This window comes from Crassostrea angulata, chromosome 2 (genome assembly GCF_025612915.1).
Source record: "Crassostrea angulata isolate pt1a10 chromosome 2, ASM2561291v2, whole genome shotgun sequence".
Taxonomy (NCBI): Eukaryota; Metazoa; Mollusca; class Bivalvia; order Ostreida; family Ostreidae; genus Magallana; species Magallana angulata.
The window spans coordinates 60,343,664-60,415,752 of NC_069112.1; the positions used below are offsets into that span (position 1 = coordinate 60,343,664).

A 72,089-nucleotide genomic window follows, 5' to 3' on the forward strand; every position below is an offset into this window, starting at 1 on the left:
AAGCAAGTTGTATTACAAATTTTTAAGTAATTTCAAAAAATAATACAAAATCTTAATTCTCCTTGATGTAAAATATAAACTTGAATACTGATCACAAATAACTGCAGAAAATGTTTTAAGGTCACAGTTTTTTCTTTTGTATTTTTTACAATCTCATAAGTAAAAAACACCAGCTTTTTTGATTAGCCTATATGGTTCAGCTAAGCAGATGAGGATGAACAAATTATGTCTGGAGTTAATACTTGTCAAAAAATTATAACACTTAGATTCTTCAAAAATAAAATATATATACTGCTGCTTTTCAAAAAAAAGTAAAAGCTAATTTTATATTTTTTTCTCAAGAAAAGCAATTTTTTTTTAGAAATCACTGGTATTCCTGTATGTCTTCACAAATGTTAATAAAAATTATAAACTCTGTTGAAAAATTTGTTAAATTGTTATACTGATAAAATTGATAGTTTTTCATTTTGAGCAGCACAGGTGTTTTTTAAAAAAGTAAAGTACATTTACAACAAAGTATATAGTCAAAACTGACTTTTTTAATGCTGAAATAAATGATAAAATTCTTATCCGAGTATTGATAAGTAGAAAATCGTTTTACAAAAAAAAAAAGAAAAAAAGAAAGCTACACATTTTTTGATTTCATGATGTAAAAAAAATAATGAAATTAGATTATAGTCAACTATTTACCTGAGACAGTTTTCTGAGTATTATAAAATGTTCTTGTAAGTATATATAAAATCAAAAAATAAAACTGGCACAACATAATCTTAACTGTCAAAGTTATGATTTTTTAGATTACTAAAACAAAAAAAAAGTTTTTACAAACTTTTGCCTAGATGTAAAAGTACTTTACTTCTTAAAAAAACATTTTCACATTAATTTTAACTCCCTCGAACACTTTGTTCTGGTTCTCGAGGCAACTGGTTCCTCCACAGTAATGCTGCTGCATTGTGGTGAAGGTGTCGTAGCCTGTGAATCAGGGGTGTGCTGAATCAACGGGATTTGGCTGATGTTAGGGTTGTTGGTAGGAGTTTCAGTGGAGGGTTGAGTGCTCGGAGGAGTGCTTGGAGGAGTGCTTGGAGAGTGCTTTTGTAGGAGTTGCTTAAGCCATTTTTTTAGAAGAATCAATCCTACAGCCAGTGAAGTGGCTATGGCCCATGCTAAAAATCCTAAAATACATTTTAAAAATGAGTAAACCTTTTAAAAATTAAATACCGGTTGATTTCGTTAATATGGCCCATGCTAAAAATCCTAAAATACATTTTAAAAATGAGTAAACCTTTTAAAAATTAAATACCGGTTGATTTCGTTAATATGGCCCATGCTAAAAATCCTAAAATACATTTTAAAAATGAGTAAACCTTTTAAAAATTAAATACCGGTTGATTTCGTTAAATTCCCGATACAAAATATTTTTTTTTGTAATCTTAAATACTAAATTCATCCTCATCATCATCATTTTCAACATCATTTTTAAACATTGAATTTTTAAAACTCAAATCATCCATTGTTGTAGATTTTGGTTTATAAATATTCTTTTTAGTTTTCCTTTGCCGGAAACATGGTCTGCTTTGTTTCCTACACAATATTACCACAAAAATTAATATTACACAACATATAGTCAGAATAATGTTATCTATGGGATTACCCCAGGCTTTGTCTGATAGGGTCTCCCCTTCCTCATCTTTCGTTTGCAGAAGCAATCTTTTTAACTTCTCCAATGTTGATTCTGCAACAAATAAAAGTCAAAATTAATAAATGATACACATAAAGAACAGTTAATACATGGATGAGCTTTCAGTTCAGCTAACTTATAATATAGTCAAGCTAAAGTACCTTGAGATGTGGTGTTAGAGATGGACGTTACAGTTGTCAACATTGGTATGGTGTTAGAGAATGCTGTTGTTGTCTGTAGCATTAATGTGGTGCTAGAGGGCGTTGTTGTGGTGCTAGAGGGCGTTGTTGTGGTGCTAGAGGGCGTTGTTGTGGTGCTAGAGGGCGTTGTTGTGGTGCTAGAGGGCGTTTCTTTGGTGCTAGAGGGCGTTGTTGTGGTGCTAGAGGGCGTTTCTGTGGTGCTAGAGGGCGTTTCTGTGGTGCTAGAGGGTGTTGTTGTGGTGCTAGAGGGTGTTGTTGTCTGCAGCATAGTTGTGGTGGTGTTAGACGTCATTGTTGTCAGCTTTGATACGGTGTCAGAGGATGTTGTTGTTGTCCGCATTAATGCGGTGCTAGAGGAAGTTGTTGTTGTTGTTGTTGTTAACGTTGCTGTGGTTGCTATAACGGAAAAATGGTTAATTTACTAATAATGTTCTCTTCTAATACTTGAACACTCAATCCATTCACATGTGTAACAAGTTGCACTATTTAAAATTTTCCAGCTATTGTCAATCTTAATTATTATGTCAGACCTAGAGTCATACATTTCCCTCTTAATTAATGACTAAAAACACAATAAAAACGCTCTAGTTATAATAAAATAAACAAAAGAGCTGGAATAATTTAAGTGTCCCTACTATTTACTACACATACTTCATAGTAAATTTGGTACAATTGTATTGGCTACTCGAAGTCATGTGACAATAACAACACGAGGTCTTAGTCACGTGATATTCATTCATAAAGATTTCCCGCTATAAGTCTGACCTAAATTTGAACAGCGGTGCTGATAAGAACATCGGTGCTATCCCCTCCCCCCAACTTCAACAGATAAGTGTGCAATCAGATGGGATATTATAATAAATCAAAAACATTGATTTTACTCTCGACATTTATTCCCCCGCAAAAACACAATAAAAACGCTCTAGTTATAATAAAATAAACAAAAGAGCTGGAATAATTTAAGTGTCCCTACTATTTACTACACATACTTCATAGTAAATTTGGTACAATTGTATTGGCTACTCGAAGTCATGTGACAATAACAACACGAGGTCTTAGTCACGTGATATTCATTCATAAAGATTTCCCGCTATAAGTCTGACCTAAATTTGAACAGCGGTGCTGATAAGAACATCGGTGCTATCCCCTCCCCCCAACTTCAACAGATAAGTGTGCAATCAGATGGGATATTATAATAAATCAAAACATTGATTTTACTCTCGACATTTATTCCCCCGCAAAAAATGAGCATCACAAAAACAGATTTTATCTCGTTGCAACAACACACTACTCAACTTGTCTTGAAAAAGACATCATGGGAAAGAAATAAAAACATAAATTAATAAAAGATTTAAACTTACCACATGGTCCTGCAGAGTCCCGGATCGTGACAGTCCGCGGGTCTCCTACGATTTCAACTTTTGCCAGCGCACAGTTGCTGACAAACACCTCGCGAATGTCACTTGCATTCACACGCACTTCTCTGCATGGAATAAAACAAAGTTTCACCCCTCTTTCTGGCAAGGGGGTAGCTAGCAAAGATGCCACCAGGGCAAAAACAGCAAAGTTTAGAGAGACGCACATGGTTTCGCGAATTTCGGCAACTGCAACTTGGGTACATATGATATCCAGGGTTGCATGCGCGTGACATCTGATCGTCGGACATTGGCTAGTAAGACTAAGGTTAAGAGGTCGCCGGGCACATTATTCGAACACGGTGTTGACACATGATTGTTTTTAGACATGACAAATTTTGACCCGTTAAAATATATAGGTTGAAGATGCCCAATTCTTTTGATTAGTATAAACAATCAAAATCGGAGGGAAAGGGTGTCACTTCATGGTCCACAACAAGCATTAATACATTCATTATAATTACGCATTAATAAATAAATCAGTGTACCACAGTTTGATGCACACATAACATCAATTCAATCAAAATATATTCAAGGTAAACACATCTGTTTTTATGTATACTTGACGAAATAAAATACTCAGGGGGGTACCATGATAACAGTGAAAACAGTACCTTGTGTATTATTAGGTAGGGTTAATAGTAAAATAATTATCGTCGGGTACCTGTGTCAAACGTATATAACAAGGGTGGATCTAGAGTGGGTTGGGGGGGGGGGTATCGCCAGATAAAGCTTACACGTATAATATAGAGCTCTTTTCCAGTCTGCATTTTACCATTATGAGGTTAAATAAATAACTATCTCTTATCGCATTTTAATGAAGGCTAGCAAGGGTGTTGAAAACGTGACTTAAAAGTTTTGGCGCAATTTCTGCAAAAAGCGCTTTTTGGACCTGGCGCGAAATATTTTTTGCTAGCGTCTGTGCTTTTTCCCCAAACTTTTGACCTTTTTTAAATAAACATTTTTAAATCGTCAGAAAATCGGAACAAACTTATTTAGATAATTATTAAAGACGCCCAAATAGAACTATATATAAAGGGAGTCAATTAATACATATGATCATCTGTCCACCATACCTTCTAGATCTTAAATTTTGTGACATCTTCACTTTTTACAATGGCTGAGTCGAATCAATCAAAGTAAGTAATTCTACTTAAACTAAAAAAATGTATTTGTTTGGAATTATGTTTAGACTTTTTAAAAAAAAGTTTAAAGGGTTTGTGCATTTTTTATAAAGTTTATACCACTTGGCTGTTAATTAAGTCGTTTCTTTCTTTTCTTTTTTTTCTCTATTAATATACATATCGCAGTAATCAACGGTACCTCCAATGATTGGATTGTTTAAGCTAGATATTACAACTTAATGATTATCACTGTCAATGTAAAAAATATAACGGTAAAACAATTTACGTTTACTCCCAATTATTTTTTATAGAAATTTTGTAAAAGATGAAGATATTAATGAATATTCCCCCATATTTGACGACTTCACAACGGAGTGGATTGGTGATCAAGAATTCTCGGTTGCCTCCTTTAATGAAGGGTAATTAATGACACAAATAAGAGTTGATTTTTCCAGGAATAAAAAGATGGGGACTTACACTTGATATATTAATTAATGTTGTAGAGATTTTAGCATGGGTAAGGAGGGCAGAAAGAGAAAGCTAGAAGTGGACTTTTCCTGTGAAGGACAAAGGTATGATGTTGTATATTGTATAATTGATAATAAACTGATTAAAATATTAATTTTCATAAAGTATACATATATATTTTATTAAAGTAATGATTTCCTAATAAGTGAAACTGTAAATGTTGTTTTTTTTTTACTAACTTAGAATTATTATGATGATAAAAAAATAATTTTAAGTTATAGTGTCTCTATGAAACAACTGTTTATTCATTGTAAATTTTATACATTGACATATTACTTATTTAACCCTGTTGTTTTTTTTTCAGTCAGGCAAAGAAACCGAGATTGAGCGAGGAGAACCTTATCCTCTCCACATTCAGGTATATAGATATATGTGTGTGTGTGAGAGTGGGTTAAGGGTGTGAGAGTGTGTGTATGTGTGTGTGTGTGTGAGGGTGAGGGTGTGTATGTGTGTGTGTCCATAATTACTTTTCTTTTTAAATATACTTCATTTGTGTTATTTTTTCATTAAATTTATTTTTTGTAGAGAGAATTTTCCGGAAAAATTCCAAAAATTCGAGCTGAGGATGATAACCTCCTCTGAATCCTCTTTGAAACCCTCTGATGAAACTCCGAACTCCCAACCCTCTGATGAAACTCCGAACTCCCAACCCTCTGATGAAACTCCGAACTCCCAACCCTCTGATGAAACTCCGAACGTCCAACCAACAGATAACTCGACCATCTCAACCCCCAAACCCACAGATGAGGATTCGATTGATCAGTACTCCCCCCAGTCTCCTGATTTATTTATTCCAGCTCCTACAGCGCAATATGTATTACAACCGGAGCTTTTAGCATTAGCTGAATTGGTCGACTCCATGAGAGTCGACCTTTTACAAACATCCACTTTAGTTAGTTATATACAGGACTATGTGAGCAGGTTGGATTTTAGAAAACAGTAATGTTGTTATAACTATTGTAGAACTTATTCGATAGAACTAAACTCTTTGTTGTTGTATTGTCTGTCACGATATTATGTTAATCGGAGTTATCTTTCTTTGTTTATAGCTACAAGTTTGCATGAATAATAAAAAAAACTTTTCATGGAAAACAAACTGTTGACTTTTAATTATTTCTACCATTTTATTTTCATCAGTTGTTTTTATTTTAAAATTTCCTTAAAAGCAAATTTTCAGACCTCAAATAATAGTAACGCCGTCTTCTTCATGCATGAAATATTTAAAAAAAAATGTTTGATGGGTATGACTTACATTATCGTAGAAACATTGCTGGTCAAATGGTCTGATTGTGCGATGGCTGATGTAAATGCTGGTGTTAGCATCCCCGTTTTTATAGGATGTTCATTGGGTGTAACTTTTACACACCCATTTTATTGATAGGGCACCTCTGATATCTGTCATTTGGGTGTAACATTACACACCCGTTTGGTTGACCTCTATTATGACCCATGGGCATACCCTATGACCTTAGTGACTGTAGTAATATTACGCACTCGTTTGGTTGACCTCTATTATGACCCATGGGCATACCCTATGACCTCAGTGACTGTAGACCTTACATACACCCGTTTGGTTGACCTCTATTATGACCCATGGGCATACCCTATGACCTCAGTGACTGTAGACCCACCCTTTAACTGTGACCCACATTATGACATATGGGTGGAGTCTGGAATACCCTATGACGTCATCATGACTGCAAAGTGACTGTATACTGTACTATATACTACTTATGTAGTGATATACAAAAGGTACATGCCTGTTAGATATGGCACACACAATGCGGACAAAGTCCACAATGTGCGGAATTTGGTTTGATGGGAGAATTTTTCCTAAATAACGCTAATGTTTAATTCGGGCATTGGCCGATTCAACAACCCACCGGATCTGTGAATAGATAAAAAAATATATATTATATATATGATGATAGTTCATGTATAAGCATTGTTATAAAATTACATGGTTCAGAAGATACAAGTTTCCAAATTAATTGTTATAAAACTGGAACCATTTTTTTAAAGACCTTAATTTAATTCTTATTCATATATTTTATACCTTTGTTACAAGTCGACTGGAGTTTGCATTTTCAGTTGGCATCTGTTTCTCTCCCTATTTCATGAAGGATGGTATCTGTGCTTGTATTCCCATCTCCTCAAGGAAGTCCAGAGAGTCCCTGAATCCTCTGTCAATGACAAAAATATCTTCCTCTCTGACCCAATTGCAAATGTCCTCAATGTTGGTTTTCATGACATGATTTAATATGGTGGCATCATTGTTCTTTGCGATGTAAGGACCCATAACAGAGATGAAGTTTCCAGTCGTTGGCACAATTACAGGTGGTTTGACTAAGGGCCTGCCTTTGTGTAAACTAAATGATTGTCTCTGAAACTTAAAGTTACCACTCTTATTGATGTAGATGTATGTTCCGTCTAGGACTAGTATGGCCTGCTGGGTTGCTGCATCACCAAAAAGAGTCTGGGCCAGTGGTCGAATATGTTGTTGGATGACCGTTTCTCTTGAGATATGACCAAATCCAAGATTTTCTTTAACAAATCTGCCATTCATCAAAGCTGTTCTGATTGACTGTATGCTTCTGTGAACACTGGATTTGGAAATATTAATGTAGAGAGAATGCGGTTCGAGTCCCCTTCCCAAAGTTTCATCAAGAAGATGGCCAGGCTTGTACGAACGGATCTTGCAGGGGTTGATCATGTTGAATGCGTCTAGCTATCAATATATCATTATTGCCGATCATTCCTTTAAAAGGAATACTTGTTTAGAGTTGAACTACTTTCATTATAGGAGTGTGAGGGGGATGAAATAAAGCTTCTATTGGATCTTATATTATACTCGCATTTGTATTAACTTACCATCATCTGTTGCTTTTCCGTCATCTTTTACCAGAATATCTAAATTAAGAAAACCTTATAAACAACAAGTGTATATAGACAACCATTCTGAGATCTTACACAAGCAGTACAAGTACACTACTTTTTGAAACAATTGTCATTTTGTGTGCAGAACAGGTCGAGAAAATTATGTAAAGATTTTCTTTTCTTTCCCCCTTGTTGTCAGCTTAAAGCTGAACACCGCTCGTAAATAGGCACCGTCACACAGATACCTGGTATATAAACCCTTCGATTTCGTTACACCCGATTGCACACCTGAACCTTGTGGCCGACATGTAGTATTCCTTTCGTGGTCTTTAGATTTTATGCATTTTTATGGCTTACGGCCATCTAGTTGCCGGATAATCTTTACGGCAAAGAGTTCAGTTATCTGAACATGCGCGACAAAAAATAGTTCTATTCGAATGTTGCAAAGTTAACTGTTTGTTGTTCATAATAAATATCTTTATGCAAGATTATATTTTCCATATGTTATTATCACTTATGTTATTGTAACCAATATGAATTGACCTTATTTAAATAAACTCGAAATCTAACGCGAATGAATATTAAATGCAGTGTTTTTGCATAGAGGGATACTGGCCCCCGCCATGCATCACACAGAGCCGCCATGCTTTCCGCTATGCATACTTACATGTATTATAAGCAAAAAATCTTTTCCCAATTCTTTCAGATCCTAACAGTGATAAGTAAATGTAAAGTTGTCGTTATTTCGTTCAATCTTCATAAAAACGTTTGCACCCGCAGAGAGCGTCGCTAAATTCGATCGACATCGATCTCAGCAAGGGGGAAGTGTTTAACGGTTAAAGGACCGTACTTATGATTGAGATATATTGAAACTGGGATTACAAATCGGTAATAAATGCATAAATTAAGGGGTAATTACTACTTGTTTTAATATAATGTGCCTTCTTCGACACCTCCGCCATTATCGAATGTTGGGGTTTTTCCAAGATCTAAAAATAGCACAATGTTCCCTCGATGGAGTTACCTTGGTTGTGCTATGATTGAACTGTTTATTTGTCGTAAAAATATTGGAAACTTGAGACCAAATGTACTCAAATAAGAAAACAATACACAGTTAAGCTTGATTGCAAGTCATATACGGAAGCGATGTCACATTACTATAACATAGGAACATCGTATAGTATGCCTCTGAAAATGACTGTGTATACATGTCATGTGAAGAGAGACTGGCTGCAAAGTTATAGTGCAGTAATTAATTTTGATTAAATTTGGTGTTAGTTTTCTGTAATTGCATAGTTCTGCCTGTTTCTTATCAATTTTTGACTTACTATGTAAATAAGAAAGAGTATCTATCACACAACTGTATTTGGATAAAGTCAAAACTGGGCAAATCCATTTGCAAGTGTAGAAGGGTGAGAAACAATAATAACCCTGTAGAAGTAAATTCTTGAGAAAATAACCAACCTTCGAACTGGATTTCTGACAAGTCTTGACCAGCAATTGGTCCAGCCATATTATTCTCCTGTATAAGTAGAAGTTTTGCTATTTCTACCCTTTCAATGAGACCGGAAGTGGCTCTATAATGAGTCTCGTGCACTTCGCCTGTGTGTCCTAAATGATTACACAACCATTTCAGCTGATGCTCCTTCAAACCAATAACCTACAAAAACTTTAAAAATTTAAAAAATGGTGCGTCAAAAGAACAGTTGCGAATCATTTGTTTTGTGCTTTCCCGTGTTAATATTTAAAATGAAAAGATCTAAAGTGTTTGCATTACATAAAAAATCCGCCGAGATATATGGACGAAAATGTGTACAATACACATGTGCATCTCATTATAACTGGATCATAAAGCAAAACATTTGGAGAGAAAAAAAGATTAATTTATTGAAAATTAGAGTAAATCAAATTTTAAAACACAACAATTGTGTAACACTTTAGTTATTGATGAAAAACTTTGTTCTTATAGGCAGATGATTTCAAATACTTTTTGTTTGTTAAAAATGATTACAATAAAAAGAAACAAAATTATATTTATCTCACTTAAACATTTTTTTTTATACTTTTAATGTATTATATTTAGCGTGTACGATATTTGGAGGAATATGATTTTTCAACAAGTTAGCGTGGATTTGATTTAGCACAGGTCTGAATGTACCTGTTTATCGACTTATATATTTTATATCTGGCGATGACCTTGATTTAGTAGACGCATTAACACCTATACATCTATTTTAGCCCTGCCCTAGAGTCAAAACCCATACTCCAGTGGACATGAAAATTACAATTTCAGTAGAGGACTTCCTGGTAAACATAATTATAAGTCAGTTTTTCATACAGATGTGGGAGAATAGAGAACAAAATTTTTGAACATTATATGCATTAACACTATATTGCCATATTGCCTCCCTCCCACTTCATGTCCTGAACCCCTGACCCAGGGGCAATGAATTTCACAATTTAAGTAGAGAAGTTAGTTGACATCATAACCATGTGTTCAGTTCGTTTTTTGCCAACATGTGTGGGAGTAGAGAAGAAGATTTTTTTTTGATTTAACACATTTGTTTTGTACTATTTTAATTGAAAAGCTGTTATTTATGACAATATTTGTTAAATTTAGTATGAACACAGCAAAAATGTTGAAAGTGTTGCTACTATAATGTTGCTATGCATACGTAAATACTTATCTTCTGAACGTGCTGAGCAGAAGATAATTTAATTAACTTAATTAACAAGGAATTTCGATTTTGAAGAATTTTTGAAGATGAGGATAGTGATTTTGAATTTGAGGGTTTTGATGTAGATGACATAACAGTGAGTAGGCCAACAGAAAACTTTGAAAACTTTATAGATGCAGACAATTGGGTGGCAGGAGACAGGGAGCCCCATCACTTGACTATACAAAAACTCCTGGATTGAAACAAACAATTCACAACAAAGGATCACCTCAACAATATTTTGAACTATTTTAATGATGATGATTTTGAATTTCTTGCACAACAGACCAATCTGTATGCACAACAGTTCTTGAGATCTGCTCAATTGAAACCATGCAGTAGGTTTTATAAATGGCATGAAACAAATCGCTCAGAAATGAAGCAATTTATTTCACTCCTCATGCTGATGGGACTTGTCCATCAGCTAGACATCAAGGAGTACTGGACAACCGATCCGCTGACTACAACATCATTTTTTCCAAGCGTCATGCCAAGGGACCGGTTTTTGTCATTGATGACTTTCTTGCATCTAAATGACAATTCAGAATTTGTACTACGTGGTAAAGAGGGCTATGATCCTCCCTTTTAACTTGGTCCCTTGTATCAAAACATTTTGGACAGGTAAAAGAATGTTTTGCATGTAAAAAGTCTGATGATACCAAACTTTATCTATTATACCAATCAGAAATGAAATTTGGGATGTTTAAGTCAAACACCTTGTCTATCTGTTTCTATATTTGTCCAGACCAGTTCTTAATTTTGTCCAAAATTTCTGCTACCAGTATTATTTGTATAATAATTAGATAATCATAAACATTTATATATTTCGGTTGCTGAAATACTGAATACAGGGTTATTTTTGCCCCGTGTAATTTTTTGTAACGATTTATTTTAAAATGATTTTTAAATAACTATTACCTTTAGTTCATTTTGCCGTTGATTTTGCTTCGGAGCTGGATGGTTCATCTGTCTGACACTTGCACTGCACGAAAAGTCGCGTTTAATTTAATTTTATAGATTCGTTTACCAAATTATATTTCTTGTTTTAAATATAATTTGTGTATAACGTTATATTATATGCAAAATATAATGTCATATACTTGATTGGATTTTATAATAAAGTATAATTTGATTTAATGCGATATACAACAAGAATAATGTAGTTTAATAGAAAAAATTATACGTTTTGTTTAAGAAAATTGACTTTCATACGTGAATACATTTATACATTAAGTTTAATAATGTTTCTGGTATTCAGTAAATATATATGATAATTAATGTGTCAATAATATCTTATTTTATACAAAATAAAATGTTGTTTACGTACTCATTATTGCAAAAAGACAAAATCGTTTATAAATATCAAAGTATCTGATATTATGCTCTGATTTAATCGTGGGAGGGGTTCGAGACGGAAAACACAAAACATCCTAATGATTATTTTTTCAGACACGTAAAAGTAGATTAGATACATTATACATGTACAAAAAAGAATAATAAGCTTTAGGATTAATAGAAAAAAATTATAACTATGATAATTTTAGAAAGAACAAGTGCACTTAAGCTATAGAGAATGGGCCCTTTTTCAGTGCCGTTTACATGTAGAAAATATCATCAAATTGCTTTTTTCTCATAAGAGTTAAGCACTCATGGATACCTCTGATTTATATGCACGCTTAAATTTACCAAAATTAGAATACAATTAAAAAAACTGAGGATTTATAATTGCCTATAAATAATCTAAATCCGGAAAAATCGAACCGAACCTACTTGAATTGTGTCTATTTAAATCAGAGGGAGGAGACATTTAAATCAACATTGCTCTGTTGGTGGATCGATTGGCGCGTTTGCTGAATTATACTTTATGCATTATTTTACGTCTGAAAAAAAAATCGAATGAAGCTTTGAAGTTGCATAATACCATAGTGACAAACAAATATTCCTGACCATACAAAGATGAAGGAAAGCGATCTAAAACGTGTCAATGTTTTACGGTGAGCACATTTGACAAACGTTTACCAGGATAGAAACCACGTGATTGTTTGAAATAATTAATTCCATGCGTGAGTTCAAACATGGGTCACGCAGGTAATAGATTTCGCTTGCTATAGGAAAAACCTTGAAATTTTCATACGTTTTTCATTTTTTAGGTACCAGCCTAACCGAGTACAATCTTCTTACTTTCACAGGAGTTTACTAAATGTATAATGCGTATATTGTCTTTTCCACAAGTTTGTACTCGGTTAGGCTGACAGTAAACAAAGGCTTTAAAATGAATGCCTGTCCTCGATTTACTATACAAAATCACGAATGTCTGCTGACCTCTACTATGTTTTAAAGCTTCGTGCTTTTCATAAACAATAATTTCAGCGCTAAAACTTGTTAATTCTTATGGAATAGATATCAATAGATAATGTTAAGGAAAAAAATATGCTTAATTTGATTCTTCATTTTTTTCACTTTTCACCGGGGCCCATAAGTGCACTCGTCCTTTGATCTTTATATGTAAATGTGCTTATACTTGAAGTTTAACTAAGTTTGATTTGCATTAAATATATGTGATAATTAATGTGCCATTAATACATCTTTCATTTAGAATAAAATATTGTTTACACACTGATACAAACAGACAAAATATTATAAAGCATCCAATATTATTATATGCTCTAAATTTACATGTACGTTGAAGGGGTTTGGAATGAAAAGAAACCCACTAAATTAATTACTTCAAGGAAATATTTGATTTGTAGTAAAAAAAAAAAAGAAAAAAGCACAAAGCAAATATAAAAAATATTTGACTATTGATTCAGGATGGTAGAGAGAGAGAGATTAACTCTACGCGCATGCGAAACAAATTTCAGCCAATCAAAATTCGAGAGAATTCTGAACCCGCCAAGCTGCGTTGGAGATAACATGCACATGTCGGATTCGAGTGAAGTAGCGAAGTAGATCTATCAGAATTTAGTGCTCTTGAACTGATGAATCATCACATTCGTACATCGACGAAATTTTTAGGAAGACATCCGTTGTCAAGGGAAGAAAAAGTCACCACCATGTCAAGCAGGTAGAGCGCTCTTTAGAAACAAGATGGCGAAACAGTCCCACAACATGACGTCAGTCCTTTGCCTCAACTTCTGTTCTTACATGTAGCAGCACCTTGGAGCTAGCTTCGCCGGCCAGTAGTACCAGTTGTTTAATAGGTATGGTGGTGAATTCGGTATCGATAAACACGCTTCCCATTAACACATGCTCTTGCAATTTTATAGTTACTTCCCCTTGTGAACATGATTATTTCCCTTGTAAGAATTACAGTCAATTTGTAATCAAATAGTTGGATAGTCCGAGTGAAAAACAACTTCAATTACATTATTATGCCCACAGTCATAACTTTTTAATATTGATATTTATTTAAATAAATATTGTCGGGTATGTCATATCAAATTACCATATTATCTACCGGTATAAGTATTTGTACTCACAGATGCTTGGGGACGGGACCACCCCCCCCCCCCCCTTATATTCACGAGTTATTTTTTCACCATTTGACACCTCGACACCGTGTAAAAATAATACGACGATCTATTTTAAAGTCACAAAATGGCATTGCACCCAATTTATTAATACCTTATGAATTATAGAGACCATCATTTCCAGCCGGTCAGTTCTTTTCATTTATGAGCCCGTCCTATGATATCGTGGTAGTTATATCATTTTGTCAAAAAATCTATCAAAACGAAAATATTTCCAGAAACTAATGTTATTGTGAGTTTCCTGTATTAAATACCTCAGTGATGTTTAATGTGTCTGATTACAATGTCTAAAAATATTCCGACGTCAAATGTCAATTTCAGTGCGTGCTAAGTAAAAAGAAATACCGTGATACCATAGAACCCTTGATATGATAGGAAACAAGTAAAAATAATATAAGGATTTCATAGCGAGGTGTCAAATTTTACAAGATGGTGTCTGCTGACATTGCAAATTCTTCGCTTTTTATACCAGTGGTATATATTTTATTTCTACATTACTTTTGCGTTAATTGTGTTTTTTAAATGTAGCATAAATCAACGTAAAGTTAAAAATAAATGATAAAAAAATACCTCAAGAATGGAGGGGGGGGGGGGGGGGCAATGATTAAACACACAAGTTTCAAATTTAATCAATGTTGATTATAATCTGTCCCAAGTAATTGTTTCCATCACTTTTTTATGATTTTTTTATAAAAATACACCTACTTAAACAGAAGTATAGTTGAAAATCGATGAAATGAAAAATATACAAGATATCTCCATTCAATGACACATCATTTTTCACTCAATAAAGTTCACAGGAAGGTTAACAAATTTCTTATGGAAATTTATAATAGGAAATGTATACATCTTTTCACCATTTGGAAATCACTTGGAATACCTTGCACAATTTTTCAACGTTATCCAGGCTATTTCATGGCTGGTGCAATGAAAAATCCCCAGACTTTTTTGAGTTGTATATTGAGATCTGAAGGGGCAAAAGCCAAAGGAGATAATCTGAACACATTTCATATTTATTTGCGGATGAACGTAATTTGAGCACATATGATTATCAAAATATCAAGCAAAAAGTATAGCTAATAACCAAGAATTGCTACCCATTATAGTCACAATCTGTGACCTATTGATTATGAGTCGGCTTGGGTACGAGTCGGTTTGGGTACGACTTGACTTGATTTCCCTAGAATAACTCTTCAATGCCTGTATTTTGATTTATTTTCACTATTTTGATATTGAATAGGACCAGCATCGGGCCTCTTTTCAAGTTGGGAAAGATTGAGTTTCAGCAGGAAAAAATCTTGGAGGGGCAGAAGGAAACCATCGCTAAATACTCTCTGAAGTAATCCATCACAAAAAGAAAGGAAATAAGAAAGTTAAAATATGTGTACCCAACCAAGTCCATGTAAGTATATTTGATGTCAATAAAATATTGGTCTGATTTGCTATATTTAACATATAAACACAAAAAAATATAGGGATGAGACAATCCACCGATTCACCAGTGCATAACAGTATATATTTTGACGATATTTGGATCGATACATTTACCATTAATACAACAATACCTTAGCAAACTTTTTTTTATTTTCCAAAAATATATGAGCTTCATATATCGGCTAATTTTAGTCCGCGCGCCTAATATGAAAGTACAAAGATGGCGGAAAACCTCGTAAAGTTGTCAAATCGAAGCTAAATCTGGAGTGTGGAAAACTTTCGAATTACTTTTCTATGAAAAAGTAGTGAATACAAGACTTAAGTAATTTTTAAATTGTTCAACGTTCATTTTAAATATAATGAAATCACTTAAGACATGTGGTAATACATAGATAGATTCAATAAATTTTAAGCCATTATTCATGTTTTCATTAAGTTGCAATGTATTGTGATATGTATCATATCGCATCTCATGTATCGTGATATGTACCAAATCTGCTAAGTAAAGTATCGTCCCAGCCCTAAAAATATTCATGACTGAATTGAAGCTGCAGATTTTTTTTTTCAGTGATTATTAATCTATTGTAGCTTTTTGTTAAAATGTTATTTTAATTAGGTTTTGCTAGAATCTTGTTGGGGGAGGGCTAAGAATTAGTGGATTATGTGGTACATTCTCTGACAATAAACAGGAATTAAAACAGTAGCCTTCATATGAACACAACATTTTACAAAGCTTTGGCTAAAATAAATAAAATTGAAAGAATTGGGTGATAAAGCCGTTCATTTTTTGTTGTACACCTGATTTCCACTCCTAAAACTCAAAATGTTCTGTATACCTTATTGATTTTTTTTTGGCATGTTTGAATGTAATATTGCTGTTACATAACATACATATATATGATAATTTGTTGCACATACATAAGCATAAATGTTGTCACTGGCTTGTATATTATATAAATAGTGCCTGTTTGGGAGGGTAACAGTTGAAATTGACACCCCGAGAAAACCATTGTCAACCGACGCGAAGCGGAGGTTGACAATGGTTTTCGAGGGGTGTCAATTTCAACTGTTATCCTCCCAAACAGGCACTATTTATTTTGTTATACTGAATGTCTTTTTTAAAATTTTTAAGAAAATTTTACTGCTTTTATATAGGAATAACGTGAATTCTACAGCGAACCGTACGCGCATAATTTTCGCGCATGTAACATTTTTTAATGTTACCCGTTGCCAAGTGCGTTGCTAACGCTGAGGGTAATAGTAAATATTATTAACTGCGTCTTAACCAATCAGATTTCAGTATTTAACATGAAAGTATAACAATAATATATATTCAATCATTTATACACATCTTAAATATTTGTTAATTGTATAACACAGGCTTATACTGTAATGTACATGTGGAGCGTATTGAGAGGATTTATCTGAATATCAGCAACTATATAATTGTATGGCCTTGGTATGATATTTTGTGAATGCATACTTTCAGATTGCTGTGCATGATGGATACTCCCATGGAATTTCCATAGGATTGTAGTGAACAATAAAATCCGATGATGGAAACCAAATGTTGAAGTAAACCTTTTTAAAGAATTAATAACTTAGACCACACCAACAAAATTTTTTGTTTGTCAGATCCCGCGCTCTTGTATTTAAATAAACCTTTACAAATAATATTGTAATTTTTGTTGCAATGTTATATTTTAGATGCAATAAACAGATATTTCCTGTCTATGCAAGATAAAGGAAGGAGAAAGTTGATTCTTTAAAGAAAGGAATGGATTTGTATCAAAGGAAAAAAGGGTATGCCCAATTATATGCACTGTATGTTTTGAGAGTCTAGGCCATATGTTCAAATGTCCCCGTTTACAACTGCCAAAATCATGAACTTGTATTGAGGTTCTAATTTATGCTGTATTATATACAGTGACTTTTCTATTGATTTGTACTTACCTTTGGAATAATAAGGTGTTTTGATGTATAAATTGCATTTGCAGATACTTAAGGCAAGAATTAACAGAAATGTAAATTCTTGTAATTATGCCCCCTTCAGATATGGGAGGGCATACTGCATTACTGTTGTTGATCGGCCGGTCCACCAACAATTTCCTTTAATGCAGATGTTGCTTCTATTGATATGAAATTTGACATAAGATTCATCATAATAATATTTAGGTTAAGTTTGATTTAGAGTCTAATTGAGCAATTTTTGACAGAGTAATGCCCCTTGGATTTGGGAAATCCCAATTATTTGCTTTTTCGTTCATTTCTTTGCAGAGGTCTCCAAGGAAGAAGGGGACAATTGTGTTTCACAAATATCTCTTGTTTTTTGAAATATATAGTCTCATAACTGCAATGATGTGTGCAGACAAATGTTCATGAAGCACAAACGCCTGTTACTCTTCTTTAAAAAAACAATGATTTAATACTTAAATAAATTGTCTGAGGAATTTAAAAGAAAAGCCTTAACATTTAACAATGTTGACATTTTAAAGACAATATGTGTATAAACATGTGTGTATTTATGTGTGTATATATGTTGTAGAAAATGGAAGCTATACTATAGACAGGCTGTCAGGCTGTATTTAAACTAAAGACCTCCTGGGATGAGGAGAAAAAGAAACAAGTAGAACCTGTATTTCTTGTCGGGTACATGATGATGTCATCAGAATATGAAAATGATTGGGAAGATGATACAATATATGAAATCGCATCTCTAAAGTGGCGCTCTGACGAATGTTTAATTGGACACCAAAAGTTCCTTTCTGAAATCCAAATGTTCAAAAAGGCAAAGTATAAGACGTATAAGGACCAACAAAGAATTATCTAGAGACAAACCAGAAAATATATGAAATGAACAGAAATGGGCCATTTGAGATTTTTAAAAAAGTTGCTACTGTCATGTATAATTAGCTCACCTGAGCTGAAAGTTATTATATGGTTTTACTAATATGCAAGCATTTTGACATGTACATTGTTGATTGTATAAAATTGTTAACTCCGTCCCATGGACAATTTTTGTTCCTCGTAAGAGGTTCATATTTTGATGTAGATTTATTATCCATGTATAAAGAGTTGTTAAACACTTCTTGAACGGCAAAGCTCAATATGTGACATGACTGTAAAATCATTGCAAAGTAGCTTGATGTATTGTTGTAGTATGATGAACCTAAAAATATATGTTGATCAATTACAGATTAATTTTGGCAATTATGATTTTCAATTTTTGGCATGTAACCAAGTCATACTTTTTTCATCTCAATTTATTTACAAATATGTTTAAGTTTATTTCAAGTAATTAGTGCATGCATCTTTATAGCGTAATAGAACTGAAGACAATACGAGGTTATTTTTTTTTAAAAGGAGCTCTGTTGGCAGTAAGTTGCAGATCTTGATACCCAAGTAAGAGAAAGGTGGCGTCTCAGACCGATCCTTTTGCTCTTGCTTGTGGGCGAGTGAGGCTTCCCTGTCAAAGGCTTATATAAGTTTAAAATCATAGATCAAATAATAAACTAAACACATATTTGAGTGGTATAAATTGGTTATTTTAATGAATATTTTATCATAATTTGTTTCTTTTGTTTTAAATAAAGAGTTAAAGACTAGATTTTTGGTACCTGGTAATTTATTGAGTAAAGAGTAGTTTTTATGAACATGTAGGCAGTTATACAGGACTTTTTGAATGTACATCTTTCAGAGCTTGTTCCTGAAACTTGGGCGTAGACTAGAAAATTATTTACGGAAAGAAAACAATTTTTTATCTCAAGTTATTTTAATCTACATATTTGTACAAGTTTCACTTATATGATTAATTAGCTCTATAGTGAACAAAAATTTGTTGTTAAAAATATACAGGAGACAATGCAAGACTATTTTGAAAGGGCTTTGCTGGCAGTAAGTTGCAGATCTTGATACCCAAGTAAGAGAAAGGTGGTGTCTCAGATCGATCCTTTTGCTCTTGCTTGTGGGCGACTGAGGCTTCCCTGTCAGTTTCTTACACATGCAAGAAATAAACAAACAGGACTTGATAAGACATTTCCGAGTAAAATAATGGGCAACTGTTTTCTTTTTATGATAAGTAAAATTGAGTTGAATATTTATAGTGTCATATTTTACATTCTGTGCATGCATATGCCAGGTGTTATTTCAGACCTTAATAGGATAGACTAGAAGAATTTTTATTGAAAGTGAATTTTAAGCAGGAGACAATGAAAGAGTATTTTGAAAGGGCTTTGCTGGCAGTAAGTTGCAGATCTTGATACCCAAGTAAGAGAAAGGTGGTGTCTCAGACCGATCCTTTTGCTCTTGCTTGTGGGCGAGTGAGGCTTCCCTGTCAGTTTTCTATTGATGCAAGGAATAAACAAACTATACTTAGTAGATAAGACATTTTTGAGAAAAAAAGTCATGCAACTTTGTTTCCTTTTTATGAAAAGTAAAATCGAGTTGAATTTTTATAGTGTCATAACTGTTTTACATTTTGTACATGCATAAGCCAGATCTTATTCCAGACCTTATTAGGATAGACTAGAAGAATTTTATTGAATTTCCATGATTTAAATTTACCATTTCGCCAAATCTTGATAATCAATCATTGTTTGCATTGAAAGTTTGTGTAAATTAAAATTACTTATATACATTCCAAAATGTTAACTTAAGAGTCTGGTCATCAGAATATGCATTTTTCTTTTCTGTATAATAAATTTTCAATATTATAATGTAAACCCTAAGGAATTCTTTTTTAAATCACGTGAAGTGTTTAAAATTAGAGATTAGAGATGGACATGTACATCATATAATTGAACACAATTTGTTCATTCAATTTAGTATAATTTGGTATTTGTATGCATCATATATAGAGGGTTTTTTTTCAACGTTATTACATATAATATGATTGTTAATATATATCTTCTCTGAAGTGGTTTTCACGGAGAATCTTATCTATTTGCAGTTATGAACTATAGAGTGTGTATGTAGTATGTATATTTCTATGAAAACATGCTATTTTGAAAGTACATCATGTCATGTACATGTACTTGGAAAGAGAATTTGTGTTTACATGTGTATGTATTTTAGTGACCAGTAAATAAGTAACAAAATTTGATGACTTCAACATTGTCAACTTTCAACAATTGCTTTTCTTTATCCACATGCATTATATTGGAAAATTGACTTTGTCTTGTAATTTATGTTGTATATGAAAATACGCAAGTTAAACTAAAATTTGTTATTTGCAGACCATGCAGCAATTTTTATGGGTCTGTTTCAGCTGTGTTTTTTTTTCTACTAGCCCATATAGATTCCATTATTTCCATTTAATGTGTATTAGCCTGCATTTGCTGAAGTCAAATGTGCATTTCACAATTCCAAATTTGGATATTTTACTTGAGTATTTTTTTAAGAACTATATCAGCAATTGTAATGGCATCAATTCCATATGTATCTGATCATGACGTATATTGTAATTTTCTAAATAGTGACATTTATGCTTAAAACTTTGAAATATTTTGCTATGTAAGAATACATGTAAAAAATTTTTTTACATCATTGAGACTTTTAACATGCAATAAAATCCAATCTTAAGTGGACTTGTGTGTGATTTTAATTTTCAAAAATGATAGCAAAAACAATTTCAAAGAAAACAACTGGATGTTTAAAGTAATAGATAGATGTATGCGGTGGTATAATTATTTAATTAAATGAAAATAATAATGACGTAAATTATATACAATTCCAGTTTATATTGGCAGGTTTAATCAAAATATTCTCGTTGCATAAACAAGAGGTATAATGTAAGTTGATAAAAGCGTTTATTTGAACGTATTAGGAAGTTTAAGATATCCGTATATAATTTAATTTTTGACAGTTTAATAATGTAAAATGTAAATTAAATGAGAACAAATAATGAATTAAAATTCAACATTAAATTTTATTAACCAAACAAATTTAATATATCCATTAAACTTAATTTTTTGAGCATGTTTAATGAAAATTATACGTTTTATATACAAGAGATATAATATTAGTTTACGGAACACTTAAATCTGTACGTATGAGTAAGTTTACAATTTTTCCAACATTATTAAATTTGTTCTTTTACGGAACCCAGTAAACTCATATTAAATGCTAATTATTTTTAAACGTTTTCGGGCACACAATATGTAATACTACATACTTAAATTTTAAATAATCGTAACGTTTAAATTGCATTTAAGGTGAAATTATACGCGAGTTTTCGTGCAGTGTTGGATGCAGTTGCAGCTATTGAAAGTAAGAAAAATGTTCCTAAAACAATAAAAACTTCCAATTGTTAAAAAATGCAATATTAAAGCCAATAAAAAAAAACAGTTAATGGTAATGTAACATTTAAAAAAAAATGTTAAGTACATTATATGTAGTGAATTTCAAATTATATTACATTTTAATTTTTTGATAATCCAGAGCCTGAGGATGTAGCGGTGGACGTGGTAAAGGTAGTGGTAGTGGTGCTTTTCGACTTGGAAGCCGTGGATGGAGCTAATGTTAGGGAAAAAATGGGTACATAAATATATATTTTGAATATTTTAATTTTGGAGGAAAATTTTAGTTTCATGAAGTAATAATTTTAATTACCTGTTCTTTTTCTTCTTATAAAAAGTTGTTATCCAACTGCAGGATGCTTCAATATTTTCTATTCCTGTTGAAATTGACATACTATATGAATGTTTGTGTATTTATTTTTTCAATGAATGAAATGCATAAACAGCTATTAAAATGTAATAACGTGTATGTGTAAAATTTAACTATACCCTTCTGTACAGGTACTTCAGATGGACCTGTCTCACCTGAGTCTTGGACATCACCTGAAACGAAGACAGAAAATTAATAAGTATAAATAATATTTTATGTTTCTGAAGGTTGCATGCATCAATATTTCAATTTTCTTTGAACTTTGTAATGGTTTTTTCATTATCAAAATAAACTATAATTATTGTTTATAATTTTACCAGTTTCCATGGCACAGATGGTTTTGTCAGCATCTACTTCATCCTCACTGGAGACAAACATTTCCATCATATCAATGGCTCTCTCAACTGAACTCCTTACTTGTCCCTTTCGCACTGCAAGTTCACCACTAGAAAGTTGCCTGTTTGAAGGGATACTGATTGAGTTTGCCTCAATAGCAGAAAAAAGAGATGAAGATCTTTCACCTTCTGCTTCCGAGTCTGTCTCTGCATCTGTATTGCCTAAAAAAGAAATTGCAAAAATAGAATTGGGGAACATTACTCAGAGTGAAAACTTCATTATTAAACTAAAAGATGTAAGAAAAAGTTTTACCAGGCTTAATTTCCCATTCCCCTAGTTGTACAGTTGAGTCCTGTCCAGACCATGTTTGGAAAATTGGTGTTGGATACGTGTAGACGGGTGGGCCACTCAGAGTATAAATCGTGTTGAGGGACTGAAAGAAGCTCTGGTAGATATTTGATTTTGGTCTCTGCCCTCCACATAATTTCGCAAAGATGGCCCTCAAATCGAGAAATTTTTGTGCCGGACATCCTCCGAAAGTGGTCCTTGGCGTGCTTCAATGCCCTTTCAATTCGATTGGTGTGGATCTCCACTTCCTCCCTCGTTTCCTGATTAATGTATACTTTCTTGAAGGAGTGTTTGTGCAGTACTGTAGAATGGATGTACCCCAGCTCGTTCAGTCCACAGTAGGCACTCCAACCACCGTTGTATATAGTGGACCATGCTTCTACGTGTCTCTCAATGATTGGTACGACGGTGTCCTCCGACATGTCTGGGACGGGGTATACGAGGAGAGGGTTAGTTTCCCGCTCCACCATTTCAAAAATCCAAACCCAAGAATTGTAAGTATTGAGTGACTCAGGTGACCTAAAAACAGGCCCTATAGTAAACATGGTAAATGAAACAGTCTTGTTCAAGTGTTGATGTGAATGTACGGCGGAGGTCGTTTGTACCGTAGTCGATGCAAGAAAACCTGCATTGTAGGTGTAGGTTCATGATGAGATCTTCTCAAGTCGTGATCGAATTATAAATATATTGTTTACTTCAAAAATGTTTACCTTACAACATGACACAGTAAGTATCTTTTTTAAAAATCTGTTAATGCAATTAAAAGATTAGTAGTTAATGCATTTCAATTATCAGGTAATTAAAAATAAATAAAATATCCCTTTTCATAAAACAATCATGCACAGTATACAAGTAAAAAAATATGCTATGATTACTAAATAGTTAAAAATAGAGGCCTTCATGCATGAATCAGCACAATTTATATATAATCCATCCCCTGCAAATATGTACCATGGAAGAGAAAGAATTCTTAATATTGGGATTCACATCTGATCAACTACCGGTACATATCAAAACTGACCTGAAGATAAATATATTACCATTGGCCTGGAGGACATATTTCGTTTCCTACATACAGTACTGATAGCCTATTAAAAACATCTGATCACACAAAGACAAATAGTTCATAAATAATTACACACATTTAAGTTGCATTCAATGATGCCTAAATTCTTACCTCCAACTCTGAAGATTTATTTACTTTGCCCAATCTTCGGCTGGACATCTTTTTACTTTCTAAAAACTTGGACTTCAAAAATTCAAGTTTGGACTGAACCTCTGAAGAAGAACAAATAGAACATTGCCCTTTAATGCATCTTTGATTAACCATAGAATGAATTAGGTTGAGGAGAACATGAGAAGATGTAAAAAAAGATTTGGAAAGTTTACATACTGACGAATAAATAACTGATGGACAACAGGTGAACAGAAAAGCTGACTTGAACCTTCGGTTTAGGTGAGCTTAAAATGTAAACTGAAGGCAAGAATCTAAACTTAGCATCTACATAGTTCTTTTAAAAAAATTTGAATTATGCAAAATGTACTCTTTATGTCTTCAGATTTTCTCTAATAAAAATTTGCATTGTTAATGAACATACAGCACTGGCATCATAATGTGTCTTCTATCTCATAATTCACCAATAACATTTAATTTTCTGTACCTTCCCTCTTCTAACGCAAATATGGATTTCCTAAAAAAAAAGGGGGATATATATGATAGATTATACCTGCTAACAAAATATATAATTTAAATAAATTTCTTCTCTTTCTTCAAGTAAAATATATTTATGTAAAATTTGCTGTCATAAAACAAATACAATTTCTAAATAATTATTCTTCCATGAAAAGACTATCTAAATTTTAAATCATACACCGATATCATCTGTACTTACCATTTGGCGCGAAGCATCCTTTCCCTGACACATCAAAAGCTGTATTTATTTCAAACAAAGTAGCATATATAAATATCTATAGATAAGCCATTCATACACGTACTTTGAAAATTATTTAAGAATGAAGATAATAATTTTTCTATTGATCGACGTATCAAAGAAAACATTGACCGGAAAACTTCATCAATGCGCGTAGCAATTTAATTATGCGGGTTAGAGGATTTTTTGTCACCTTGTTCCATAGAATTTCGATTTCACACATTGAATATTTTCATTATTTACAGTACATAATTGATTGATTTTTATTTAAAGATCAATTTAAAGCGTCTATAAAAAAAATTCATAAATTAATGTTTACACAATGTACCAGATAGGAATTCGTATCGTATTCTCATTTGAAAGAAAAACGTTGGGATAATCGTTTAGTTTAAAACGGGGAGTGGGTAAGCTTGACCGCTTTCATTCAATGTGTCGCTCTTGCTAATATGATTAAAATTATGTGTCAAGACACAATGGATGCTTGATATAGGCTGATTATAAAATTAAGCAAAACTAACTCGACCGAACAAAGGATTAAATGAGCTGTGGAAAAACTTGATAAATGTATTTAACCACGAAAGAAAGAATGAATGTTAACAACTGTCAATGTTCTTATATAGAAAAACGTTTAAAATTCACATTGTTTTACAAAACCTACTTGTCGTTGTTATAAGAATTAATCCTGACATTCCGTAAAAAAGGTACAGAACGAAAAAACCGCACGATCACGCACGAACACGCACGGTAAAAAACGCAAACTATTTTTCCTGATACACGCACGATCCCGCACGTTACACGAACGATCACCCACTTTACACGAACCATTTAACACGATTGGCTTGTCAACAATAACGTTGTTACCACTGTATATGTATTTAGAATTAGTATTTTAGCACATTGTACTTTTGTATCTCATGTACATTTGCATTTTTTCTTTGACAATATATATTAAAACTAATATATAGTTTCAGTAATATTTAATATAAAACGTACATTTTGATGGTCCTGGTTGGGCTGTGTCAAATTCTGTTGTTTCTGCAATATACATAACAATAAATTACAAAGTGGGTAATGTACAAGACTAGTATATTATCTAATATGTACTTTATTTCTCATTAACTTACAGTATAATGCAACATATTATTAACTTGATTGTAATACTACACTATCATAATTACCTTTCGTTTTGACACAGACAGGGGCGCCACATGAACCACAAAACTTGTTTGTGGGGCCTAAAACCGCCCCACATTCAATGCAAAACATGATTCTAAAAAATATATAATGAATTGTATATAAAAAGAGGTCATAATAAAATTACAATCAATGCTTATAATACCAGATCCAGCACAATCACTAGATATCGCTAGGTAACTTTAATTACCTACATAGCTTTATTTGAATGTTGGAGAAAACGTAACCTACAGAAAACATACCTAGGAGAATAAAATACCAACTTCCTAGGGTAGGTTTTCTCCAACAGAGAATGTACCTGGAGGAAACATACCCTGTAAAAATCATAAATACCTGTTTTACTAAATATTCTGTGATGCAATAAAATACATTATACAATAAACATTTCTATCATTTGTTGCCTGTGTTTTTATATATATAATCACGTACATATATTAGACAATAATTATGATATATACAAATTCACAGACTTCGCCTTAGCAATTTAACATAATCGGCAATTTATCCATATGTATAAATGAAATCGCTAGAAGAGATATAGATCAACATAGTAGTTTTGATTGCAATATACTTTGGAGAACTTGATCCCTTTATTTCCATAAATTATACGTCATCTTTATGAATATTTCATTTTCATTGATAAAATGTCCCTAGATTGAACAAACTTTGAGAGTCTCAAAGGTCTTAAACAGTGCGACATTTAAGTCCGGACATGACAAAGTCCGGACTTTTAGCTACCATTTCCATTGGACATAGCTTACTTTTGTTTATATATCTTGGTGGGACATTTTCCTTTGATCCTATCATGTCAGCATGAATGTACACATTGCTCTAGTTTTCTTGTAATTGTCTCTCAAATATCAAAATCCCATGGGATTTTGGTGGGATTTTTCATCCCATCTCAAACCCCACTAAAATCCCATGGGAGAAAAAAATCTTTGTGGGATATAAACTCCCGTGGGATTTTTTCTCCCATCATTGGTGTTTATAGGATAAATAATCCTCTAAAAGGCTTTTATAGGATTTAAAATCCTATGAATCACCATGTTGGGATATTTTATCCCAGAGGATAAAAAGTCCTCTAAATATATCATCTTGATTGATTGTATGTTGGGGTTAACTAAACACTTATGATTCAATTGTCTGATCATATAGTCTAGTAAAAGCAATATTCAAACAACCAATGTATTAATTTATTAGATAATGTCATTATATCCATCTAATGAATTACACGTGCTAAATTATATGTACCATCAATAACATATTCTTCTTGAAATGACTTAATAGATCTTATAACAATAAGATCTAACAAATTCTGAGAAAATAAATACCAAGAATTACCAATTCTATTGAATATTAATAAAAGTATTTCTGTTCATGTAAACCCACAAACTCTTATGATTCAATTGTCTGATCATATAGTCTAGTAAAAGCAATACTAGTATTCAAAAAACCAATGTATTAATTTATTAGATAATGTCATTATATCCATCTAATGAATTACATGTGCTAAATTATATGTACTATCGATAACATATTCTTCTTGAAATGACTTAATAGAGCTTATAACAATAAGATTTAACAAATTCTGAGAAAATAAATACCAAAAATTACCAATTCTATTGAATATTAATGAAAATACTTCTGTTTATGTAAACCCATAAACTCTTACTTTTCACTGCTGCAAGGAGACTCATTTTTGTTTAAAATTTTGATTGATTGATATGATTTGATTTGATACTGTACATCAGGTGAACCGGCATGACCCAAGGAACAAGAAAATATATGATTAATGGGCGGGGATCTCGACTATTTTCAATATATTTGGGCACTTCCTGTTCAAAGGGGGGGGGGGGGGGAGGGGGGTCATGACCACCCTTGGGGCCCATGACCTATATACTATTTGATGCTCCTTGACACAAGGAACAAGAATATATTTAGTTTAGGGGTGGGGATCTCAACCATTTTTGAGATATTTGGGCACTTCCTGTTCAATGGGGGTCAGGAAAACCCCCAGGGCCCATAACCTACATACCATTTGATGCCCCTTAACACAAATGACAAGAATATAAGTAGTCTGGGGTTGGGGATCTCATAGGAATTTAATGAGATATTTGAATTAGGGCACTTCCTGTGTCAGGGGTAGACGGAACCACCCCCATATGGCCATAACCTACTGGTATTTACCATATGATGCCCCATTACACAAGGAACAAGAATATTTATGGTTTAAGGGTGAGGAGTCAAGGTTTTTCAAATATTAAGTAATTTCCCATTAACCTGGGGGTTGGGGAATATATATAGTCCCCAGAGATCATATCTATAATGTACCATGTATTGACCATAATTAACACTCAATATATTTAGCATTTGAAAAATCCATGTCAATATCTTTAACGGTTTTCAAGTTATAACCATTTACAATATAGTGTATAATTTTTCCCTAAGGATTCAATGTTAGACCCCACCCCTATTTGACCCCCCAAAACTATGGTTGCCCAACCCCAATTTAAAAACAACAAGAGAAAAGCTGTCAATGTGACAGCAAACCGGGTTTTCTTTTATGTGAACTGTATCCATAATCCTATCAACACGTATCCAGTGAAATGGAGTACCCTATATGCAACATTTTGCCAAAAAATGACTAAGTTCAAAAGCTAGTATTTTTTTCATAAATTATCGGAAATCAAAATCCTAGCAATATGCACACCTCTGATATATGTACAATTGATCTGCAAAAGAACAACTTCCTATCTTAAAAACTGTAGGAGGAGTTATCCGTACAATGAGGGTACCCTATATGCAATATTTTGCCAAAAAATGACTAAGTCCAAAAGCTGGTATTTTTTTCATAAATTATCAGAAATCAAAATCCTAGCAATATGCACACCTCTGATATATGTACAATTGATCTGCAAAAGAACAACTTCCTATCTTAAAAACTGTAGGAGGAGTTATCCGTACAATGAGGGTACCCTATATGCAATATTTTGCCAAAAAATGACTAAGTCCAAAAGCTGGTATTTTTTTCATAAATTATCAGAAATCAAAATCCTAGCAATATGCACACCTCTGATATATGTACAATTGATCTGCAAAAGAACAACTTCCTATCTTAAAAACTGTAGGAGGAGTTATTCGTACAATGAGGGTACCCTATATGCAATATTTTGCCAAAAAATGACTAAGTCCAAAAGCTGGTATTTTTTTCATAAATTATCAGAAATCAAAATCCTAGCAATATGCACACCTCTGATATATGTACAATTGATCTGCAAAAGAACAACTTCCTATCTTAAAAACTGTAGGAGGAGTTATCCGTACAATGAGGGTACCCTATATGCAATATTTTGCCAAAAAATGACTAAGTCCAAAAGCTGGTATTTTTTTCATAAATTATCAGAAATCAAAATCCTTGCAATATGCACACCTCTGATATATGTACAATTGATCTGCAAAAGAACAACTTCCTATCTTGAAAACTGTAGGAGGAGTTATCCGTACAATGAGGGTACCCTATATGCAAAATTTTGCCAAAAAATGACTAAGTTCAAAACCTGGTATTTTTTCGATAAATTATCGGAAATCAAAATCCTTGCAATATGCACACCTCTGATATATGTACAATTGATCTGCAAAAGAACAACTTCCTATCTTGAAAACTGTAGGAGGAGTTATCCGTACAATGAGGGTACCCTTTTGGCAGCCGCCCGCCCGCCCGCCCGCCCGCCCACCCGCCCGCCATTTTCACCATTTTAATAACCGGATTTTTCCGTTGGAAAACCCGGTTAATAAATTCAAAATTTAAAACAGGGTATGCAGGCCTATCATATCCTTGAGTTGTGTACAACTCTGTTCAACCATCTCTGAGAAACGCGATGGACAAGTTCAAAGGCAAGAAAGAAGAAAAAGAAGAAACCGCTTTCAAAAACAATGTCTCCAAACTTCTTTTGGGAGACTTAATTACAAAAGGTACAATGTAAACAATTATTTTTATATGCATACAGAAGGAGAGTTCATAAATACTCCCTCTTCGGTTACATGTGTAGAATGGCCACCACTTGATTAAAATTTGGCCTACCCAGAAAGTTGGAATTTCCTATCCTGATGACAATTTATAGGCTTAAGTTAATTACTGAGATAAGCGATAAAAACAGTTTTTATCAATTTAATCATTAAATTTATAAATCTGCAGTGAAGTTGCTCTCTGGTTTTATGAAATAACATTAAGAAACCTGACTAATTATAAATACCCATTTTTTTTTTATAAGAATATGTCTCTTTCAAATGTAGTAATTACATGTAAACAAATGTAGTTATCATAGTATCAACCTTAAAAACCCAAGTGTATGTATCCTGTGCAAAAGTGATATTTAAGATGTTTTTACATTAGTTAAAAAATCATCTCTCTTCTTTTATTACGCATATACATGTATGATATGTAAAGGTACACTTGACCTTCAAATAACATCTAGCTACTATATTTATGGTACTTCTATTGAATCGAACAAGAATCAACATTTTTTTACCCTTTTATTGTATATATGCGTCAAAAATGTAGAAATACATGTAAAAATTGAACATTTTTCATGAAATTCTTATCCATCTCCAGCTACCCTGGTGTGTTTGAATTTTATTTAAATTAAAGGTAGGCATATCATACTTGCAGGTCCTACTGTTTTAGCATGCATATGGTTTATCAAAAGGAGACTAGAAACCAGAATAGATAAGATATTCACTAAATATGATTGTTAAATTTCCATTTTCATGAAAAAAAAAACACATGCAGGATGGCATGTCTAGTTGTGAATAAAAATGCTACAAATCATCCATTTACCAAAAAAAGAGCAATTTCTGAGCATCAGTGATGATTATTTCAAATATGTGTAAGAAATGACCCTAGAAAATTGCCACAAATTTCATAATATTAGGTAAAATATTTCAAACTATAAATGCTTTTTATGACAATCAAAATAGGGGGAGTGTAATACATGTAAGAGTATTTCTAAGTGATTTGATGCTTTTATCATGGTAATATTATGTAGATGTATGTAGTACTGAATAAGGTTTCTTATTCAAGGAGGTTGAACAACAATTGATGTCTAAAAGATTAAGTTAATATGTTTTACTAAAGGAGAGCCCCATGAATCTGTGTTAAATAGAGGAGTGGGGAAATGGTAGGTTCACTTAAATGGCTATATTTTTCTTAGACCTCAATGGAATTGGCAATATGATGCATATTTTTTCTCAGAATTGCATAAGCTTTCTAATTTCATCTTTTCATAGAATTATGTCTCCCCTTTCAAAGGGGAGACATATTGTTTTTGTCGACTTTCTTATTCTTCTTCTTATTCTTCTTATTCTTCTTATTCTTCTTATTCTTCTTCATCCAAATTTGTCCAAGCCGTAACTTAAATACCCTTTGACATTAAGACTTCAAACTTAGAGCATAGGTAGATGGTATTGAGAAGGAGTGCACGCCACCAAAATTTTTGACCTTGACCTATTTTCTTTTTCAAGGTCAAGCGTTTTATAAAAAATAGAGTTTGGACTATAACACAAGATTCCTTAAACATACAAACTTTTAACTTGTATCATAGATAGATGGTATATAGTCCAGTTGAACCTTACCAAAATGTTTGACCTTGACCTTAAAATTTTATTTCAAGGTCAAATCAGAAAAAACTTCATTGTTCACCTCCTAAATATTCTTTGACAGAAGGACTTCAAACTTTACACAAAGAACAATTATAATACACTGAGGTGTACTATTGATAAATATTTGACCTTGACCTTGTTTTACTCAAGGTCAACTTGAGAAAAAATAATTAAATTTTGTCTGGGTGATAACTTAGATACCTTTTGACATTAAGACTTCAAACTTGGAACATAGGTAGATGGTATTAAGAAGAAGTGCACGCCATCAAAATTTTTGACCTTGACTTATTATCTATTTCAAGGTCAAGCGTTTTATAAAATATATAGTCCGGACCATAACACAAGACTCCTTAATCATACAATCTTTTAACTTGTATCATACATAGATGGTATATAGTCCAGTTCAACCTTACCAAAATTTTTGACCTTGACCTAAAAATTATATTTCAAGGTCAAATTAGAAAAAACTTCATTGTTCACCTCCTAAATATTCTTTGACAGAAGGACTTCAAACTTTACACAAAGAACAATTATAATACACTGAGGTGTACTATTGATTAATATTTGACCTTGACCTTGTTTTACTCAAGGTCAAATTAAAAATAATTAAATTTTGTCTGGGTGGTAACTTGGATAGCTTTTGACATTAAGGCTTCAAACTTGGAACATAGGTAGATGGTATTGAGAAGGAGTGCACGCCTCCATAATTTTTGACCTTGACCAATCTTGTGTCTCAAGTTAATTCATTTTCTAAACTGTATCATATATGGATGATATCTAACATATAGCTGACTTCATTCTTTTTCACTTATTAAATTTGCCCCATATTACAATCCTTTGGGAGAAGGGGAGACATGTGTTTTTTTGTATAAAAAAACAATACCCACTAGTTTTAGTGTAAGTTAAAGCGAGCAAGTCACACAGTTTTGGATAATAATGAGAGTAACTCCCTCCTAAATGATTATTTTTTTTTAAATGAAATATGTTTAAAGATATTAATTGTTCCTCTTGAGTTGAGAATTGTAACTCATTTTTAAAGAAGTGTTCATCCCACGGGTACCTAAGGAAGTTTTTGTCCCATGCTTTTCCTTTATGAAAAAGTAATTGTCCCATGCCTGTTAAATAAACTGGGTCCCATAATAGTGATAAATTTAAGGTTCTCAAAAATTATAGCTCGATCATACAGCCTCAAAACATTAGATTTGCTCATCTGATCGACTTATATTGCAATCATTATTATATGACTGACATTTATTAGTCAAGATTGTTTTAAAATATCTACTGAATGGCGGATCAGAAGCTGGAACCCATTAATTTCTTAAATAACATTTATTTATTATGCAGTTGTATTATGTTGGTCTCAGTGGTACTTTTATGGATATTGTGAGGTTATACTATAAACACTTAAATGTTTATTCAATAGTTATGTTTCATATTAAATTTTTCCTAATACTCTAATTTAAGCATATTTTATTGAGTAATCAAATGGATTAGGCAACAGGCAAAGCCTATATAAACCCTCTCCAAAATAAAAAGTCAAGAAGTGGTGTTATAAAATAATCATAGAATATAGTATAATATAGTATGTAGTATAATTTACCAGTTTACAGAGTGATATGTTATTGATATATTTGTATACAAAACAAAGGATAATTGGATAATAAATATTAAGCTTGACTTTTGTCATATGATGATAAATTAACTTGTTGTTTAGCATATACATGAACACATTCATTCCTACATTTATAAACCCATCACCTCATTCATTCATACCGACAGACAGACATAGAATATTAGTCCTAATACTCTGCTCAATGAGCTTAAATAAAGCTCTGAATACATACATGTATTTTTAACCAGTGAACCCTAATGTTCAACAACTCTCTCTCTCTCCCCTAATGAATGATTTCGGTTTGTTTCAAAGTTAATTAATATGAACATGATTATATATACCGGGTTTGTTTTCTTTCTCTCGATTCTCTGAAAATTTTTGGCCATAGGTTTTAAAGGATTAATTCTGATTTTTAACTTGCAGTTACCTACATGTAGTACATGTACTTAATTATTTCTGATCGACTTCTTCTATTCATTGACAAGATGTTTTAGTAACTAAAAGCCTTGTATTTATGTTACTCATTATTTACTGAAGTTGTTGTCTTTCTGGGCAGTCATATGGTATATCATGTACATGAATATTGTTGTTTGACAATACACTTATTAAAATGTACATGTAGTAGTGTAACAAGGACTATTCATAAAACCACAATGTCTATTCTAGATGATGTAGATATACTGGCAGCCTATGGAAATATGCCCCCATGTACTTCATGTATATATTAACTCATATCAGTAAACAGCATTTAGAACATGAACTAAGATGGCAAATGGATATCCACATTAAATACTCCTAAATTAAGAACATAAAAACTATCAAAGGAAAATTCTTGCCTAGAAAATTATACATCTCAATGAACATTCCTAAACATATTGTTAGCTAGATCAACAATAGCACAGTTTCGATGTGGGGTACTACCCCTGAAAATAGAGACTGCACCATTTCAGGGTGAACTTGTCTAGACTGAGTGCACATGAAAACTCTGTAGATGAAATACATGTAGAGGACACATTCCAATTTCTTCTGAAATGAACTTAGATTACAGTCTCAGAAGAAAACTTTTATTTTAAAAAGAAAAAGAAAAATTTTATACACATGTATAATTAATATTATTCGAAGAATATAAGTTGATATATGAGTTTACTTTGTAATAGGAGTAGTAAAATAATTTGACTATAACAATAGAAACGGTTCCTGACAAAAGTCTTCACTCCTAAGTTGATATACGAGTTTACTTTGTAATAGGAGTAGTAAAATAATTTGACTATAACAATAGAAACGGTTCCTAACAAAAGTCTTCACTCCCCCCCCCCCCCCCCCCCATGAGAGAATACAACAGTGCACAGTCTATAATAGACATGATGCCAGACTATATAATGTTTTTTAAAATGTTGCCAATTGTACTAATGACAAAATTAAAATATGGTTCTGTTCATATTACTTATAAATATTTCCTTAAAATGAAAACAATACAAGTATAGTAACAAAACTGTATTTAAACGTTATCAATTTAGATCAATGCATATAGTTTTAGGAATGCAATGATTTGTATTACATTGACTATATATGATAATATACTTTTTCAACATTTTATTACTTGCACATTCATTTCATTTATAATATCTTTTTAATAACTTTTAAATATTGTGTTGATGTCAATTACAAATAAGCTTTACATGTAGCATCAAAAGTCTTTGTTGTGTTCATTATGAATTCCTTATAGATAAGTCAACTGACCAAGGAGACACATTCTGTGTATACCTAATAACTATCCTATTGTCCTAAAGCATCTACCAATTTACATGGCAGTATCTACAGGTGTCAGTCTGTGTATATTAATTAGCACCCTATTGTTCTACAAAGAATGGAGATATACACGTGTAAGACACGTGCGAGCAGATACCAGATTGAACAGAAACACGTGACACAGGTGAACTCGCTTGGGGCTAAAATTGGGTGAAGAAAATAAATAAGAACAAACATGTACTTACTGCTCATGATAACAAAATTATTCCCCTCGTTTTTCTTCACTCCACTTCCGAGTTTTGGAAACTGTGAACCAGTTTATCAAGTTGCATGATAAAATGGAAATTTGGCACATACAAGGAGTGAATTGTGAATCTTTAGATTAATTTTGGAGTGTTTTTCATCCATTTTTAAGGTTCTTATTTTTTTTTTACTGGAAGTTCAGAAGCGAGAAAGTTTTCACCGAACACTGTCTTATCATTAAGGTCTTCCGTCTCCACGAAACAAACACAGTTTTTATTACGTGAATGTTAACATTATTAACCAATTTTGTTAACTTTAATCGTTACTAGCAATATTAATGAATTAATTAATTAATCAGATAGCTTTTGGCATAAGATATTTACGTGGATCAATGCGACATATATCATTTTAAGTAAATGGTAGTTGTTTTGCCATTGAGACACCAACGTGCCTGGTTTTGCTAATCCCGTTACAATGCTATCCCGAAACGAAGATTATTATATTCACATTTTGCCAATCAATACAAGTGTGCGTAAGTTTTAAAACACTGTTAATTATCGGGCTTCTTAACCTGTATTAAACGGGATCCCACAAACTTGGGCTGATCATTCAATTAAATTATTTCGTGTAAATCCAAGTTAAATGCAATACATGCGTGATTTTGAGCATCATTTTCAAGACATGAACAAGTGCTACGGCTATAATGAAAAAATATCTTTGGTTTCTAATTAGAACGTATAAATGATCATGAATTTCAAAGCTAATGCTAAGCTGAGTATCAAAAGTAAATCTAAACCGGCAGTGACAAAACGCGTATCATTGACAGGACGGACCCCCTTGAAAATTTAAATATATTTAAAGAAATATCGAAAATATGCCTCTGACCCCCTGGCAAACTAAATTGTCACTCCGAACCAACCCCCCCCCCTCCCCAAGGAAAAAAAGCTGGATCGGTGCATTCCGTGTCCATAGCACCGGTGATACATATATATACATAAATGACCCTGGTAGTACATGTACTATAAAACATCGAAATGTAATTATTCAAGTTTTGAATAAAGAATCATAACAAGGGGTGAAATACTCTATATTTTTAAGAATATATTATTCCGAAGAAAAAATTAGCTTCGAATTTCAGTTTATTTCCTTTTTAATAAGATAGCCTCACCTTATTTTTGAAATAAGAGCCTTTTCAACTACAGCGAGAGTGGCGCAGTGGCTGCGCGGAGGGCGGTGTAAGTAGCACTATTGTACTAGCGTGGGATCAAATCACGTTCGCGGCGCTGATTTTTCCCCAAAATTTCTTCATAATTAATTATTTATAATTTAGAGCAAAATTAATCACTAGCTAATCAAGTTGAGAGAAAACAAAAATCTAGACAAAATCCACTGACTTGTGATTGACTTGTGATGTGTACACAATGACCTTCTCGATATACATGTACATACAAAACGACATGAATACAAAAAATACAAACAGATATACAAAGCAAATATATAGGAATTGGTGAATAATATATTTACTAATTCAGCATCACAAATAAAGATCTATGAAATGGAGTATTTACGGCATGAATGCTATCAGTTTGATATTATTGAAAATTATTTGTTCTACTTACATAATATAATTATAGTTAAGGCGACATATTTAACATTATTTGATTAATTTGCTTATTCAACATGCGGAAAAGAGGTTACGAGATCAACAGGAAGGGAATTACCTTAAAAAGCTTTACAAAATAAATACCATTTTGCAGTAAAAAATTACAAAAAATTGATAGAGCTCTGATGTTTTGACGTATCTAGTTATTTTAAGTATTGTAGATTTAGAAATTTGTATCCGTAATTATTTTGGCACAATCAAGTTTCTTTTTAGGGATTTTGGATATTCTCGTCGCCTTTTTTACCGATGATTACGATATCTTAAATGCTTGCATGGACAGATTGATGTTCATTATTCAGTTGCTGATTAGATAATCTCCCTTCACACACGAATGACCCGAGACGATGTCACCGGTAAACTAACGAAGCTACTGCTCCAGACACGTGTGTGTCTGGGGTATGTATACACATGGTACACGAGTCTGGAGAACAAAGAGGAGGTTTCACACCTCTAGACTGGTAAATTGATTTGTGTATAATTAGCTACTCAATTATTATCAGCTAAAACATAAATTAAATTAGACTGTGTAAAATAAGCATTCATTAGCTAATACACGGGTATAGTCCGTCAATCAGTGGTTAAAGAATCATGCATGAGACTATCAAAAACAAACTAATGTTCAAAATATGCCTTAATTGTTACTTATCTTATCATTTAAAAAATGACAAAACTCACAATTCAGCAATTTAAACCTTGTTTAAAAAATGCAATCAAGTAATAATGAAGTAATAATTTCGGAAGTAATTACGTCCCTGGTCTTAATTTCTTGTCCAATAAAGAACACCTTTCTTCCGAGCGCTATAGTCAGCAATTTAACTCCAAATAGCTTAAATTAAATTGTTATACTAACACCGAATCATTATTAAAACTGAAAGAAACTTTAACATATCTTGACAAAGGATGTAAATAAGTGTAAAATAAAATTCCATTATCGTATTTTCAAAGAAGTTACGAGACAAACTTCATCATGCGGCCATCTTGGACTTAAATTTCGCCTTGATCCATTAATAATTCCTCAATTGTTTGTTAAAATGTGCATGCTATTTTGATTGTTGATAGTCCGAAATCAATATTAAAATGAATAATCGGGCAATATTGATGTAATATCGGGCAGGTAGCATCGTTTTTGATTGCCCCCCCCCCCCCCCTAAATTCAAAAAGGATGCTACCTGCCTGAAATTACATCTCAGACTCATCCAAAAAATCTTGACAAGCAAGCAAAAAAATAAAAAATAAAGGGGAAATTGAAATCTTAAATATCCTTATTCGTGGGGGGGGGGGGGGGGGGGGGGGGGGGGGCGGGAGCTGGCGTGGTATATATCTGTAACTTCGATTTCACTCTTAATTTCCTTAATTAATACTTACATACTCCCCCAAAAAGTGGGGGGGGGGGAGGCTCCATGATAATTCATTTTTTTATATGTAAACATGGTAAATGCAAGCTCCCCCCCCCCCCCCCCCCCCCCCCCGATGCTACGTGCCTGAATTTTATGTCTCATACGAGGAATAGACCCCCCCCCCCCCCCACGTTACCTTTTACAAAAAAATATTTCATAAAATATTTCTTATAACAACAGTGCCTTGATTGATTGTCAATTTGCTACATAGGATACACATGTGATGCAAAATGTGTCACACATTTGACTAAATTCATGAAGCAAACGTTAACAAGTTTCCAAATTCGGCATTTTTGTTCAATAAAATATGGGTTTAAACTCAAACAGTTCGTCCCGCGCCAAATCGGCTTGATTAAAAATCGTTCTGAAGGTGTGAAATCGGGTTTCCCCCAAATATCTCGAAAAGTACTCATGCGACCGCAGTTAAATTTTCAGGATGTTTTCACATATAGATCTCCATCATATCAAAAATTGACCGCACTTTACATGTAGGTAGTCTAGATACCGTTTGTCCCTGGTGTACTTTAAAGCAGTACTTAAGCAAGCAAATAATGAGGAGAGAGAGAGAGAGAGAGAGAGAGAGAGATTTCAAAAAATAAAATGAACCATTTGGTAAATGGTTAATGGTTAATTCATATATAATTTCTTTTATAGGGAAATAATATTGTAACCCGTTAATTGAATTTGAAACAAAAATTTCACTTTTGTTTTATCCTAGAACCGTACATCTCGGATTTAATTACAGGTAACAAGTCTTAAACAGTCGGGGATATAATTACATGTATACATAAAACGAACCACCGAGGGATAAGAATTTTAATCAAGGTGACAGTCTGGCAATTAACGGGTTGATGTATGCAACATTGCCACCTTTGATCTTCTGTACTATGTATGTGCATGTATTTTTAAAATACACTTATTTGATATACTGTTACTTACACGTATGCAGGTAATGTACACAAGTACAGAAACTCGCTCAAGCTGAGCTCGGTGCAACCGACCAATAGAAATAGCGTTTGTGAAATTTATTAAACTTAGCGACAATTTGAAGTCTTGTTACCTTCTTACATGTATCAAAACAACAACAATCACATTGAAAAAAAAACCCAAACAGTCTCACTATAATGACTTAATCAAACTAAAAACTTGATACAGTTATTTAAGCATGATTTTGAACTCAATATAAAACATTTTTTTTCAAAGGTTATATTTTACTCTCTTTTATTAAAAAAAATCCGTACAATGGGTAACAATGCGGCGTAGACAATCGCCGTTATTGACGATGTGGTTCTTGTTCTGTGCACCTGACTTAATGAAACATGATAAGAGATTGTCCTAGTATTCCAAATTCTTTTAAAAGGGGGGGGGGGGGGGGGAGGGGGGGTGTATTTAACAATCGGGTTCGCAATTCAACATAATTATTACACTCCAAGATGGAAACTGGGAACATTGAGAAATGAGTACATGAGAAATATGAGAAGTTTATGAGCATTAGATATGAAAAAAACGTCATCATTGGGTAAACATTTCGTTGTTTACAATCTGCATAAGGTATTTTTTTAGCGTTGCATTAGTACTGCACAGCAACATTTACAATGGTCATTCTTATCTGCTGAGGTAAAGAACTGCACCTGTTAGACGCTCACTATCTATACATCATTGTGCGAAATCTTCATCTCTTTTCGGATGGATTTTTAATACACTGATTTTAGGTGGGAAGCGCCTATGGTAATTACCAGAAAGAGCTATATAATATGTAATGAAATTATTAGTTCTGTCTTCCCACAAATGTTTATTTAAAAATAAAATTTGGTGTTATGACTAGTCATAACACCAAATTTTATTTTTAAATAAACATTTGTGGGAAGACAGTTCCTAAGAAATAGATAACAAGAAAGTCTAATTAGATGGATTAAAAATGAAGAACCAAATAACTATTTATTTAGGATTAGAATCTGCATTTTATAGCAAACATGCACCTACAGTATTTTGAAAAATCAACACAATACAATCTCACATGTCTTTAAAAGATTAATATCAGATGAAAATATGAAATGTCTGTACAGTTGTTGATCCAATCAATTGCCATGAGACAGAGTTTAATGTTATGTGCAAATTAAGGTGAAATAACAAAAGAAAATAATTTATTATGAGAAATCATGAGAAAGATATCTGTGATATATGGGAAAATTTATCCTATGTGAAAAATCATGGGATATATCCTATTTTCTTTATTATGTGGGATTTTTTGTCCTATATGGGAGAATTAATCCCATCTTTTATGAATGATGGGATTTTTTCTCCCACATGGGACAATTTATCCCACAATACTTTTTCTCCCATGGGATTTTGGTGGGGTTTGAGATGGGATGAAAAATCCCACCAAAATCCCATGGGATTTTGATATTTGAGAGACAATTACAAGAAAACTAGAGCAATGTGTACATTCATGCTGACATGATAGGATCAAAGTAAAATGTCCCACCAAGATATATAAACAAAAGTAAGCTATGTCCAACGGAAATGGTAGCTAAAAGCCCGGACTTTGTCATGTCCGGACTTAAATGTCGCACTGTTCTTATTACATTGAAACTACTTATACTTAAAGGGGCAATTCTTCGTCATGTAAACAAGGCTCGTGCCCTGTTTCTGTTTACATTGGTTCAATAAACCAGTAAGAAATTTTTTCAAAGCTGGTTTGTCTACCTTATTATACATTTTAAGCATAAATAAACAGTTCCTTATGATTAAAACATTTATTTAAGGTGTAAAACACTCAAAATATAAACAAACGCTTTGTTTACATAGCGAAGAATTGTAAGCTCTGTAACTAGCTTATAACTCATTAAATGACACTCAAATCTTAGCTGCCTAATAAATATGCCTTGCTGATGCATTGTTAACATTAATATCGAAAAAAATAATTTTTGACCAAAATCGTAACCATGCCCCTTTAAAGCAGAATACATATAACAAACATGGTTAACTTATCAACTATTAAATAAATTATTTATGAATATAAAGTTGAATTCAAATCATGTCCAGGTCTTTAAAAATAGGGTATTCAATCGATACACATATAAGAAAAACCATACGGGATCTACATTATTATAGAGATAGTATTTATAAAACTTATATATTTTTTGATTTACAGTCTCAGTGTCCAATTTACCGTCAAATTTATTTTAAAAGCTTACCCACAGACTAAAACTTAAAACAATGTTTTGGGAGAACAAACAATCAGTTTTTTTTAAGGTGGCCTTACCAATTTTATTTCGTTTATGAGTAAAATAAACAATAAAAAATCGTTCATTAAACAAATTTAATCTGAATCTGAGCTTGATTTTTCTATCATAATCATGTCATCAAAAACATCACAAATAATTCCATGAACATATTTTGCCATGCTATATGACCAAACATAGCGCAAAATGTCATCAACAGTGAATAATGTGCTTGCATTATTGATGATGTTTTCTATAGCTAATAAAGAAACTCTCTCAAAGTATGTTATGAAAGATGACGAATTTTGGTCTTGTGATTCCTTAAGTATTTTTAGCTTATGTTTCAAAAGTTCTTCGTCCTCAACAGAAACATTTCAGGTCCTTATCTGCTTCTGAGACACTGAAACGTCCATAGTGGAAAATGCTGGAATGTTTGCGAGGACATTCAATATCATTGCATTTGCATTTGGTTTCACAAATATCACAGCAATTATGATCAGTTACAGTTTCTAGGGTTTTTTTTGTCAAATAACATTCTGCAATTATTTCTCTTCGACAATCTGAATCGGTAGTAATAAGCTTCATCATTTCATGATTTTTATGACTTTTATATAAGATAAGTTCTTGAGAAAACTTCCCGTCTCTTCAAGCCCGTCCCATTTGTTGAATAAATGTGTCCATGTCCCGCGGAGGGCTAAAATGTACAATGTTCTGTAAATCTTTAAAATTTACACCCATTCCTGCAGAACTTGTGCTTACTAAGACGCGAATGCTTCAATTTTCTGCTTCCATGTCTTTTCGGATGAATTTCTTCACATCGTCAGGAATTTTACTGTGATACAAATTAACTAATAAAGTTGTCGATCCAAATTCTTGAACCAGGGCACAGTAAACAATGGAACATTCTTTAATTGTGTTGCAGAAAACTAGATGCTTTGGGAAGTCTTTACCTTTATTTTTCAGACCTTTAAATATAAAGTCTAAACTGTCCTCCACTCCTGAATTGTTTTTGACTTTTTTTTTACAGAAATGTTAATGTTATTTCTGTCTGGACTGTCCACTATCACACAAGGAGTCATTTTAAAACGGAGACTTTTCATAATGTTGCGTCGGTTAGTGGGACTGGCAGTTGCGGTTAATGCAAGAACTGGAGTTGCGGGGCACAAAGAGCGTAGTTCTCCTACTCTAGAAAAGCACTCCCTAAAAGGCTCCTCTTTATTATGACTCTCTCCCCTTGGTAAGTAAATCAGAAATAATTTCATAAGATGCACAATCAAATAGAATTTAATAATAAAATTTATTTACATCTATAAACCTATATAAAATACGAAACTTTTAATCACACGATCATAAAACAATCTGTACTTGTGTACCTGCACATATAATTATTTGAATCAGATAGTTATCTTTAGAAATTAAGATGGTATGAAAGAAACTGAATATAAGTTTTTAACATAAAATTTCTTACCACTGCAAAATGGTGTGAGCTTCGTCGACGACAATTAAGCCCAGTTTTCTGGCAAATAGAGGGTGCCGAAACATCTCTCTCCACTTTATAGTGTCAATAAGAATTTCCGGACTCCCATATATAAACGTAAATTTCCCAGCAATGACATCGTTTACATGCATTTGGGAACTTTTTATGTATATAGCAGAGATATTTAGCTTGTTCAATCTTTCAACCTGCTCCTCCATTATGCTTCGGAGTGGTGCTAACACTACTGTCACACTTTCGTCTAATATGCGGATGCCTTCATATATTACTGTTTTGCCACTTCCAGTTTTAGTCCCCACAAACACATCACGTTTTTCTGACAAAGCGTTTATGGCTTGTTGTTGGAAATCGGTTAATTTTTCGATTCCAAGTTTGGTCCGAATAATCTCGCCGGAGGTGGCCATTGTTTATCTTTTGCTACCGAAACGGATATAAAAGCTATTTTTCTATTGGCTAATCTCTGCGAACAGAATTATCATTCTTTTCAAGCAAAGTTCAGACGGCGCTACCTGTGACCGGCAATTTACAATGCATATCGGCCAAGGGTTTATGAGAAGCGTAGTGTATCGGAAACTATTGGCTAGCGAAGATGACTAAATCATTAATGCTCGTCTTTTTCCCTATTATGATTATATTACTCAGAACATAATTCTACCGAAAATTATCTGGAATTGCATAGTTTTAATTCATATTGAGCCTTTTGGCCTTTGATAGGGTCATCTCTTCTGTTTCCAGTTCAATCAGATCCTTTCTTTCAAACTGAGAGGAGTCCAGGATTTCTTCCTTAACTTTACACTACTGTAATGAAAAAAACCCTGAGACTATCAAAAAACCCTGAGGAAACCCTGAGTGGCACTGAGAAAACCCTGAGAGACCCTGAGGTTCGCACTGAGGGTTCTGAGGAAACCCTGAGAGACCCTGAGGTTAGCACTGAGGATACTGAGAAAACCCTGAGTGGCCCTGAGGTTAGCACTGAGGGTACTGAGGAAGCCTGAGAGACCCTGAGGTCTGCACTGAGGGTACTGAGGAAACCCTGAGAGACCCTGAGGTCTGCACTGAGGGTACTGAGGAAACCCTGAGAGACCCTGAGGTCTGCACTGAGTGTACTGAGAAAACCCTGAGAGACCCTGAGGTCGGCACTTAATACGAAAAATTAAAAACTCCATAATTATTTAACGATTGGCGTACTCTTAAATATAAATAGAGTAACAATGCATTGGTATAAATTTATTTTACTGCATATGATCAGACTTTCTCATTTAAACAGCATCTTTAATAAATTGTAAAGGGAAAATACAAAAACACAAAGGAAAAGTATGTATTCTGTACTTATTATATGTACATTGTATACTGGTTATACATGTGACAAGCGAGAGGCCACATGTTTTACGTAATCTATTATTCATATTTAAAAAAACCCGTTAACATTTAAAGTACTAGTATTCTTCCGAAATGAAATACAAGTCGCTCGTAAAATGTAATGTTTTTAAAATAAATAATCATGTTCACTTTTATTCATTTAATTAATTATTTTAGTTGCCCTAACAAAACATATTTGATTAATGAACATTCGCAGAATCAATTACCGGTATTTCTAATTTTAAACAAATGAAGATCTATTTTGCTTTATCATATAGCATATTCTCGCACAGTATGAAATAGCAATAACATACTGGGACAATATATTTAAGCACTAGCTAGTATGGGCATTTAACCAAAGGATGATTTATCCCATACATAAAAATTCTTCTTGTGCACATATAGATCGGTAAACTTTTTTAATGCTTAGACAGTAAAGTGGTGGAAGGTTATAAAACTCCATGTTCTCTCTCTCTCTCTCTCTCTCTCTCTCTCTCTCTCTCTCTCTCTCTCTCTCTCCTCTCTCTCTCTCTCTCTCTCTCCGTAGGTAAGGAAAACGAAACAGAACATTACAATTAGAATTTTATTTACAAGCCCTGAGTTAAATATAAAATAAACCGATTTTGATCGCTATACATATTTGCTGTAAATCCCGATTTTGAGCGATCACTTTATAAATGATGTAGTCTATATTCAATAAAATTTACTATGTTTTGATTTCCATGCAGACCCGGATCAAACTCTTTTGGTTTATGGTGTAATTCTCCGCCGTTTGTAGCTGTTTATTTTGATGCTACAAGACAAATACACAGGTGGCCAATATTCACACCTCGCCGCGGTCACTCTGTCGCGTGTATAGTCTGGGCCTTGTCTGTTAGTTCCGAGGTTTTTCTTGATCCCAGACAAACAAAAGAATGTGTTCAAAACTTGTACACAAAGGAGACAGTACATCGTCTATCATACACGGTACGTTTTTATCATGGACTTCGAATCAGAAACAAAACAATCAATGATCAATAAAAGTTGAAGTGCACGATATTAAACACTAGCGATATCACCGCATGCTACATGTAGTAGTATTAAAACATGTACAAAGTATTTGTACATGAGAGAGAGAAGAGAAAAGAGAGAGAGAGAAAGAGAGAGAGTGTGTGTCGGAAGGTAGTATTTGGGCGGCGAATTATTTGGTCGATGACGGAGGAGGAAAGGGGGGGGGGGGGGGTTGTGAGCCGAACTTGACTTGACATGAAGATATTTTACGATGTGTCCAATTTTTCTTAATTCAAAGTTACATTGTATTATTGTCACTTATTTAAATTCATGATACTATAGGAAACAAAAGCGAAATCAATCTACATCAGGTTTGTTTCCGTTTTAGGACATACACAATTAATTAGAGGAGTTTATATGCATGTATATAAGCATAAATTTTGATTCAACTTCTCAGTCTCTGTTGCGCATAATAAAATCCAAAAATAGATATCCGTGAATAACGTGCTGATTAATACAAATTCTCTTGTGGAAAGGTTCAAATAGCTGTAGCATCTCGGTGAATTCTCAGAATCAGATAATTTTTAACTCTTGTCGAAATTCATTTTGATTATAAAATACATGTAGTACAGTAACGGAAAACTATAACTTTGTGAAATTAACCTCGCCAAAAAGACCGTAACTAACAATAGATTGAACTTAAACCAGAAAGGATTGAAATAAAAAAAAAGTATCTCTCTCTTAGAGAAAGAGAGAGAGAGAGAGGGGGGGATAAAGGGATTTTTTATGCATGATTTTAAACATTTGTCACATCACCGCATACTAGTAGTTCTAAACACATATAAAGTATCTGTAAAGAGAGAGAGAGAGAGAGAGAGAGAGAGAGAGAGAGAGAGAGAGAGAGAGAGAGAGAGAGTGTGTGTGTGTTTGTTTCATGTTAAAATATAATAAAGATTTCTTAGTTTGAAAGAGAGAAAGAGTAAGAAATCATTTGCTTATTGAAAGCGCCTTTTATTACATAAAGATGTTCATGTGTTAGATCATGCACGTATTCACTGTTGCTTTTTAATTTCACATTTCATTTGAAGTTATGTTCTTGTCAAAAAACAAAGGACAACAATTTAGCGTTACAATTAAATTCATTAACTTGACCTTTAATTAAATTATACAAGACAGGCAAACCTCAGAATTCCCCTTCCCCTTTCTCGGCATTTCCGGTAACATGAAATATCAAAATCAATCGGGTGGAAAATATTTCTAATTCGAAAAGTTCAATATTTAAAAAAAAACAACTTCTGAATTTCAACTCGCATGGATCTTAAAAAATAAACCAATGCCAAGTTTTATAATTGGTGCTGGATGTGTAGTCGAGAAAAGCTGTTTATCTTTTTCAATAAGAAATAGGGTGCACGTAACATCGTTTTGAAAGGGGGGGGCAAACTAATCCAAAAAATCTTCATAATATAGAGAATTAAACAACTTCTCAAAATCGTTAAAAAAATATGTCTATACATGTCTCTATATATGGGAGGGGTGGCGTACATTTTCAAAATAGATATACTACTTTACATAAAAACTATACAATATAAAGTACATGTAACCCATTCGCTTATTTACTTTTTGAAGCTAGATAATCCTAATTCAACAAACACATTTTAGCTAATAAACATCATTAAATTTGTGCATGTATCTTAATTAGATGTAACTAAATGCATGTAAATGAAATTAAAAACATCTTATTTTAAAAAAGTGAAATAGTTCAAACATCGTCCCGGGTACCTGGTACACTACATTTAACAACCTGTTGTGTTAGAACTTTGATATTGTTTGCTACTTTATAGTTTTTCTTTCACAATGATTAATTACATATTGATATACATAACTGACATTTTTAGTTGAATCAATCCGCGACAATTTCACACCTGTTATATATTTCAAATATTGCCTCGGGCACCTGCTCATTACATGCAGCGAACTCGCGTGTGTATATCTTGTATATTCTGTGTTAGTTCCAGTGTTTTTCTGATCATGGGCAAACAAAAGAATTGACAACTGATATACACAAAGGAAGTTTTAGTAGAAAGTTATATGCAGTATTTAAGAAAAACAGTACCGGGGAAGTTCTATTTTAATCAGATGTCAATTTGAAATAAATTTAATATTTAAATTAGATATTATTTTTTACGCATGCTTATTGTAAAAGAAAAATATCTTTGTTGTAGTTTGAACAAAAAAATAAGCACTTTGTTTGAAAATAAAACGTTACTATAATCAGACAATATAATACGGTTCATACGCGAACATGATTTCTTTTTCTGACTTAAAGCTCAGAGTTGCTAAAAAGAAATTTCGAAAAAATCAAAATAGTCATTATAAAAATTAATTTTATTAGCTTGTATGATTTTATTTTAATCAACTAATTTATATCGTTTTCCTATTAAAAGTGACCTCAGGGTCTCTCAGGGTTCCCTCAGTACCCTCAGTGCCGACCTCAGGGTCTCTCAGGGCTTCCTCAGTACCCTCAGTGCCAACCTCAGGGTCTCTCAGGGCTTCCTCAGTACTCTCAGTGCAAACCTCAGGGTCTCTCAGGGTTTCCTCAGTACCCTCAGGGCAAACCTCAGGGTCTCTCAGGGTTTCCTCAGTACCCTCAGTGCCAACCTCAGGGTCTCTCAGGGTTTTCTCAGTGCCACTCAGGGTTTCCTCAGGGTTTTTTGATACTCTCAGGGCTTTTTCATTACAGTAGTGTTAACTGTAGCACCTATTTCACCAGACTCAATTTTAAGCATATTCAGAGAGATTGACTCAATCGGGACTTGATCTTTATCATTTTGAAGTTGCGGGGGTTAAAGTAGAGTTAAACGCATTAATTTCAGAATCCGATTCTGAAAAAATGGAAGGTGACTGTAAGGGGGCTGTACCAACAAAAGAGACAGATGAACAAGATGATGCGGGGGTCAAGGTGGGTGCAGGCGAAGTGGCAAGCGGTAGTGCTACTGTTGTCAGTCTTAACAGTCTTTTCTTCTAATATTTTTGGTTCAAATTGTTTGTTCCTCCAAGTGTCAAGAGACTGTAGCTGTATTATGGCAAAAATCATTCCCGTAATATTGGGAATGATCGGCGGAATGTCTCTCTTTATTGCACTGTCGACAAAGTACAGATGATTTTCTTTCATACGTTCTACGCTTGATTCCAGCTTCCTCTTCCTCTTGCTTCCTCTTGTGGTATCTGTGGGCAGAATATGATGTTGGCAAGGGTGAATTTGGTTGGGTGGATGTCCCTGATAACATGGAAGCATGTAGAGTTGGTGAAGAGAATGGCTGCAGTGATGGAGTTGGTTGACTTTAAAGCTGTAGGAGTACTGGGAGCAGATGCTGCAGAGTTGGAGAACATGTCGGGGGAAAGAATAATAAAGGATGACATGGAAGCTGAACTGAAGGCTGATCCACAGGTGATCCTACAGTCTCTTGCTTGGAAGGAGTTGATGCAGGTACTGGTGGTTTGGTTTTCACTCTTCTTTTCAGTTTGACTGTACCTGCTGTGTTTGGTGGCAGACTGAATTCGTGGACGTCTCCTATGTTTTTTGTGGGGAGATTTGACGGCTTCTGAAGTGGAGGTGGCAAACTTGTAGCCGCTGTCACAGGGTGCTTTGGTGGAGCTGTTCCTTGTTCAAGAACATGTCTATCTTGTTTTTTCCCACGACGATTAAACCTGAAGAAAATAAAAAGATGTATTAATAAAGATCAGAAGGCGCAAATTCAAATCCATTGATCATCTGAGCAACAATAGTTCAGTAAAAAAAACTATCTAGACATCTTCGAGATGCTGACCATCTCAAAATACACTGCTAAAATAATTGAAAATAGGATAGAAACAAAGGAGTTTGCTTTGACACTTCAAGTTAACGCAGTGCAGATAAGGCTACACGTCGCTCTGATATGCTATTGAAGGGATAATGAGATATGACGTCATAATACATGCCCCGCATCTGTATTTCCATATATGGAAAATACACCGAAAACAGTAGTTTTGGCAAAATATACGGTTGATTAAATACTTCATGGGAAAACCTATAACAACGAATTACACATATGTGTATATAACAATTTACAACAACGAGAATATACGAAGAATTTCTATATATCATCTGTCGTATGGGTGTGAATCTGCGTCCCGAAAGCGCTCGTCAGACGCTGTAATTGATGTAAACACGTGTAGCTGGTGTTCTCGATGGTAACGATCTTTTGATGATTTATCAGGTATGTAGAATAGATAAACAGTGCATTTGTCATAGACCAGATAACAAAGTAACTTTTTTACTGTGTTTTTATACAGTGGATGAATTTCTGATCAACTTATTGTGTTGTTTCGTTCAAAACATGAGAAGAGACTGCATTGTTTACATTTATACTGTACAATGTACATGTAGAAGTTTATTGTTAGTGCATTTCAAATACATTTTATCTAGTCTTAAATTGAGTATTTGATCAAACATTCTGCATCAAAATACTCAGAAAGACTTGCATATTAAAGCAATATGAGCTGCAATTTTCATGATAAAATTTTTTTTAACGAAAATGTTTTTTTCTACTAAAATGACAAAACTATCATTGTTTTTAAATCTCTTTTCGCCAAATTTTTTTGAAAAGGGCCGTTAAGGAGCCTTAATTGGAGCATAATTGAATTATTGTCGTCCTGTACAAAAATTGCTAAATGTTCCTTAGAAGAGATATCTTTCCTCTGACAAAAATTAATGATTTTTTCCATCCTTATGTATCATAAAAGTTTAAGTTACACGCAGACTTAACATACTAGCAGGTTTATACAGCAAAATGAAATTCTAAAAAATACAGCTCATATTGCTTTAATAAACCAGCAAAAATCCATTTTCCAAAATGCTTGACGCAACTCACATGTTATAGATAATATGAAGTCATGGTTGATTTTGGCGCAAAAAAGATTTATTGTATAATTGGCTAATCTGGTGAAACGGTAAAGAGTTAACCTCATGTTCATAATAATTATATGCATAATATGTATACGTTTTCAGCTGAAAGCAGTCCTAGAAAACGATATAAAGAAAAAGGTAGGAACATTTATTAATGTAAACAAGCATGCCCCTGATGTGTTATAGCGATGTTGAGTTGTCTCACCACTGTAATGTCGCATAATATTGAATGTTAAAGTCAAGTTACAAGCGAGATACTATTATGGTCAATCATTTAAAATGCACCAGTAAACCATTTTAAACATAAAAAATAAAAATAAAAAAATTTTTGATCTCAAATCTTGTCCAAGTCCCTTTAAAAATTTCGCTTCTAAAGTTAAGTCCCTTCTCCCAATTTTAACCACAAGAGTTATCTCCCGTTTCCCATAATGCATCGGGGCATCAATAGGTATTCACTGGCGTCCCACGACCTCTTGTCAGTATCCTAACCATAAGGGAACTACCAAACCATATCGGAGTTTTAACTCTCGCATGTCAAAGCGGATGATTTCTGAGTTTGGAATTTTAGTGCCAGTTGGTTCTGGTAAGTTATTCTTATTCATCATGTTTATATTCAGCAAGAAAATTTGAACAGAAGCTATTTAAATTCTAAAATGAAACACAGTAACAGTAAAATATATCGCAAGGGTTAATTAAAAGTTTTCATGACCCTGCATGGTCAAAGACTTTTTTTTTGGGGGGGGGGGGGTTCTACATTGATATATGCACCTGATACAAGTACATATACATGTATAATCATAGTCTGTCCCAAGTTATTGCTTTTATCAAATTTTTATGATTTTTGATTAAAAATACACATCATTGTGAAAGAAATCAGTTGAAATTGATAAAAGAGACAATATCAAAGATATCTTCATTTACACATACTATCATTTTTCACTGTTAATTTCACAGGAATGATAACAAATTCCTAAGGAGATTTATAATGGAAATGTTTACATCTTTTCACAATTAGGAACTCCCTTGGAATACTTCTCACAATTTTTCTACGTATTATAGCTATTTCATGACTGTTTCAATGCAAAATCCCCGTAGAATTTCTATTTTGGGTTAAGTATTGAAACCTGAAATGGTGGAGGGGGCATTTCAAACAGATAATCTAACCTGGACATTTATCATATTTGTGGATGAACGTAGTTTGAGCACAAAGCCTTTAATGTAATGATGATTATCGAAATGTCAGGCTAAAAGAAGTTGAAGCAAAATTTCGGGGCAAAGTATAGCTAAGAATTCCAAATTACATGTTTTTTCATATCTGAATCAATCAGTAGATTTATTTGATCAGCTGATGATTGGTGATTTAAATGCTTTTATACCAGCATGTATTAGAATTTTCATCAAACATACATTATATGATAAAACGCATTTTTTACATGTACAATTAGGAGGCCCATATGGTATATTTGCTGTATCCATCAATTAACCTAAGTTTGTTTGAAGCTATTAAATGAATACTCTAAATGACATAAAAATTAGGCAAGATATGAAATGAAATCTGCATTTTGTTTATTGTGTTTAATAAGGTGAAACACGAGGTATTTAATAGAAATGGCTAAAAACATCCGCAAATTAAGTCGACTACCATAACCTTTGATATACATTACTTCCTAATATGCCCCTTTTATCCAGGCACACACAAATGCAATAGTTTTGGGCAGATTAACCTTATTTCCTAATACATACCGTGCAAATAAAAGGGGGAACAATCATCACACCATTTACTACATTATCCTCATTTCCTCGCATAGCGTCGTACATGTATGCTTACATGTAAAAATAGGGACTTACACTCAGCGCGTGAACTTTATGTACTTAATTCTCTTTCCGAGGTCAATTATTTTTTTTAAAGAGTTTTTACAAAATTTGTTGGCTAACAAGATTTAATAAGTCAACCCGGATTTTTCCGAAGAACTACAGATCAGCAGCTCATGGCGCATGTCTAACAAAATGTATTTTTCATATCTCTTGCAACTTGACAAGTTGAATTCAGATGTTTCGTTGCACAGTACATGTATATCTTTGTAAATGTCACGCAACAATTTAAAATGGAACAGTAGACTTTCAAACATTTTTCAACCTTTACTATACCTATGATCGTTTAAAAGGTATTATGTTACCATGTTGGTTTACCAAATTTTAAACGCCAATTGTAAGCAAGTTTTTCGGAATAGTCTACAAATAACTCATTCTTGCAGAACAATGGAAATGTTTCATGACGAAAACGATGCCTTCTCAAATTCACCCAAAAAAATATATAATTCAGGTTATTTATTATTTTATTTTCAAATACATAAATAGTGTCTTCTCACTTACTCACTCACTCATACATACATTTTCAAGTACCCTGATCCCAGTATGCAAACCCATGATGGACTTATTTGACTGAAACTTAAAATGCAAGGATAAACATTAACAAAATTGGGGAAACAGTATGGGGAAAAAACCCTCCAAATATGTTAATAAAAAATATGGCCTAAAATGATTTTGCATGTTTTGTTTTTAAGGTAACTGAACTTAAAGTGCCGAATTTAACCCCCCCCCCCTTCCTACTAGGGTCAGGGTACTTTAATGACTCTCACAGTTTCTCGCATCTTGGCCTTATTTACATCTCTGAAAAGAAAAATAAGATTATTATAAATTTATTTACAAATTAATAAAGCAGGCGAAATATCACATAGTTTTTTTAAAATGATAAAAGATTATAAATTTAACTTACATTTCACAAATCTCTCCACTTCTTTTCAGACCGGTTATCGTACCGGTCTGAATTGTTTGTTAGGGAAAATCTTCGCAAGATTATCGTTTGACATCGTTAGAGTCCTTTCGTTAATTTCAATGAGTTTGCTACAATAATAAATTCATAAATATCAGTTTGAATGAACATGGATGTAGAAAGTTGGTTTATGTTTATTTGTTTATTTTTTAACACGTTTAGTGAAATTAAATCATTTGAATGAGATATTTTAATAAGCTCTCTTAATATCATTTTAATACTTTACTTTGACAAACGTTAATACTTTACTTTGACAAACGTAAAAAGGTGTCATGGCAAGGGCAATATTGTTAAAAACAAATTAAAACAATAAACATTAACTAGAGCAGAGCCACGAGTAGGTCTTCCGTTGTTGCTGCTTGTTGAAAATATATGTGATATGGTGTCAAACGATTATAATTACTAAACTTTCAGTTCTGTTTTTTTTTAAATAAAAACGTGTTGTGATTGAAAGCCTGTATATAAAACGTGTTTTGAAAACGAAAGGGAGAAAATGTTTTAGGAAAACTATATGTCGAACACAGTTTGTGTAATCGTTTCAAAAATTCTTTAAAAAATGAGATGTTTAATGGCGAGTTCAATTGTCAAAGGGTAGCAAGCATTGTTATAAACAGTATGTACTCATGATTCATGTCAGGAATTGTATTCTTTTTTAAAACCGAACCCGCCTACAAAACACGTAACCTTTTCTTTAAGATAACTTCTTTATTTAAATCTTTCTAAATTTTTGAAGACTATGTGCAAGTTTAGAATTGTTACGTGCTGACAAAATTTAGTAATTAGTCAAAATTGACGGCATCTCTGAACTTTTCAATAGGGAAATGTGTGTCGTCTGATATTATTTAATGACACTAGTAGACTTGGACATTCAAAATAATATATAATCAGCTAAAAAAAAGATCAGCGGGAGAATTTATGCAAAAGCGAGCATTAAAATTATACACCAGATGGTGCTGTTTCATGGAGACACCGCTACGTAACGCAAATTAAATAACCTTATTTACAGATATGAATATTACTTCTCTCGACGATGTAATAATATGCAAAATCATTATTTTTATGTCAGTGGGTTGACTAATGAAATTGAAAAAAAAACTTCAATTGCGCTTGCGTAAATTGGAATTCTGGGAAGGAATTAGACAGTCCGTGTTAGAGAAATTCGAAGAAGTTATGAAACTGGTCAGTTTCTAGATCAAACTGCGCATTAATGTATTAAAAGACTATCATGGGTATCGTCTGTAGCCACGGTCCGAAATCCGTATGTGCAGTCATACATCGGATGTACATCGATACACCTTTACCTTCTCACCTACAGCCATACAAATGAGGGTGCAACCTTCATATACACATGCATAGTAATATAGTTCTGGAAACTATTTATCGTGTATTTTAGTATATTAGGTATTCATTGTTCATTGAAATTAGTATTCCACTGGCTGTAGCTAACCTTGTAAGTAAATTAAGTGGCATTATAACCTAATAATACACAACGTTTTGGGTGTTTTTTTTTTATCAATTTTCATACAATTAGCAATAAATAAAATCCCCAATAACGCACTTAAGTGTAACTTTGAGAAGCGCATATATTTTTGGGAGGCAGATATGTCGCTATATTATAGTCGGCAAGTCAAGTGAACTATCATGGTCTTTCAAAGAAATAAGAAATCTGTCGACACTTGCAGAACTTTTATGATTTCTATGGCGATCGACAGCAGTGCATAATGTAGTCGTATTTCCCAAGAACAAAATTTCCTTTGACTTCCAACTTTCAAGTATAATATATTATGAATTATTCTGTTCATAACTATAGCAGTTTAGCGTGTTTAACAGGTTAATTTATAAGCCGTATACTCAGGTTACGATTTCACATCTTAATGTGAAGATGATTGACTTCGAATAATAGTATAATTGTTTATAAAAGCACCCTTCCAACTGTTAGTCAATTACATAGTTCTGACTTGTGTGCGCTAAAGCGACACAAGATTTTCGGTCGCACGTGGCGATTGAATTAACACAGACTGACCGAATATAAACAAACGGGTGGGAAAGAGAAACACGTAAAGGAGGAAATGTTACAAATAAGAAGTCGCAAAAAATGATTTTTGACAGATTTGGATATCTTTTCGCCAATTAAAAAAAATCCAGCACGAGCACTTGTCAGCGGGGCAGGAGGATGGGTTGGAGGGGGGAGGGGGGGGGGGGGGTGGGACCCAGCAGTGAGTTCGCTTCCAAACTGAAACGAACAACCATGTATAAGAAAAACGTACTACAGAGTGATTAATATGTAACCGATAGAATCTTATCTTAAGCTGTTTGAAACTCATGTGAATATTCTTTAAAATAATCATCAAATGGGCATTCCAGAGCAAGAAAGATTTTTCTATCTGAAAAGATACATTGCCGGTGAAGTATTGCAGGCCATTGATTCTTCTAGAGTGGAAGTGGCTCTGCATATGAAAACGCAAGAAAAGTCCTCCAAGACCGGTATGTTTACCCATTTGTTATACAGAAAGCATTTCGTAAGAGACTAGAAAATTTGCCAAAAATCTCAGAAGGGCAATCGAAAGCTCTCAGAGATTTTGGCGAATTTCTACAAGCTTGTCGAGATGCAACGCCCAGGTTCCAAGCCTCAAGATCCTGGATGACTGTTCTGAAAATCAAAAACTGCTGAGCAAACTTCCAAGCTGGGCAGCACTGCGCGTGAATCGGCAAAGGATTTTGGTTTTTTAAAAATTCGTAAACAGCACATGTATATGAAATGAAATAACAAGTTATAAGAAAATTAAACTAAACATTAAACATTAAACTAAAAAAAAATATGTACAGGTGATTAAATTAACTTATTTTTCTTTTTAAACAGTAGTTTTGTTATTGGGTAAGATTATGAAAATTATATTTAAAAAATTGACATAGAATATATGTTGATGGGGGAAAAAAAGTACAAATCTTTTACAAGTCTGCTTATTAAGGACACAACAATTTTAATAAAAGGAAGTTGAAAAATAAGTTAAGAAAAACATTGACTAAAACTTAATATCAATATGTACAAGTAATTGAACTTTGCATTGCTGAATTAATACTAATGAATGTCAAAGTGTTCAAAGTAATAATAATTAAATGATACGTACAGGTGATTAAACATTGCATTGCTAAATTTCTTAATTTTCCTTTTTTAAACAGAAGTTTTGTTATTGGGTTAGATTTTAAAAAGTAGTTAAACATTTTAGTGACCGGGTTATATATAAGTTATATGGCAACATAACTCTGTTATTTTCTCTGCTTTCAGTAGTATCAATCTGCTTGAGTAGCCTATCGATTGGCAGCGTCTGCATTTATCTCATCTGTCTGCTAATAAACATATAATTAGGACAAGACTTCAGCAAGCACATTTTGCCGATGTAGAGGAGCAGTTCAATGCACGAGAATTGAGAAATGAAAGTTTATTGTCACTTTGTGTGTATTCATTGTAGGCGTAGTTGGCTTTCTCGCATATGTAAACAGCATCTTGACATAATAAGAAGAACACTTTTAGGTGTACATGATGTATTAAGTAGAATTTCTGTATCAGTCGAACTGTTCCTGAGAAAAATAATAGCCATGCTGCAACATGTGCACCTCCATAATCAAAATTGTTTAAATGAATCTGTAAATAAACAAACACAGGAACTTGATGATCAAAGAAGATATCCACTTAGATTAAGGAAAAACACAGATTTTTATGGGGTGGCTATATAATTTCTTATCACTTGATATACCAAAGCCATTTAAATTTTCACTTCAGATTTCAAGGTAACTTATACTTATTAAGTTTTTGAATGACTAAAACTATTTTCATACCTATTTTTGAAAAAACGAAGGAGTGAGGATGTTACTTAAATTTATTATTAACTATTGCCTTAAATAAGATAATGCAACCCTTCACATACTGAGCAAAATATTTTTTCTTTATTTTCAGTTGTCATTGTTGTGTTCATCACTTGCTTGGGTTTCATTTTTATATAATTTGCATATCCATTGTTCTTTCCCACTGCAAGTCCGTACGGAGGAACTGCAATTATTTTTCGATAATCGCAATTGCTCTGTCTGTATATTATGACGTCATAAAGGTGTGACGTCATATTCTCTTCCATGATTTAAACCACTATACGATACATCGTGTGTTTTGTTAGACTTCATAAAATTGATGTATTTAATTAAAACATGTTTTATCATAACATGTATTTCGTTTATATTGTTATTTTGTTTGGGTTTTTTCTTAACCGATGTTTGAAATCATCAAGATCAACGGAGTTAACTGGTATTGGATATTTGCTTAGAGTTATCATTCTTTGCAAGTACGTTCTAATGACATAATGAAGTCCTATGCGAGTCTTTGGGACAAATATATAATATTAGCCTTTACTTCATACATATTTGTAGTAAGATATGGCGTAATATTTCAAGGGTGTATTTTTCCAAATCTTTAAATTATAGATATATACAATAAGTATCTGACTATGTAGATCCTTCTGTAAATCCTTGGTATATATATAAAAATCGATAGAGTTTTCTGAATAGATGAAGTCACAAGTAAGATAGAACTGAGTGACTTAGTCTGTTGTGAGCCTTTGGTATAACTATATAGAGTAAGCCTAGGGTAAGCCTTTCGAGAGGGTGGAGTCTCTTGTATGCCTTTGGTATAAATATATAGAGTTAGCCTTCTGAGTGGATGGAGACTATTGTGAGCCTTTGGTTTAAATATATATAGAGAAATCCTTTCATCTTATTAGCATAATTGGTAAGAATATATAGTAAATTAGGCCGATTTTACTATATAACTATAAAGTGTGTTGTAGAGCATCATATATACCACTACTAGCTTCAGTCACAACATCCACCTGCACATTTTCTGGTTTCAAAAAAAAAGCTTTGCACATTTATAAAATTCTTAGATAGTAATTATTTATTAGTTCTATATTTGACAATAAATAACTAAATATACTTTTATGTCCCAATTCAAATATAACAGAACTTCAATTGCTTTTTAAATATTATATATAGTCTACTAACTGATAGAAATTTTACAAAAATAAATAAATGGCTGACTTCTGCAACGAACAAACACATATATGAATAAGGAAAAATTATACATCATTTAATACTAAAACCTGTAACTACTGTGGAATCATTAGAATTCGTGGTGGCTCAATTTTCGAGGATTTCGTGGGTACCCCTTCCCCACGAATTTACATCCTCAACGAATAAAGACACTGAATTTGTACTTTTTTAAATAAACAAATCTCTATATGTACGCATAAAGTAGAAGTACTAGTAAAGGCATTTTTAATTTTCATGTTCATATTTCAATGCAAAGAACGCAGAGTACTCTTAAAGATAACGTTTGTATTTTACAGCAAAAAATATTAGAACGCAGTGTGAAGAAGAAAAGGTTTATTTATAACATTTAATATTTCAGTTCAATGTTAATTACTACTCAGTAGAATAATAGATCAACTAATTACAGTCCCACTTTTTGGAAGCCGCTCTTTATCAGCTCTGGGCGTTTTGACATGTTATAATGGGTGTTAATTACCCAGTTAGCATGTAGAGGCTTCAGTGTCGATGTTTTTAGATCGATATTGGCACTCCCTGGACCGTCACGGTCAAGCGATTCAAAAACTTGGGTTGAATACCATTCGTGAAATTCTGCTTTTAACTTTTCCTTGTAATCGTAGTTTACGGCCACATCCAACGGCTGGAGCTTGTCAGTGCACGCGCCTGGGACATACAGGGGCTGAATGTTGTGGCTCTTTAATTTTTCAATTAAAGAATTCGTGCGATGAGCAGCAAAAATGTCGAAAATAGCAATGGCCTTCTGGTTGATTCGATCTAACGGAAGTTCCTCTCTAATCTCGTTAACATAGGGCACGATCACTTTATCCACATATCGAAGCATCGAACTTTCGTTGCTCCAGTGAGTTTCGGTGAACGTGATATCCCAATCAGAAGGAAACTCTACACTTTGAGGTAGACAGCGCTCTGTTTTTCCTGCATATATTAGTTGCGGGGGAAGTAAAGTTCCCGATTTCGTTATTCCTAAAAGAAGTGTTATCTGTCGTTTATCATCAATTCCGGCGACTGTAACCTGCTTTGATCCTTTTTCCTCCATTGTCCACTCACCCCCGGGAACGAGCTGGCATCCAGTTTGATCCCAGTTGATTATAAGAGAATCCGGGACAGAATACTCACTCACCACATTATTGACTTTTTTCACAAATTTACATTTGATGTCGTCAAAATCACTTGGTAAAGTTTTAACAGCTTTTGTCCCTTTCCGTTTTACAAAACCCATACGGCGCATAATCGACCTAGCAAGATGCTTAGTAATTTCGATGTGGCCCCCAAACCGGGCTAATTTTTTTCTGTCGAACTTGGTCACAATAGCCTCCGCCCCTGCCATAACGATTCTCAAATTGATAACACCCCCGTTGAGCCGTACTTGGCGGATCCAGTTTTGTACCTCGCTATCCAAGGAACCAAGCATTAAAGTGTTTCCTCGAGGGGATCTGGGAAGAGCAGCGAGATGTGAATCCCCTTTAAAATTAATGCATCATATTTATTGCGTATTTATATTCATTTATTATGGAAAAAAATGCCGCAATGCTTAATGTAATTTAATATTTACGTTATATAAAAGTTATATAAATACTATGACATACCAGATGCTTTTCTTGCTCTTAGATACCGGTCTCGGATGCTTCTTACTGTTGATTCTGACACTTTAATACTAGAATTGGTCATAAAGCGCCTTGTTGCCCTTGCAACACCGTCTTCAACAGCGAGTCTGCCAATTTTAGCCCTTTGTTCTTCGTCCAGGTTGTTATATTCACCCCGCTTTCTTTTCCTAGGTGTCGAGAGAAGACTATCGGTAGTACTTGTAACAATAGTTTCAACTGCATCATTTGCAGCTTGGAATGCTGCCGCTTCCCGAGGTTCTGTACAGTCCCCGGGGTCGGGCAGACCAGGAACTGTTGGTGCTGTTGTTTTGAGTTTACCTGTAGTCAACCACTGTCTCAACGACATCTTCGAGAAAAATGACCAGACCAAGAAAAAAATCACACTTTAAATAGATTATTTTGCCTTCTGGCGAATTTATTGCTGAGTTTTACTCAATACTTAATACCTAGTATCGGTATAAACAGCATGTACCTATACTATCGCAAAGAAAGATAACTCGTGTCAGCAAACAAACTTTCCAGAGTTATCTTTCTTAATAAAAATGAAAACGAAGAGATCCACGAAATTACGTCCCCACGAACGGACAAAAAATACACAATCCACGAAAATTGGCCCCCACGAATTTTAATGATTCCACAGTATCAACCCAGGTGGTACAGAAATGTCCCCAGATGGACCACTGACTTCTCTGACAGTGCGCTCTTCTTGTCGGCTCCAACTTCTATTCCATATATTGATAATGGACATATAGACAATATCAAATATTCACACTCAAATCACAACCTCCCTATTCCATCTTTAGTCCACCCAGACTCTGAGAGGGAAATGTTTGCGTTTTTTATTTCAGTTTTCTGCAAGTATTCAGAATCGTAACTAAGAAGACTACGTTTAGTTTTACCAGGGATTATGAAGTGGGGCGGGACTGTATTACCCTTTGCATTTGCGCGGACGATTACAGTGACAAGTTGTCGCTGAGTGGAACATTTGGCATGAACTGTTTTTGCCCCCTTTCTCTGCAACAACTTTTCCTGGCTTATGAGCTTTGTGAGCCCTGTCTCGTCCATGTTCCAAATGGGCTCTGGCTGTAAATTGTTTTCGTTCTGCAAGAAAAAAAATTACCGACCCTCTCCTTTGTCATAGAAACATGCCTTTTTGAAGCAGTTGCTTCTGGGGACCTCAAAGAAAAGCTAGTGTGTCTTTTTTTTTAGACGTCTCCACCACATTTCAGATGGACTTTTGTTTTTGAACGGCACATTTATGGCTTTCGCCATAGCACTTACGGCACGCATAAAGTTGTATTTACTGTAACCTATACCTAGAGCTGCCCTCTCTTTCGCCGTTTCTATCAACTCTTGTTCATCTTTAGTAGATAATTTGGGTTTTGAGACCCAAACCCCATCCTCTTTGTCAATGTAGAGGAGGGGACAGAGTATTTTTCCGCGGCTTTGCGGAAATAGGAATAACCAGACTTGACTTCAGTTATCGCCTTGCGCATATTTTCAGGGTCCCAAGCTCCATATACTCTCTTTTTTTTCGTCGGACACCTTAGCATCTGTAAAGTTTCAAAATTTTCATTTTTGTTATTTTTTTGGTAGCGTATTTTGTATATTTATTATATTTTAAACTAACAGGGCAATATTTCTGTATTTATTGTTTTAATTGTGTTTTCTCGTATCAGCATTTGTAACGCGTTTTTTTTTAAGTTAAAAAGGGTTTTATTTAATGTACAAGTAATTTTATATCATTCTGTTATTTATTTATTTTTTTTTTGCGACTTGAAGCTCGTTTTATGAATCGTAATTTTATATAAAACAACACATTCATATTTAACGTTTATTAATTTATTTGCATTTTATTTCATTTATGTATCAATTGCACACAAGCATTAATGATGTAGAAATTAAAATCACCATTATTTTTAATTCATATTTGTCTAAAACTTGTCTGAATTGAACTATTATGCCATCTGCAGTGAAAAACCGGATGTTGCACTTCTGGAGAGGACCACATTTTTAGCAGCTCCCTTTGGTTTTACGTAACATTTATCACGAATAAGACTTTCTTCAAATAGCCTAGGAACATGAAGCGCATCTTTTCGGCTCAGATAGGCTCGTTTATCTTTTGGGTTAAAAGGCTCGTTTCTGGCATAGTACACTTCACCAACCCTAAGTAGTGTACCTCCTCACTGGTGCATGCCCACTGCATCGACACCAAAAACAGCAACTTTCTTCATATCTGACTTTTGTCTGAAATGACAATATTTTGCGATAGGTGAGCGCGTTTAATTAATTGTCAGTATTAGTTGTTTTAATTTTAAAACGAAATACTGAATTCAAATATGTTTTGGAATTATGTTCAGAAAGTATATTTTCATAACTATAATAGACACTTTCAAAATATTGGAACATGTACAAATCTCTCTCTTCCTCTCTCTCTAAAATATTTTTTTTATTATTATTTAATATTATTTATACATTTTTAATAGTGAGTTTGAAAAATTTTTCAAAAAAATTGCCCAATTAGTTTCAAATTGTTAACAAATTTTGTATTTTTTTAGTTTGTGTTCTTGAGTCGGACAGACCATCCGACTCAATATCAATATAACTCTAATAACTAAATGACAACTTAAGCAGTATCTGTTGAAAGTTTATTCATACGATAAATAATGCTAGCGTAGATGCTGAACAAAGTTGGCGTCCGACTCACGATCGCGTCCGACTCACGATCAGTTTACCCTAACTGAAAAAGTTATTATTTTTTGTCACTTATAAGGCTTTTTATTACTTCTTAATTTACACATCAATTTTAATATAAAACATTATCATAGTGAAGCTGAAGTAAATATACATTACTGACAGGCTATTCCCAGGGTATAAAAGTGACATCTGTAGGGGGGCCACCACCAGTCATGCCTGCCTCCTTCTTTCTTTGTTATCCTGTAGCCGCTTCCTAGTCTCTTCAACAGTCCGCGAGCAGAGAGAGACAGCATTTACTCTTCAATTGAGATAAAATATAAATAAACACATGTATATATAAGGAAATGACTGTCACTTAAGTATAAGAACCATTATTATATTATAATTACTCCATACCAATTCAATAAAACAAATACAGTGAGACAGTCATTTCATGCATATCTTTTACAAATTTATGTTATGGTATGTGATTTTAATGATATGCTGTGAGATTAGTCATAAAATCAAAAAATTTTATCTGAAAAACTAAAGAATAATGAAAATATACAAGGCTTTAAAGCTAACTTCATGGAAAAAGAAGTAAAAACTATACAACATGCCAACGACAAGACATTAACTCTACAGAATATTGAATCACTTAAGCATGCTTTAGAAACAATAAAAAGTTCTGTATTCATGCAGGATCTAAGGTTAACATAAGTAAATCCTTTAAAAAAATGCTTACAGAAATTGGTGATTGGCCTGATAAAGAGTGAATAAAAGGTATATGTGCTGAATGGGGACTGAGGAATTTCTAGTTACAGAGTTCTGAAGACATGCATCTCTTGGCTACAATGAATTGTATAAGAAAAACTGTCCCCTCCCACCAAGGGCATCAATAGGTATTAAGTTGTATGTCATTTAAGTGATATAGTTATCGGGAGTACACGGTGCATAACAACTTTTAAGAACAGAAAATACCGCCTTCAGCAAGGACTATAATTTCTTAAAATTAGAGAAGTAGACTCATGAACAACGGGAGACTCACACAGTGCACTTCTTATTAGGCCACCGACCGGCTTGTGAATTTTTCTTTGGTCATTGTTCTCAATTATACAAGAAAGGGATAATAACAATGTAGGTTTCAGGTAATATGATATTTTTTAAAAGAGAGGTGCTTTGAGGATAAACCCCCTAAAAGTAATTTGATAAACATTTTTTCCCAAACGTCATTTCAATGTAACAGTTGTAACTTATAATGATGTTAGGAACATTTAACTGAGCACACATATTTTTTGTCCCCCGCCGCAACGCGGAGCGGGGCATAACAATGCCGGGCGTCCGTGTTTCCGTCCGTCACACTGTTTTGTAAGCGCTCTCATGCCTACAAATTTTGACGGCTTTTCATTAAATTTATACCAAATGTTTATACCACTATTACCTTGGTCAAGTTTGAAAATCAGCATTGGTCAATACTTTTCGTTGGAGTTAAGGGACTTTGACCACAATAATGACTCCGTTTTATCCAAAAATTGACCTTGTATGCGCTCTCATGCCTACAAATTTTGACGGATTTTCATTACTGCAACTTTTCATGTCAAGCCGGTTGGTTTTCCGTATCTTATATCGTATGTAATTTTTTTTTAAACTTTAGAATTTCTTGAAAATGCTTCTTATACCAATTTTTTGAGTTGAAGTGGCAAAATCATTACACTGGCGGCCATATTTAATCACTGTGTTAAATCTTAACGAAGGTACTGGGGGTGGATTAAAGTTAACACATGGTTAAACCCTAACACACTTTTGAAAAACGTTTAACCATGTGGTTAACTTTCACACCGAGTTTAACACAAAGTTAACACGGTGTTAGACTTAACCACTTTTCGAAAAACCGGGCCCTGAAGGTCATGTGAAGGTCCTGGAATTTCAGACTTGTTGGATGTCATGTTAGATGCCTTAATGGTTTGTTCACCTGAAGGGCCAGGTATATCAAGATCTGATACAAAACCACATTAAAATGCTGCTTGGACGCGAAGAGCAACATTTCAAAGATTTGTCGATCATTGCTGCTTTTCCCTGAATACTGCTATCATCTTCTGATGAATCCGATTCTTGTGGAAAAGAAATTGGTTTCAAGTGTCTTTGATTACGACTTTTCCTGTTTTCATTTCTCTAGTTTTTTGGACTGATTTTTATTTTTTTGGTTTTGTAAACAAATAATACCTGAAATTTTTCTTGTTTTTTTTTAAAAACAATTCTCCGATAGTTACATTGTCATCTTAAGGTTGAGATCTGAAGTCAGCCACGTCAAATTCTAGCTCCTCTTCTCGGTCCTTTGATGATAATCATTCCAGTCATTGAAAATTTTGAAAACAAACTTTTACTTACTGTATCTGATGTTTGCTTTTCCTCAACCTCAGCTGCTCTGCATGATTCCAAAGCCACATCTGTGATAGCCTTTCCTACTTTTGCTGCATGTTTTCGTATGAATGGTTCTGAGGGTGGAGGAATGTTGCATTGCCCCAGAAAATTCACAAGATGTGTTGGGCCCATGCCTACATGAATCATTCCTGTATAAGTGTACAAAAAATTATTTTAAATTTGAAATCAATTTAAGAGCTGTTTGTGCATTATCATGATTAAAAATGCACATATGTATTACATATATATATTTTTTCTATCTTGTTTATGATTTTCCACATGCATGTTTACATGAATACATGTATGTACAGCATCATGATTCGTCTGATCTGACCGATCATCATTGTACAGTTAATCAATGGCCTTGGCCTTAATCATCATTAGTATTACTACTTGCGTGGTAAGTTGGTTTGTGTTAAAACATAATTATCTAAATACCTAATATACATATTCCATATATCGGTATATATTTTTCGTCAAAAGCTGGGTTTTTTTAAAAACCTATACTCGTACTGTACATGTACAGCTGAATGTGAACATACGTAATGACTGGGTAACGTGTTCTACAGTAGACGTGTTCACTTGTCAATCTGTCTCTGATTTTACTGTTATGTGTCGTTTTTAAATTAAATCAACTCAATTTTATCAATTCAATACTTAGTCTGATAAATACATGTACAGACCATACCGCTTCCAAATAAAAGCAACATAGGCCTAGGTTGTACATATTTATCGTGTTCATAGACTTTAACTTATTTACTGAGTTAACTTATAGTACGGAAAGGGCGAATTTGGACGAAAAACAATTTCATGACAATCCTTTCCGAACCCATCTTCACTAGCCAAGTGTTTTCCGTCCACTCTGCTCCTTGTGAGGAGTGGTGCAGATCAGAAACCCTTGATTTGGAAAGATGCTCCAAACCTTATGCATACACATTTGTAATTCATTATTGGGATTTTCAAAAAAGACGACACAATGCAACTAGGCCTGCAGAATAAATAATGTTTTACGTCACAACCGCAAGCACAATTTTGATTGGTCAATATAAAAGAGGCGTCAAGTGCACTCGTCTCTACACCAAAATGTTACATACATGTACAGGTAAATTGGTATTTCAACGATGAATACGATCGTATATAATTAAATGCAGTAAGGCTCTAACTGACTTGTTTTAGCGCACATAATGCATGATTTTATAAATAATACATATCAATAATATTTTACCCAATGTTTCTGGGGAGGGGCTCAATGATCTGGCACCACATCTTTAAGAATTAAAAAACAATTTCAAATTGACTAAAATATTTCCCAGGGCAGCTTTGGTGTTTATGTCGAAGGCTCCAGTAGGTCCCCTCTTCCCTGTCTCGACGGGTATACGGCGCTGCAGTTGGTGCACTGTACGTGAAGTACGGAGCCTAGGCCATATCTTCTTTCACGCACAGTGTCTTTTAAATGAAGGGGGGTGCATAAATAACAAAACAGCTGTTTTGAAAGATACCCCAGCTTCACAATGCGCCGTCCTTCTCTCCACTCCGTCTTGGTTTCCACGCATATACAACGTTACATCTTCCTCATCAGCAGGTTCAGACGGCAATGTTTAAAAATAATTATGGTCATTAAAAGTTACCGGTATTTGCTTTTGCTTTCGAAAATGTGTACCTCGATTTGAATTTCTTGACTGCACCCCCTAAAACCTCCCGTGGTAGTCTCGTAGACGCAGCATCTCATTTACATGTAGCCTATACTTATCGTCTGCACTTGTTTACAAACAGCGTCGTTAAAAACGCATGAAAATTTGCATCTCGTAAACGTTTGACTTACGCGAGGATTTCCGAAGTGATTGTTTTCGGATACTGTTTTGTACTACCTTATTGTTACTTTGAAAATAGTCAGATTTTAAACGGTAGGAAACACTTGAAACATTTTTTTGTAGTGGTACATGTATGTATTCCTACGCAAGAGTTTACTATGGTATCGTTCAACCAGACGATCGGTGGGTTCCGTAAATCTTGGACAAGCAGAGAATTTCCCTTACTTGTCGGAGATTAACGGACACGGCCAAGCGTCTGGTTGAACGAAGCTAGAGTTCAATATTGCTTAGATCCATACAATTTTCCAGAAATATTTCGATTACATACAGTGCTGCTATCCTGAAAGTTGACAAGGATAGGATAGGATGCACGATACAGGATAGAAATATAAAAATTAAGTTCTATCCTATCCTGCATCCTGTAGCCAATCAGATTCGAGTATAAATTTCAGAGTTATTTTGCGAAACGAAAATTGGCTAAACAATGTATTTTCAACGTCAATTTAAAACGTTTAACAAGTTAAACCATTTAAGAATAATTATTATATCAAGAACGTGGTGCATAACATTAATGCGCGCTAAAATGTCGGCGCTACATCTTTGTCAATGCGTACGCAAGTACGGAGTTACTGCGAAAATTCGTTGCAACATTTGACAACGTCAGAAATATATTTCTGTATTTACTTCATTTAAAGTTTGCAAATTAATAAAAGCTTGAATTTATAAATGACTAATTTGGCATTTTAAAAGATAAACATGTAATATTACAAGAATCAGACATTGATGCACGTTTAATATAATTTCTTCGAAGCCCAGTAACAGTATTTTTGTCCGATATTAACCTGAACATATCGAATTAATAAATGTTAGCTAGCTATAAATGCTTAAGAATTTATACTTTAAAAATACCGCCGAGTGGTTTAAACTATAAACGATATAAACTTCCTAAAGGAATTACTTATTTTCAGATCGTGTTTACATTTATCGCCGAACGAATCGCTCGAATAATGAGAATGACGCTCAGTTGTATGTGATAAGAAAATAATTTGAAAAAAAATATGTGACTAAACAGTTCCTCAATCAGTGCATCGAAGTTATTTATCTGTTTTTTATGCATAAATATAATTAAATCAAAAATCTAATCGCTTACCTGTTTGTTTACGTTATTGTGTCCATTCCGCGTACGATTTAATTTTACCGTAGCAGAGGTAAGTAAGTTATCCCGCTCGATGAATATTCGGTTTTAAGATTTAATTATTCATTTTGAGTACTACATTAATTAATAAAATCATTTTATCTTTAAATTTCGTTTCATTTAACTTGCATTCCTATATTTTGAAAGTATGGGATAGGATAGGATAGGATAGAGCTTATTTGCAGGATAGGATGCAGGATACAGGATATAGGATAGGATAGGATAGTTTTGTCAACTTTCACGATAGCAGCACTGTATACATACGTTGTTGGAATTATAAGTATCTTGAAATATTACATGACATGATTCCTATGGGGTTTTCTCGAAATTCTGTTCGGAAGAGTCCGAGTATTTATATTATTAAATATGTGTGTAAATCAAATAAATATATGAAACCACTTGCCATGCATTTATCGTTGATTCTTAAACAGGTCTAGGCAACCTCCGTTTTTGGAGGATAGCTCAATTTCAAGATGGCTGCTGATTTTTACCATATATGGAAAGTCACTTTGCATTGTGGGTGAAATTATCCTCCATTTTTGGAGGATAGCATGGGTATATTTCAAAGGCTTCGTGCATATCTTTAATGAGAAAATGCAAGCACCAGACCATATGGGAATTAAAGTTAAGGGAATAAACTAATGATTGTATGCGGCAATTTGAAATTCTATGTATAGTATTTTCACAATATGCTTTGAAAGTGTGTACTTCCTGTGTTCAGTTTTACAAATGACATATACTATTTACATGTTTCATTTAATAAAAATCACAAAATAGTGATGTTTATTACTCATTAAAACATTAATGAGTTCATTTACGTTTAGAGACACATAAGAGATATCTTGATCTGCTATATTGTACATGTACAAAGTAAATGTTTGCATATACCTTAGGAACTTTGTAGCTCTTATTCTAATTAATTCACATGTTATTAAGTATCATTTAAATTTAATCCCTTCACACAAAAAGACATTGTTAAATTTTATTAATCAAAATGATACCAGTTATAGATATCAATTATCCAGAATATTGAAAAAAAATGTGAGAGTCTTCACATAAGATATTTTTCTTTAAAATCAGCCCTGCAATTATTTAACTTAAATATTTATTAAATATTATCAATAATTATAATTATTAATAGCTAAATAAGGTGATATTTTTATAGTATAATAATTATATTTTATTCATAGTTAACTCCCTTTGTAAAAACAGAGTTAATTGCCCTTCATCTGAAAAGATCCACCAGGGGGCGCATACATCTATCCTCCAAAAACGGAGGATAAAATCTATCCTCCAAAAACGGAGGTTGCCTAGACCTGTTAAATAATAATTGATAAAATGAACTCCCGTCAGTACTTCAGTACTTTGATTGATCTTGCAATGGGTCGCAGAAAAATTAAAACTTCAGCTTTGTCCTTTCCAAAATCGTTGTGAGTAGCTTTTAGTCATCGTTCCCATGCTTGCTCCCGGCAGTGTTGGTGTTACTGGTCTCCTTATCAGTTCCTGTACTGTGGGACACATTACGGCTAGCAGTCTCACTTGGGGTGGCAATTAGGAATTGCACTCGAGGGTGAATGGTTGAAGTAGTACTGGGAACCACTGAGATTGATTGACTGACGACCTTCTCACTGCTACTGTCAGTGCTGGGAACCATAGAGACCGGGGGAGTGACTACCTTCTCACTGCTACTGTTGAAAAATGTCGTGTTGAAAATCTATGAAATTAGTCTTCTAGTGGTCTCCCATAATGGGCAGCAAGTTTTCCATTATCCTTCTGCAAAAATGTATTAACAATTGGCATCATTTCAGATCTGGACCATCCATAACTTCATCTAATGCATGCATATGTTGAACATGACTGTCTGCAACTATTCCATCTCTGGAAGGAGTATGATCTGGACCATCTCTAACTTCATCTGATGCATGCACATGTTGAACATGACTGTCTGCAACTATTCCATCTATGGAAGGAGTATAATCTGGAGTATGATCTGGTATGATCTTCTAAGGAATATATAGCAAATCAATTTTTGTACAGGACGACACTAATTCAATTTTGCACCAAATAAGGCTTCTTAACAGCCTTTTCCACGGAAATATGGATAACAGAAATTTTAAACCATGATGTTTTTGTCATTTTAGTAGAAAAGAACATTTTTGTAAAAAAAATTCAACATGAAAAATGCAGCTCATATTGTTTTAAATTTGCCTACGCTAATTTGTCACAGGCGTAATGTATGTCACTGGATAAGGATAATTTATTAGACTATATTACTAAAGTTTAACACGTGTGTGGTGTATTTTCCTAGTAATGGAGCAAATGTACAACCATGTAAATGCAACCATCCCCCATGGATACAAACAGAGCGTGCATGAGGATAGGAATAAACGAAATATTTTAGTTCAGATTGTTTTTTAACAAGATAATATTTGGTCTTTAAAAAACATGTTTATTATTAAATAATGCATATCCACGCACAATATTTTCATTTCGCGAGGGGATGCTCCGCTTTGCGGTGCCCTTGTATTTATCATCAATTGACGTGTTACTCTCAGTGCATGGCAACAGTACAGAAAATGTGTCGCCACGGGCTCTTGAGACAGCAGGTAAAAGGCAATCCGTTTTGATCAGCATATCTATTTATGAACAATACAACAGCTTCTCACCTCAGCACAATGAACCTCAATTTCTAAATAAAAATATTTATCATTTGAGTAAATATATCTTTGAATAAATATTTTATTTTTTTGAAATACGCTACAAGTACCTTTAGTGGCTCGACATCGGGACCGGTGTATGATAAAAATTACCCCCTCCTCAACCAGAAAAAAGACAGAGATTAATGTAGAGGACTCCATACTTACTACACCTCGGTAAATTATATATAAAAGGATATACTCATGCTTTCACTTTCGTATATTCCCGTTTTGGGAAAGATAGATTTACCCAACGACAAATCGCTTGAGAGTACTGGAGAATGACTTACAATAAGTTTGCTGGTTTAATAATTCACTAAATTTCGAGAAGGGCTTTGTGGTATTTTGTTAGTTTTGTTTCTCTGTCTGAGAGAATTTTGAAAAACTGATATGGAACCGCCTTATATCGATCTCTACAATATTGTTGACATATTCGCGCGTAAATCTTGTTGGACAGCGGGTATTTGTCCACATGTAGACAGGTTATAGGGCGTTCCACTCTTATAAATCACTGATACTGGCTTGTTGACTCACAAAAAGGGCAAATACAAAAGCTGAAAAATGTGACTGCTTGGGGTTTGTTGGTGTTTCTTTTCTTTAATCGTCTTAATTGAATTTGTTTCATCTCCCATATCCCTGAATCCTACTAGTAAGAGATTGTCACGTGATCTCACAATGTCAATGCTTTGTTGAATTGACATGTCATCAAGAATTACGCCTTTTCAGCCCTCCTGTGGTATTTGTAGTGTGTCTGCCTCTACATACACCAGTTAAAAACTAAAATCCTGAGTTTTGGTCGATGAAACTCTTGAACAAAATAAGCAGCTGTTGAAAAGGTAGAATGACCATACCTGAATTTGCCTTGAGGTGTTCTTGTGTACAGGTTAAGACAAGATAATGCATCCTTCCTATTGACGATTCGTTAGATATTACGTGTAATATTTGTTTGGTCAGTGAGAAATTTATGTTTTGTTTCTGTAATTCACATGTAGTTAATACTCTTTATTGTTTGTAGCTGCATCAACATATTGGAATGTACTTATTTGACCAATTTAATATAAACATAAATATTAGAATGTATGCATAGAATTTTGTTAGTTTAAATTCAGTGTTTAGGTTCAGTTCTGTTTGTTGCAGGTGTACATGTAGTAATATAGTTGGCACACTTTTCTTTGGTTTCGTTTCTTTAGAGGAATTAAAGAGTAAGAAAAGTGAAACTACACAATCATTTCCTAGATTACGAAAGAAGTGGGTCCACTGAATCAAGATTATTAGTTTGCAAGAATTATTGGCACGACTATTTACCTAGCAACGCAAGATGATGTGTGCAGGGAACAAAATAGTGTGCACAACACTGAATATGTTACCGAATCAATGTTCAAAAAATTCATGGTTGATCAAAATTCGGCTGTGATGGCCATGAAGAAA

At 33.6% G+C, this 72,089-nt stretch overlaps 3 protein-coding genes and 1 long non-coding RNA gene across 5 annotated transcripts; 2 read left to right on the forward strand and 2 right to left on the reverse strand.

The window, feature by feature from the left end:
- The first annotated feature begins 4,580 nt into the window (after positions 1-4,580).
- Positions 4,581-5,964, forward strand: LOC128173320 (histone-lysine N-methyltransferase 2D-like). Of its 2 annotated transcripts, XM_052839024.1 has the most exons (4): positions 4,581-4,836; positions 4,921-4,989; positions 5,250-5,303; positions 5,471-5,964. In XM_052839024.1, the coding sequence occupies exons 2-4, from the start codon at positions 4,931-4,933 to the stop codon at positions 5,886-5,888; spliced, it is 531 nt and encodes a 176-aa protein (XP_052694984.1). In that variant the 5' UTR covers positions 4,581-4,836; positions 4,921-4,930; the 3' UTR covers positions 5,889-5,964. The 2 variants fall into 2 exon arrangements, with proteins under 2 accessions (XP_052694984.1, XP_052694983.1); XM_052839023.1 differs by having other exon boundaries at positions 4,581-4,989.
- A 9,294-nt stretch (positions 5,965-15,258) lies between these two features.
- Positions 15,259-17,306, forward strand: LOC128173354 (uncharacterized). The gene is made up of 3 exons (XR_008242481.1): positions 15,259-15,471; positions 16,993-17,078; positions 17,211-17,306. It is a non-coding gene; the product is annotated as an uncharacterized LOC128173354 (long non-coding RNA).
- A 4,598-nt stretch (positions 17,307-21,904) lies between these two features.
- LOC128174606 (uncharacterized) lies at positions 21,905-22,964 on the reverse strand. Its single transcript, XM_052840120.1, has 4 exons — positions 22,487-22,964; positions 22,289-22,342; positions 22,113-22,176; positions 21,905-22,016 (listed from the first exon to the last, which is right to left on the reverse strand). The coding sequence occupies exons 1-4, from the start codon at positions 22,761-22,763 to the stop codon at positions 21,905-21,907; spliced, it is 507 nt and encodes a 168-aa protein (XP_052696080.1). The 5' UTR covers positions 22,764-22,964.
- Positions 22,965-58,306: 35,342 nt separating this feature from the next.
- On the reverse strand, positions 58,307-60,499 carry LOC128173286 (uncharacterized). The gene is made up of 2 exons (XM_052839000.1): positions 59,845-60,499; positions 58,307-59,719 (listed from the first exon to the last, which is right to left on the reverse strand). Exons 1-2 carry the CDS (start codon positions 60,206-60,208, stop codon positions 58,644-58,646), a joined length of 1,440 nt encoding a protein of 479 aa, XP_052694960.1. The 5' UTR covers positions 60,209-60,499; the 3' UTR covers positions 58,307-58,643.
- Between the last annotated feature and the right edge of the window lie 11,590 nt (positions 60,500-72,089).

What these genes read in the sequence shown, in the direction of transcription:
- LOC128173320 (XM_052839023.1), top strand. Translation starts at nt 4,931, where the DNA reads ATGGGTAAGGAGGGCAGAAAGAGAAAGCTAGAAGTGGACTTTTCCTGT. An exon ending in TTTTCCTGTGAAGGACAAAG is followed by an intron (nt 4,990 to 5,249) that starts GTATGATGTTGT and finishes TTTTTTTTTCAG; the next exon opens with TCAGGCAAAGAAACCGAGAT. An exon ending in CTTATCCTCTCCACATTCAG is followed by an intron (nt 5,304 to 5,470) that starts GTATATAGATAT and finishes TATTTTTTGTAG; the next exon opens with AGAGAATTTTCCGGAAAAAT.
- LOC128174606 (XM_052840120.1), bottom strand. Translation starts at nt 22,763, where the DNA reads ATGTTCCCCAATTCTATTTTTGCAATTTCTTTTTTAGGCAATACAGAT. An exon ending in CATCTGTGCCATGGAAACTG is followed by an intron (nt 22,343 to 22,486) that starts GTAAAATTATAA and finishes TCTTCGTTTCAG; the next exon opens with GTGATGTCCAAGACTCAGGT. An exon ending in TGAAGTACCTGTACAGAAGG is followed by an intron (nt 22,177 to 22,288) that starts GTATAGTTAAAT and finishes CAATTTCAACAG; the next exon opens with GAATAGAAAATATTGAAGCA.
- LOC128173286 (XM_052839000.1), bottom strand. Translation starts at nt 60,208, where the DNA reads ATGTCGTTGAGACAGTGGTTGACTACAGGTAAACTCAAAACAACAGCA. An exon ending in AAGAGCAAGAAAAGCATCTG is followed by an intron (nt 59,720 to 59,844) that starts GTATGTCATAGT and finishes TTAATTTTAAAG; the next exon opens with GGGATTCACATCTCGCTGCT.